General features: G+C 33.0%; 9 protein-coding genes and 1 non-coding gene across 15 annotated transcripts; 5 read left to right on the plus strand and 5 right to left on the minus strand.

Moving 5' to 3' along the window:
- The first annotated feature begins 3,561 nt into the window (after positions 1-3,561).
- Positions 3,562-7,183, plus strand: LOC11433057 (protein BIC1). Of its 2 annotated transcripts, XR_005643048.1 has the most exons (4): positions 3,565-4,050; positions 4,084-4,327; positions 5,037-5,151; positions 6,372-7,183. XR_005643048.1 is itself a non-coding variant. In XM_024771340.2 (3 exons), exons 1-3 carry the CDS (start codon positions 3,786-3,788, stop codon positions 6,487-6,489), a joined length of 627 nt encoding a protein of 208 aa, XP_024627108.1. In that variant the 5' UTR covers positions 3,562-3,785; the 3' UTR covers positions 6,490-7,183. The 2 variants fall into 2 exon arrangements, 1 of the variants encoding a protein (XP_024627108.1); XM_024771340.2 differs by lacking the exon at positions 5,037-5,151 and having other exon boundaries at positions 3,562-4,050.
- Positions 5,351-11,510, minus strand: LOC11427181 (protein CIA1). Its single transcript, XM_003625767.4, has 11 exons — positions 11,288-11,510; positions 10,070-10,342; positions 9,777-9,923; positions 9,427-9,645; positions 9,227-9,291; positions 9,013-9,078; positions 8,849-8,920; positions 8,219-8,281; positions 7,326-7,395; positions 6,130-6,213; positions 5,351-5,777 (listed from the first exon to the last, which is right to left on the minus strand). Exons 2-11 carry the CDS (start codon positions 10,250-10,252, stop codon positions 5,712-5,714), a joined length of 1,035 nt encoding a protein of 344 aa, XP_003625815.1. The 5' UTR covers positions 10,253-10,342; positions 11,288-11,510; the 3' UTR covers positions 5,351-5,711.
- An 8,447-nt stretch (positions 11,511-19,957) lies between these two features.
- Positions 19,958-23,018, plus strand: LOC11433466 (cytochrome b-c1 complex subunit 9). The gene is made up of 3 exons (XM_003625769.4): positions 19,958-20,185; positions 20,275-20,322; positions 22,698-23,018. The coding sequence occupies exons 1-3, from the start codon at positions 20,066-20,068 to the stop codon at positions 22,746-22,748; spliced, it is 219 nt and encodes a 72-aa protein (XP_003625817.1). The 5' UTR covers positions 19,958-20,065; the 3' UTR covers positions 22,749-23,018.
- Positions 23,019-24,966: 1,948 nt separating this feature from the next.
- Positions 24,967-31,175, plus strand: LOC11433467 (lysophospholipid acyltransferase LPEAT1). Of its 2 annotated transcripts, XM_003625770.4 has the most exons (9): positions 24,967-25,673; positions 26,355-26,471; positions 26,585-26,622; positions 26,917-26,981; positions 27,264-27,332; positions 28,087-28,220; positions 28,956-29,096; positions 30,512-30,575; positions 30,927-31,175. In XM_003625770.4, the coding sequence occupies exons 1-9, from the start codon at positions 25,173-25,175 to the stop codon at positions 30,944-30,946; spliced, it is 1,149 nt and encodes a 382-aa protein (XP_003625818.1). In that variant the 5' UTR covers positions 24,967-25,172; the 3' UTR covers positions 30,947-31,175. The 2 variants fall into 2 exon arrangements, with proteins under 2 accessions (XP_003625818.1, XP_003625819.1); XM_003625771.4 differs by lacking the exon at positions 30,927-31,175 and having other exon boundaries at positions 30,512-30,867.
- A 3,156-nt stretch (positions 31,176-34,331) lies between these two features.
- LOC11435272 (iron-sulfur assembly protein IscA-like 2, mitochondrial) lies at positions 34,332-37,171 on the minus strand. The gene is made up of 4 exons (NM_001422801.1): positions 36,936-37,171; positions 36,524-36,654; positions 36,322-36,430; positions 34,332-34,617 (listed from the first exon to the last, which is right to left on the minus strand). The coding sequence occupies exons 1-4, from the start codon at positions 37,110-37,112 to the stop codon at positions 34,552-34,554; spliced, it is 483 nt and encodes a 160-aa protein (NP_001409730.1). The 5' UTR covers positions 37,113-37,171; the 3' UTR covers positions 34,332-34,551.
- A 180-nt stretch (positions 37,172-37,351) lies between these two features.
- Positions 37,352-38,067, plus strand: LOC11434768 (glucosamine 6-phosphate N-acetyltransferase). The gene is made up of 2 exons (NM_001422800.1): positions 37,352-37,395; positions 37,503-38,067. The coding sequence occupies exon 2, from the start codon at positions 37,522-37,524 to the stop codon at positions 37,981-37,983; it is 462 nt and encodes a 153-aa protein (NP_001409729.1). The 5' UTR covers positions 37,352-37,395; positions 37,503-37,521; the 3' UTR covers positions 37,984-38,067.
- A 1,220-nt stretch (positions 38,068-39,287) lies between these two features.
- Positions 39,288-43,803, minus strand: LOC11427182 (uncharacterized). Its single transcript, XR_005642952.1, has 3 exons — positions 41,935-43,803; positions 40,539-40,674; positions 39,288-39,676 (listed from the first exon to the last, which is right to left on the minus strand). It is a non-coding gene; the product is annotated as an uncharacterized protein (transcript).
- Positions 43,804-44,051: 248 nt separating this feature from the next.
- On the minus strand, positions 44,052-46,037 carry LOC120575720 (pentatricopeptide repeat-containing protein At2g36240). The gene has a single exon (XM_039827465.1). The coding sequence runs from the start codon at positions 45,926-45,928 to the stop codon at positions 44,471-44,473; it is 1,458 nt and encodes a 485-aa protein (XP_039683399.1). The 5' UTR covers positions 45,929-46,037; the 3' UTR covers positions 44,052-44,470.
- A 900-nt stretch (positions 46,038-46,937) lies between these two features.
- Positions 46,938-52,031, plus strand: LOC11423396 (heme-binding-like protein At3g10130, chloroplastic). Of its 4 annotated transcripts, none has more exons than XM_039827688.1 (9): positions 46,938-47,297; positions 47,374-47,460; positions 47,571-47,641; positions 48,391-48,492; positions 48,630-48,734; positions 49,355-49,490; positions 50,058-50,167; positions 50,267-50,371; positions 51,982-52,031. In XM_039827688.1, exons 1-8 carry the CDS (start codon positions 47,087-47,089, stop codon positions 50,339-50,341), a joined length of 897 nt encoding a protein of 298 aa, XP_039683622.1. In that variant the 5' UTR covers positions 46,938-47,086; the 3' UTR covers positions 50,342-50,371; positions 51,982-52,031. The 4 variants fall into 4 exon arrangements, with proteins under 4 accessions (XP_039683622.1, XP_039683621.1, XP_039683620.1 ...); XM_039827687.1 differs by lacking the exon at positions 51,982-52,031 and adding an exon at positions 50,544-50,804; XM_039827686.1 differs by lacking the exon at positions 51,982-52,031 and having other exon boundaries at positions 46,939-47,297; positions 50,267-50,635.
- Positions 52,032-63,881: 11,850 nt separating this feature from the next.
- Positions 63,882-64,541, minus strand: LOC11431560 (uncharacterized). The gene has a single exon (XM_003625781.4). It carries the CDS (start codon positions 64,431-64,433, stop codon positions 64,035-64,037), a length of 399 nt encoding a protein of 132 aa, XP_003625829.2. The 5' UTR covers positions 64,434-64,541; the 3' UTR covers positions 63,882-64,034.
- Positions 64,542-70,348: the final 5,807 nt, after the last annotated feature.

The following is a 70,348-nucleotide window of genomic DNA, read 5'->3' on the forward strand; positions in this document are numbered from 1 at the left end:
AAAATAAATAAAAAAATTAGACTACCGAGATTGATACCGGAAAAAATCAAACATAAACTTTAAGAGGATCACACTAAATTTTTTTTAAGCAAATACCATCATTCCAGTCCAACTAGGTTTCCTTTTTATTTTTAAGTTGGATCCAAGGGTAATAAGCGACATGAATAATTTTCTGATGAGAACAATCAGAATAAACGTAATATGTCTATTTAAAAATTATCAGGATATAAAAAAAATAGATATTACAATCTGTTTGTGATACATTTGTATAGAATAATTTTCTCATGAGAAAAATCAGAATAAACGTAATGCGTCTATTTAAAAATTATTACGATTTATTATAAAAAAAATTAGATATTACGATCTGTTTGTGATACATTTGGATTTTTATATTTGCAACTTGCTTATGGATGGACAGCATGATATAATAGACCAACAGACTAACCACTGCTATAAATTATAATTGTACTAGAGAATAACAATTATCACAATATTCATGGAAATATACTATAAAATATGGAATTTTTTAGCCCGTCAAGTGTAGCTCACTTGATAACTATCCTAAACATTATTTGCATGGACTGAGGTCGCACATGTTTTAAATGAATGAATATCGTCTTGTTTTTGTCAAAAAAAAAAAATCCAACTAAATTTTATAAACATATTCTCATGAAAAAAATAGTTTTTATATTATTTGCGCATTGACTGTTTTATTTTATTGGCTTAAATATGTATTTCATCCTTGCAATTAGGTGTCGTTTAAAAATTGGTCCTTGTATTCGTTAATCCTTGCAAATTACCCTTGCATTCTTTAATCATTTAAAATTTCGTCCTTTAACCCAGTTAATCGTTGCCAGGTCATCTGATTACTGACGTGGCAGTTTTAATTGGCTTATTTCATGTGAAGTGACCAAAATAACCTTGAAGCTTTCAGACAAACATGAAATTACAAAAATACCCATGCAATATTTTAATCTTCCTCTTCTCCTGCCTCTACCCAGACCCTTGGATCTTCATCTTTACCACATCATCAAACTATATCAAACCCAGAAATCATGCTAACAGTTTACCTTTTCATCATCACCCATTCCCAATTTCAAACGCAACACCAACATTACATGCATGCTTCATTCATGTTAGCAGCAGCAGCAACAACATCCATCGAGAATGAAATCAGAAGGATAGAAATTGGATGGGAACAAATAGAAAGGAAAGAAAAAACGCAACACCCAATCCCTCTCGTTTTTCTTCTTCTTTCTTTCTACACTCTCAAGCTTTCTTTGTTTTTCATTTCTCTGTTTACGTTACTACACCAACAATAGCAGTCCAAGCTCCAACCAAAACAATCCAAGATCCAACAACAATAACAACAACCCAAACCGTCCAAGCTCCAAAACATCAATTGTCCCTTATTATTTGATTTTAAAAATAAAATAAAAAAACTAAAAAGTGAAAAGTGAGATGAATGGAACAAATCAAAATTTGTGTGTTGTATATACACAAATCGAAACTGAAAAATGAGGGTGAAGAAATCGGAACAGTGTGAGAAGAACGATGAGAAAACAAAAAGGATTGGAACGGAGAAATTGGAACCGTGTGAGAAGAGATTTGTAACCGTTTATTTTGCTTGGCATCTTTAAGTTATTTACTCCACCATCACTAGCAAAAATTTGTGACTTTTGATGAAATAATTGTTGGATGTTTGTGATTGTTTAGTGGATTTTGATTCCCTTTTGTCGATGTATGAATGGGAGAGGAATAAGATTGGGTTGAAACAGTTTCAATTTGAAGAAGAGATTGAGTTTCAATTTTTGGGAACCTGTTGGAGTTTTCTGGAAATTTTTTCTTGAAAAGGTTGTTTTTGTTCATTGGAAGAAGAAGAGGAGGGTATTTTGGTCCTTTCAGTTTAATTTTAAATGACTCAACATCATTACCTCTTAACAGTGACGTGGCAATCATTAAATGGGTTCAGGGACGAAATTTTGAGTTATTAAAATTTGCAAGGATAATTTGCAAAGATTAACGAATACAGGACCAATTTTTAAACGACGTCAAATTGCAAGAATGAAATATATATTTGCCTATTTTATTTGTATCGTTGCCCATTTTCAGCTAAAAAGTTAAAATTTTTTGTTCTTAAATCTCTCTTATTCTTATATGTATAGAAAATATAGAGTCCAACAAATTTACTAATTCTTTCTTCTTATTTTTTGCGAACTATATAATTTGGACAAAAGTTTATTCTTGTAAACGTTTTTGTCCAAACCACAATTTGAAGAATTTGTCTTTTCAGTAAAATCATCATTTGAAGATTTCAATGTCAAATTTTGTTAGTTGAACACAATAGTATTCATAAAGTATGGCTGAGAATATAATATTTATAATTCAATTGTTTAATAACATGTCATATTTTTATATTTCTCTTAAAAAAAAAAGTCATATTTTTATATTTATTCAGAGATTTTGAAGCTAAAATTTTAGAAGATTTGGAGAGAAAAAATCACATAATCAAGATCTGCTCCAATGTTCAATTTGTCAAGTTTTCAGATTTACTTCATCGATGTGTGACATATGTCAAAAAATATATCTCAACGGTTCAGATTAAAAAAATCAACTAGTGTTCCCTCTCTCCAACGCCTCCTTTCTTCATTCAACCAAAACCAATGTTCTTATTTTCAATCTGATGAAGTAAAAGATATCCCGCGGGGTGTTGATATAATTCATATCCCGTTTTTGTTTGAAAGGGAGAGCAAGAAAAGAAGTTATTAGAATAGGCTAATGACCTCACAAAATATTCCCCATTCCTAAAATAGAAAACGACAAAAAAATCTCTCTTGAGGGGCGTCTTCCAATAATGTAATGTAGGTCTCATAAAAAACATAGCACAACAACTGTCCATTTATATCATATTTTTATCAGATAAAAAAAAGATTAAATATACTTTTTGTAGTTACAGAATTATAAAGTTTCATTTTTGCGATTCAATAAATAATTGCACTTTTTAATTTCCACAAAATCATCTATAAGCAGTTTTAATCTCTATTATTAACTCAATATATATTTTTTAATAATTTTATAAACATGTTTAAAACATTATAAAAAAACATTCTATAAAAATTTAGAATAATAAAACTAAAAACATGTTTAATCTAATAAAAAATAGAACTAGCAAAAGTGAAATCGTAGACAAAAAAAAAAGTAAAATTATGTCGTTTTAATTCTCAAGCCAGTAAATAGACAAAATTAAAGGAAAATTTCTTCATATTTTCAATTTTTAGTTTTCCATTGCTAATTCAGTTTTTTAGTAATATATTTTGATTGAATAATATTAAATATTATTACATGAAAAAATCATGTATATTATCATTGAACCTATGTGGTTGATAGCCAAGAGACATATATAATTAGACATGCAGATCAACATCAACCTCACAATCCTCCAAAAATCAATCCAAGGAATCCCACATACTTTATTTTAATGTATGTATGTATGTTCCATTTTGACATTTTATAGCTCTCACCAAATAAGAATTAAGCCACACATCTAAAAATCACATCTGAAACAAGACACGTAGATTTGTCACTTACCATACAAAAGAAACTCTTGTGGACTACGTGTAAACTAATTTCCCACCCATTCCATTTCTCTCATTATTCCCCACACAACACATGCAACTCCTCACATTTCAAATCTTCTCTATTCACAACAACAAGATCTCAAACAGGAAGAAAAAACCACTCTTCTGTGTTCTTTTCTTCTGTTCTCTCTCTCTCTCTCTCTCTGCATGAAAGAAAACAACAACCTTTTTATAATGTCTCACCAATCCTCTGTTGAATCTGATGACAAGATTCCTTCACACCCATTGGACTCAAAAAAACCCCACTCATCTAAAGATGTCAACTTGGAGACAAAACAAGATGACCCTCCTTTTTTGAACACTCAAAAGGTCCAAAACCATGATGATAAAGATAAAGATGCAACACAATACCCATCTCTTCTTTGCAACAAAGAGAAAATGGCACTATTGCAAGAGCTAGCTCCTGTTTCTTCTATGGATGATGTTGAAGCAAAAGAGTTAACAACTATGGATGAAGCATTGGATTTGGAAGAGGATAGTGAAAGAGAGAGGCTGAAGAGACATAGAGTTGAAGTAGCTGGAAGAGTTTGGATTCCTGAAATATGGGGTCAAGAGGATTTATTGAAGGATTGGATAGATTGCACTGCATTTGATGCTCCTTTAGTTCCAAGCAAGATCACTATGGCACGTGCTGCTTTGGTTGAAGAGGGTACTAAAACCAATGCTGCTCCTCTAAGTATACACAACAGGTGTTAGAACTTTTTTCTTTCCATTTCTGTAATTCTGTTTATTTGACAAACCATATATTCATCGTCGATGGCTTTTTATTCGTTAAATTTATATATACTACTTTCCTTTTTTATCTCTTGAGAATTTGATTTTTTGTGGTTGTTGAAGAGGCGTGACCAAATCTTTGAGACAAATATTTTTGGGAATAAAAATATGTCAATGAGATTCATATTTACTTTCACCAGATACTTTCAGCACTCATTTGATACCTCTTTAATCAATTCCCCAAATGTGATGGTAATTGTGAATGTGAATATTTACATATGATGAATGAACAAAAAGTGGGAAAATTCCCAAATGATCTCCCACATTTCCTACCTTTGAGCATTCACATCTATAATTATGTAAATAACTTTCAGCCTCTTAACAAACAATTCACATATATTGTTTGTTATTTAGTAAATATAACTCGAATCATGCTCTCGCCAACAATTTAATTAAAATAACATTTTAAAAAGAAAAAGTCCTATATTGAGATGATATAACCTAGATACATATGTTTGCAAAAGATTGCCCAAATTTCAAATTAAATTGATTAGTTGTCTATCAAATGCTCCAGTATATTACAACTTACATGTCAAAATGTCAAGGAACAATTAGCATTTTTACGTTGAGCACATCTAACTTTATGATGCTCATTTCTTATTTATGTTAGTCCTCTATGTGCAGTATATACTGGGCCTTTTCAAACGGCTAACCTGGGATATACTAGTGATGTCTACTGGTACTAACGCTAACAACTAGCAATATTCATCGATTCAGATACATTGTAGAGAGAACTAAGGTCTGTTATGTTTTGACAAAACATGTGTTTTCATTTCTTGTTTTGACTGACAATTACATGATTATTACTTTTATTTTGTTGAAAATGCTATTCTCACCGTTTTCCATTGATATTTGAAAAACACATCAAAATAAAGTAACATTTCCATAATTATCAGTTAAAATAAGAATTTAAATTATCCGACAACAAATGCACTAGCTTTACTACCCAACAGAAAATTGCAGGGATCATGAAATTGCTCAATATAGTCAATCCAGTTACCAGTTGCTCTAGTTAAGGATATCCTTTGTTCCCACAGATTTTAGCATACTTACATTACTAATTCACTCCAAGTGAATAATTTTGAGCAACTCTTGTGCGAAAATGCAAAGTTTAGTTGACAATAATCATATAATTTACAATCAAACTCCAGATTTAAAAAATACAATAATCAAAATTTTAAATTAAGAGAAAGAAAAAGGACAATGAGGATGCCTGCACATCTAGCATTTCTACTGTTAGGCTCCTCAAGTATAAATTCCTGCTGCTGATACAGTAAATATGCTAAACTAGTATCACCACTATGATACCAGATCCCACACCTTGATTGTCCCATCATCACTTGCAGAGGCTAGTAGTGGCTTCTCCTATTTAGCAAACAATAGTAGCAAATATGTTGATTAATAACAAATTACAGAGAAAGACACAATGCAAATAGGAGCAATAGCTATCAATTTAAATGCTCTTTCATTTTCTGGTGAAAATTCTCGGCCAATCCCTTTCAACTCATTAGTCATAGATAGCCAGCGAATCACAACCTTTATTGATCAGCTAATACTTAGTTAATTAGAGGGATATTTAGGAGGCCGTGCTTCAGAATCACAGTCAGCTTTTAATAACAGTAGTAGAATCTACCAATCCACCCACTTGATTTTGTGTAAAGAGATATTCACTTCACCATCAATGTGATTCCAATAAAGTAGTGTCTCAGAATCTTACCCCATGGCTCCACTGCACATAATTTATATCCATGTCATGAGCTTTCTCCTTCTTCAGTAGCAACTTGTACAAAGGACCGTCAACCTATGTCATAAGCAAACAATAATGTTTGGTCAACTTTAACATGTTTCTTGATAGAGTGAGATGCATCGAAAGATACAAAATTATTAAGAAATACTTCTATTGGTTTGTCATTTTTTCCTGCAGATCCGCACATTCTTATATAAGTTTGAATTTTTCAGGGACTTGGGGTTCGAAGTAGATACAGATTTAGCTCTAAATAACAACTGCACAAATGTTGATGTTCAAAACACTCAAGTTTTCAGACGCGAAGAAGAGCAACTAAACAAAAAGATCTGATTCAACCCCACAAATATATGAACAAAATGAGAAAGAATAGTATTATAGTAAGAAAAACATTGGAAACAAGCTGCTCCAGTTCACCAGTAACCTATAGTTCAAAGAAAAAACTTGAAGTAGATAAACGGAGTTGCAAATACAGTTAACAGTTGAGCTGTAAATGAAAACAAATTTAACATTGGTTTGTTGAGCCTTTTGTTACTATTGTCCTTGTGATTGCAAGTACAAACTACAAAGAGACCGAAAAATTCCAGGCTTATATATAAGCGCAGATAGCTAATAGAATCATTGTGTTCAAGACATGAAGTGTATGATTATGCACCAGGAAAATGAACTTGTAATGGACATATAAAGAATCTGATACTTCTATTTTTTGTGAACTCTTCAAGCAAATTAGACTAAAATGTACGATGATAAAACCTCGGTATGCTCCCAGTGGCATTCCAATGATGTCATACTAAAATGATGGCAATTGTTAAGCCTATCAGCATTTGGAAGGAAGCAAAGTTGTCAGTCCCGGATAGTATAGTGGAGCGACCAACCCTAAAATTGGGATAGCGGGATGGCCGCTATTTGAATATTTTTTATTTATTTATTTATTTTATATTGTATGGGTGTGTGTGTGTAAATAATTTATAATGTATATTTAAATATTTTGATACTAATACTAATTATAGAAGTTACTATTTTACTAGTACCAACCTGCACAACATTCACAGCTGTAATTTCTTAAGTATTCAATTTATGGATTATTAGTACCAATTACAAATGGCCTGATTTATGAGTAATGACAATGTTGCACACAAACATTCTGAAAACCTAAAACAATGATATACCTGACTTTCATTGTTCTCCACAAAAAGTCGTATAGCGTCATCGGCAGCTCCACTGGCAAAGATACCTCCCCTGTCATACCAACAAAAATTGCAGGATACAAATACATCAGAACTATACAGGCCAAAATTAGATAAGTTGGAACTCTTCTACTATCTTATACAGACATTAAGTGAACGAATCATTATTGTCATCTTGCTTTCAATTAGAAAGAAAGAAAAGAAAAGAAAAAAGATTTTGCTTTCAATTAAAAAGAAAGAAAGAAATGACAAAAGAAAATAACAAATGATTGAATCCACAGAATTTTGTGAAAATGATTAACCTCTCTGTGATCTAAAGAAAGCAAGAGGCTTTTCGTCCACCATACAAATATGGACTGTCAGCATACTTTCTTAATACGGACATTGGCTGATTTATCTGTGCAACATAATACTACCTCCGCGTCTATATATAGTAACTTGTAGACTAATTCACCGGAATTAAAAAAGTTTGTAGTAACATTGAATTTGTTAATAATTTGCATCAATTTTTCAGTTTCACCCTTCAAATAATTGAAACTCATCAACTCACTTTAATTACAACATTTATGGCTTATTGGCTAACATTATGTAAAATAATTGAAGTATTTTTCACGATGGTCCTATACATAGGGACGGAGGTAAAATCTCATATTTACTCCATTACGAGTCTAACTTAATTTGACTACCTTAAAGTGGGACTGGGCTGATTTAAAATCTATGACAGTTGACTTCGTGAGCATTGAATGACAAGTTGGTTAAATCAGCAAACCACTAAAAGATTTACATAAATCCTCTCAAAAAAAAGATTTACACAAATGTATAAATGTCAAGAATTGAGATGAAAACTTTACTTTAGATAACCAAGATGCAACTACCTTGACCAATGAACTGAAAAAATTGTCCGATCATGATACCCTGTAAGAGTGCAAACATGTCTCCTGAAAATCCCAAAAGGAAACAGAAACAATTTTATATTGTCAGTAGGATTATTATTTATTAATATGTACCCCAAAAAAAAAGGATATAGGATAAATATGCCATTGTTAAATGATTGATCCCTCATTTATAAAGGTGACATGGTTCATGAATAAAAGATTATAAGTAACCCAAGCTTATATAATTGAATTCAAAATCTATGAATAAACTGAATTAGACTGTTAAAATTACAATCCATCCCAAATTATAATTATAATAATAATTAAAATGATAAAACGCCTCTGAATTCTGACTTGAAAGCCCAACCTATAGTTGAGTAACTTGAGTTTAAGATAAGATGACTACGCAAATGCAATACAATAGCAATTTTGGCAATCAAGCAAGTAGAAATTGATGTTAACATTGGGAATGCCATTTTCCTGGGAATTGATAATGTTTGCAGATATTCTTTTAAACTTGCAAACAAGTATGGGAATATGATATTTTCAGATTTACTTCCCCAATAATAACTTTAAAAACCTTAAAAAAAACACCCTAAAAGCTAGAATGTAAGACTGGAGAATACTTACCAAGGTGCAAATCCACCACCAGATTGCATGCCTACATGTTCTGTTTCCCATACCTTCAGGGTAAGATCATCACTGCCATAAGGAGTTGGAGTCAAAATGTCACAGAACTTCAAGAAAATGCCAAAAATAATTCAAGGCATGAATAAGAGAGATGATTCACATACCTACATGTAACCATTTTGTCTCCACTAGCATTAAAAGAGAGGGCCCAAACAGTAGATGTATGACCACTGACAAAAACATAATTGTGAACAAATCAAAATTAGTTTGAAAAATTGGATATCCTACACAAACTAGCCTAAACAATTGTGCTTTGAAAAAGAAGAAAACACAAAATTTGAAAAATCTGAGCTGATGGGAGATGTTAAGAAGTTGTACTTGTTGGGTTCTCCAAGAGTTTGAACACACTGCCAATCGTCACTGTCACCTTCATCTGCCCAAACCTGGAAGAAATTTGATTGCATTATAAGGTTATTAGTATAACGTTGTTGAACCACGACCATTCAGAAAAGAAGCATGTAAAACTAAGTAACGGAAATTAAACTTAACGGAAAAGCCTTTTCTAGCGTTTGCATTACCTTAATATTATTATCATAGCTACATGAAAATAATATATCCTCCGTTGGGTGCCACCTCACCATTTTCACATCCTGGGTATGTCCTTGCAGCACTGAAACACACTCAAACTCATTGCCTGGCTGCACTTCCCATATCCAAACAGACTTATCTCTACTACAAGTTGCAAGCAAAGTTCCAGATGCATTCCAAGATACACTCTTGACTTCATTTTCATGTCCCTGACCATAAAATTTACATATACCAGGTTTATACATATTTGACCAAAAGAATAGCAACAATCAAAGAATACACACATCCAAATGGAAAGAAGAAACAGAAAGACTATATTTACAGCATGGCAATAGCATACCTCCAAAGTAGAGACACACTCAAATTCACCCCCAACATTTTCCCATATGGCAGTGGTGGCATCAAAGCTAGCAGTGGCCAACAATTTTCCAGACGGTGACCAAGCACAGGATCGAACAGTTCGAGTGTGTGTTTCTTCCAAAGTCGCCTGCATTTAATTTTTGAACTCCAATATCATCAATCCATCGTAATGAATTGACACCAAACAATCAAAATATGGATCTCAAAAGTGTTTTTGCAATCCATATACATGAATATTGAAAAGCGATTGTGGTAAGAAAGAGAGAGAGGTACCTTGCAGGAGAAAAGGTTAGTGGAGAGGTTTTGTTCCCAGATTCGAACAGTTTTATCGCCGCTGCAAGAAGCGAAGACGAGGGGAATACCGGCATGACCGGTAGCAGGGTTCCAATCCAAACTCCAAACCCTATCGGTATGACCTTCCAGTTTCTGAACTTCTTTCAATTCCAATCTCTCCATATATTTCACTTGCACAGCCTCAACCGTATCTTCTTTAGTCTACAAGCTATGGAATCGTGTTTTAAACAAATACACAAAGATCCTCCAAACCTACAAAATTGCGATTACCCACTGTCAGGGGAGAACCTGGACACATATCACTGAGGCACAATTTTTTTGTAAAATAATAATACTAAATTTAATAACTAGAATTCTAGATCTCATCTTTCAAATGCAATTGGTCCCATTCGAAAACGAGCTTTGTATGTAGGTCAGGAAATAATGCAGAGTAAATTTATAAAACAGAACACTCCATTCACAATATCACGAAAAAAGTGTGCAAGAAGTATAAATTCACAAAATTTTCCAGTATCATACAACTATATGATAGCTTTCAAATCCAACTAGTCTGACTCAAAAATGAGTTTCCTAACTCAAGATATTTATTTATTAAGCCAACTGCCGCAATGTAATTTGTAAAACCAAACAGCTAAATTCATAAAATCACCTTAAATCACATAATCAATATAAAATTATAAGAATTAACAGTATTAAAGTGATAAAAGTAATTTTTCCAGTTTTCAAAGTCAGACTTTGTTACTCTCCCTACTACAAGCTCTATCTCTAGGCATAACTAGTAAAAAATTATTCATCCTAGTTCAATTATACAACAAAACAATATATTATTACTAATTATAAAATATAAAATCAACAAACAAAACAATATATCATGATTCAATTATTCTTCATCCTAATTCAATTTCAATTTCAATTTCAAATAATATAAAATCAATTTCAATAGCCAAAACCTAATGATATTTATAAAAGCTAAAATCAGTTTCAATTTCAGTATTGTGACCAAAATTGAGCCATTCTTTTTTGTTTTTCTAGCTGGCTCTCATTAGGTTTTGAAATTTCAGCATAATCAACTTCAATCGGCAATTTCAGTATGAACAATTAATCATAATCATAATAAGCAAAATGAAGAAGAGAAGCTTAAACACGATTTCAATTAAAAAGGGAAAAGAGAGATGATAGCAAGGGGCGGAAACTGACCTTAAACAGATATAGTGGAGCGAGCGACAGTGGTTGGTGAACGGTGGTGGGTTGTCGTCGATGGTGGCCGGTGGGTGGGGGCACAGTGCACTGATGCTTCTGTAGTTGCTGTATGCCTGTATCGTGTTTGGTAAAAACAATAGAAGAAGGAAACGCGCGTGTGCTGTTTGTGCAGTTGCATAAAAAGAAAAAAATAATAAAGTCAGGGCTGGTGTGTCACTTGCCACAATGGGTCTAGTTCAGGTCCGTCCCAAGTACTTTTTGAAATTTTATTAGTCAACTTCTCTGTGTATTTTTGTTATTTTTAAAATTTTTGTCAATGTGCAATTTAGTTGAAGAAAGTTCAATATTATTGTAGAATTGATTTGGTGTGAGAGTTTAAATAGTAGCAACATATATTGTATTTTTTATAGGATTTTGCTAGAAGTCATCCATGAAAGTGTCTTTTAACAAGCACACCTCAATATGTGATTATCCACTTTTTAGTTAGAACTTGCTAAAAGACATCTTCATAAAAATTAATTGGTGTCTTTTAACAAATGTCAATAGGATAATTTGCTAAAAGACACATTCATAAAAGGTGTCTTCTAGCAAAACCCTTTTTTATATATCAGAGAAAGAAGATACTCTACAATTTCTTAGTAAAAAAACAATTCTATAATTTCTCGACACAAATTGTTTTCAAAATATATTTATCTAATTGATCAACGATCGATGTTTTTCGATGTTTGGGTTAGTGGAATGCTTTTTCTTTGTATTTTCTTGTGTTTGCATCAATGATACACATATAATATCTATTTTTAATTTCTTATCAGATGGCCCTTGTAACGCCCTCTTTGAATTATTTGTTTTATTTATTTATTTATTTATTTGAGTTTAGAGTCTGTTCTTCTAGAATTTAATTAACTTATTTGATAAGTGATATTTTGTTATGAGTTGATATATATATTAGTAGCCTATATTTGTTTATTTAATTATTTTAATGAGATAAAGTCGAATTATATGATTTATTTGATTATGTGGTATGTTGATATTTTATTAAGTGGTTTTATTTTATTATTTATTAGAATATGATTAAATAATATAATAAGTAGACTTGGGGAGATGAATTAGAAATTAAAGAAGTTTAGTAGGCTTAAGTAGAATTAAGAGAAGTGGTTAGTGATATAAAAAAAAGGAGAAATTAGGTTAGAATAGTTTTTACGTGATAACAAGGATTTGGGAGAAAACAAAGAGAAGAGAAGAGTCAGAGAATGAGAAGTCTGTAGAACCTTACTGTCAATCAATCTAAGGTAAGGGTGGGACTAACATTCAATCTTCTTAAGCCTATGATTCTGAATTTGTGATTTAACATGTTGATGTTCTTAGGTTGGATAATTGGGATTAGGTTTTGATTATTGATTTTTGAATTGAAAAGTGTAGAAACCATCGAAATTGTGTTAAGAATTGATGCTCTGGAGTAGGGCTGGACATCGGTCGGATAGGGTCGAATCTCGGGTGAAAAACCTCAATCCGAGGAAGTCCACGGTTGGAAAAAGCCAGGCCATCTCCGTCCAGTTGTGTTCACGGTTACGTCGGTTTCGGTTTGAACGGGGTCGGTTTACATGGCTGGATTCAATCGGTTTGAATCATTAAAAACATAGAACTTGCAAGTTAAAAAAAAGAGAAAAGAATCATCAACAACAATATATTTGAATATTCAAAAGAACATCACAAGTTCATAACAACTTTCAATACATTAAAATATAGAACAAACACTGTCTTTTTTTTGTTGTAATCGTGTGCAACGGCTGTATTATGATAGAGGAGAAGCGCTCGTTAAAGAAGATGAGACGCTGAGAGTGATGAAAGGAAGATCAAGAGGAGAGATTGAGAGTGTTAGATTGGGTTTTCAAAAATGGACAATTTCAGATTGAGATTAAGTGGCGGTTTGTGCAGAGGATGTTGTGCATAGAAGAGAATCAGAGATAGGATGAAGAATGAGAAGGATAGTAGTCAATGGATGATGGTGAAGTGAGAAGGGTAATGTTGTGTCAATTTTACTAAGATAGATTATGAGGAAATGAAGAGAAGAGAAGAAGGGTAATGTTGGAAACTTGGAGTAAAGAACCATGGAATCTCTCAAAATAAACAAATTAAGGCTCTGTTTGGTAAAAATAGCGGATAGCTGATAAGCTAGCTGATAGCTTTTAGCTGATAAGCTAACTGAAGTGTTTGGTAAAAATAGCGGTTCAACTAGCTGATAAATGTAAAATGACATAAAGGGTATTCTTAATTCATAATAAAAATTATATCATTAATTTATGTATTTGTAATTTTGTAAACTAATTTTTCTTTAAAAAAATACTTTAAATTTATTAATTTAATATATCCTATGTAATTATAAATTAAATTAAATTTTATTCACTAAAATTTTATCTTATATTTATTATCATTTAAGTGTTTCCACTTTATAAAAAAAATAACATTTACCTCAAAAACAAAAAAAAAAGGTAGCACTAATAGAGTAATACTAATAACAGAGAATAAAGAAAATAACACTTACCTCAAAAAAAAAAAAAATAACACTAATAGAATAATAGTATTTTGTTTCGTAAAAAAAAAAACGAAGGTATATATTTTTTCAAAAAAAAAAAAAAAGGTCAGCTGATATATATACAAAAATTGGAATAAAGGGATAATAGTTTTTATTACGTAACTTATTATAAAAATTATAATGGATAAAAATACAATTTAAATGAAATAATAAGGGTAAAATTGGAAGAAAAAGTGAGAAGCTATAAGCTCAAACGCTACTTGGAATAGCTTCTGAAAAATAGCTTATAAGCTCGTGAAATAAGCTATAAGCTCATGGTGAAAAAGTGTTACCAAACAGAGTTTTTTTGTCAAACGAGCTTATAAGCTATAAGCTAAAAGCTAAAAGCTCTTTTTTGGGTTAACCAAACATACCCTAAATGTTGTGTCCACTTGTTTAGGTGATAAGCTGACAAACTGTGTACAACTTTTATTTGATTGGACTTGGCAGTTGGCAGTCAAAGCTCTCTGTACATGTTAAGTAAGCCACGTGAAATTATATCATACATATGGAGTAATAATAAACGGACGGGTTCGGTTTCCGAAGGATTCAAGTATTCCACCCGCAACCGACTGTTACAAGCCTTGATTAACCGAGTTTGTTCACCCGTATAAACCGTCCAACCCGTTTCATCCGACCCGCACGTCAACGGGTATTTCGGACCGGGCGGATTGGGTCGAGCGGAGCTTTTTTGTCCAGCCCTACTCTGGAGTATATTAATACTTAAATAGCGATAGGGGCTTGATGCTCCGTATTGGTACCACATGCATATAAAAGGTCTAAGTTGCATAATCGAGTTGGAGTCGCATTTGTCGAGTCAAGGATGTTTATGTTGATAAGTTGTGAAGTTGTAATTGTTTATACAAACTATGATTGAAGTGTTAAATGATATATTATTATCTATAAAGAATGTTAAGATGTTTTTGATGTTGATTAAATATAATTATTGAATTATATGCTTAATATTATTGTTTTGTGAAATCTCACCCCTTCTTCTTGGAAATGCTGCTCTTCGTATGAATAACTTGCAGGTGATCGTTAGTAGGTTGCTGCTGTTGTTGTCGTGAGTGACTTATTCCTCACTGAGTCTTAGGATGCTCTGATACGTAACGAGATGTGATCTTTTGTTATTGCTTTTCTATTCCTTTACGTATTGCTTATGCTTTAATAAGGCCTGCGTGTCAAGAATTTAATCCGCTGCAAAGTTTGAATTAATATGTTGATGAATTTTTGGAAAGATAATTAGTTAATTATCTCATTTATTATATTTTAGAAGTGTAGCATTCTGTTATGTGTTGTTTACTCTGATAAATATTTATGAAATTTTTAAGTTGGAAAAACGGGGTGTTACAGCCCTGCATATAATTAGTGGCAACTTGTCTCGTGCAACTGAGTTATTTTGAGATTTTATTGCTGACATTATCTCATTTATCGAGGTTAATTACAACAATATGATCTATCACGTGCATTTAAGTTAATTTTAAAATCTTAATAGTGATAACATCTCTTGTGTATGATAGTCCAATTTAACAAATGCCAACTTAATTCTCTTGTGCATTTTGGTTATTTTTTACGTTTTATAGTCAATGTCACTCTTTTGTACATTTTAGTTGAAGAGAGTTCAATTCATTGTAAAAATAATATTGTGTGATGGTCTGAACAATGGCTTAAGCTAATATCGTATTTTTTATATAATATTGGACGAAAGTACTCTACAATTTCTTAGTAAAAAAAAATACTCAAAAAATACTTCTTTTAAAGATATTCTACAATTACTTTCTTTTTTTAGAAGGAAACTCTACAATTACTGAGTTAGTCAACCAATACTCTATAAATTTTACAATTACATATCGTTGGACATTTTTTATAGAATATTTTACGATTATTCATTATATCAGTATGTATTATTTGTTATCATGTCGACGATCCAAACTATTGTTAGATTTATAAGCAGTACACCACCAATTTTTTATAAATAAATAGTAGTTTAAAAATAATAAACACTATAATTGTTTGATGGAAATGATAATGGACTATTGTTTGATAGATCATATTTGTGAATTGTACGCTCATATAGTCCTACCAGGATTGTATGATGCATTGTTTGCACTCAATTTATTTTTCTTCCTATTTCACTTATGCATTGTTTGTCTTTCTAACTGACTGATATGATCAAGTTGATACTGTTAGGCTCTTCAACAGACCTCCATGACCGATACGATCTCCATTTCAGTTGCTATTTTTTTATGTGTATGCAAAACACAACCAAATTTCACTTTAGTTTGTCATCAACATAACCAATTTGACATTTGCATTATCTCATCACCATAAATTGATTCACAAAACCATCATTAATAAACACAATCCTCAAATATTTGAACCACAAAACCATCTCATAAAATGAGTTCATTGGTGTTTTCACGTTATGGGTTAGCACACATGTCTACATAATTCATGTTTTCGAAAATTGCAAATTAACACAACACACGAAGGGGTACTCGTTTCAATGTTCTTAGCTCAAAAAGCGTATGAGCAAGATAATAAAATTCAAAAAGCTATTGTAAGATTAGGTCAAAAAAGTGGTGGATGATTGAGGATGGGGTGCCTCGATGGAGGAGAGAAGAGTTGAGATCCCCAAAAAAGGTTAATAGGATATAGACGGCAAAATAGAGAGGACCACTAGTGGACCCTTAACATTGGGGACCATATTAGGGGCTCCCATACACACACACACAAATATATATGTGTGTGTGTATTATCATGCAATAAAAGTAAAATGAAAATTTTGTATGAATTAATCATTAAGATTCACATTGAAAAATGTCATTGTGAATTTGATAACAATCCTAAAAAGGCTAATTAAAATTTTATATGAAAGATTGAAGAAAAATTGTCACATATCCGGAACAAATCCACAAAAGTATTTTAAAAGAGACAAAATACAAAACAGAGTTTCATTTTTTCAGAATGGGGTTTGATTTTTTCAGAATCTCCTCGTTGACATATTCTTCACCATTAAGCATATTGACAATAGTAGACATTGAAGGTCGGAGCTCAGGGAAATCATGCGTGCAAAAAAGGCTAATCTTTGAAAATCTGGGCGCCTCCAACACATTGATTTCACCTTCAATAATTTTATTTGACAGGTTCTGTATTTCACCATTTTCATATAAATTTTATGCCCACATGTGATACCTTATCAGCAAACATATTAAGAATGGAAACAAAACAAAAAAAACGAGGAATATCTGGATCAAGAAGAATATTTTACTCACACTACATACATTTCTCTCACAGGTAACTTGTGGTATCTTAAACAATGTTTTACTCACACTCCGTACAGTTCTCTAATTCAATGTTTGCAAATAATAAATGTACTATCCATTGAATGAAGACATTATTGCCCCTCATGTAAATTGCATTGTGCGTTTGGCCTCCCGTTCACAATCTTAAGGAGCTTAATACTAAAACTGAAGATGTCTAACTTTCTTGTTACTCTACATTGTGACACCATGTCTCGCGTTGCATAACCCCTACAAAAAGAAACACGTGTATGAATAAACTAAGAAATTAGCATGAAATAAGTAAACAAAAGAAAAGTGAACATCACCGATAAATTTCAATTTTTTTTCTTGGTACTTTGCTGATCTTCTTCAGCCCAGTGACTACCTCATCCACACTATTGTTGTGCATTGCCAGCTGTGGCAAATCACACCATGCAGAGTCGTGGTGGTGTGGATTGACCAGCCCCAGCTATCGCCGAGCATTATCTGAGGACTTGAAAATGTCATTGTGGAGTAAAATTGTTCAACCCGTAGTGTAATAATATTTAAAGGTTTCTTTTTATTATATTATGATCTAATGTTGCCAAATGTTGGTAGTTTTCAATTTGGTTTTTATTGTATTAATATATGCAAAAGAATGTATGTAGAAAAGAAAGAAAAAAAAACATACAAGGTTCCCTTAGGCACTGGAGTAACATGTGAATGGTTACCAACTTTGCAAGACCGAAATCTACAGTTATCAACCTAAGGTTTACATCGGGCAAAATATTATCAGCTTTGACGTCTTAGTGAATGATGTAGGGATGAACCTCCTCGTGGAGGAAAGCAAGCCCTTGGGCAATGCCGACATAAATTATGTGAATGACATACCAACTGAAGTTGATATTGCAGCAGCTGAAACTCATAAAGTTATAAGAAAGTCGTGTTATTAGGATAATAAATCACTACACTTGTTGGAATTTATTGCATTCGTACATAATATTATCATTAGAAATCAATGTAACTTACTTACGCAGGAATGTCTTGGCTAGGCTATTTTTCTGGACATAACGATAAACCAAAATTCTATGATCGTGTTCAAAGCAACATCTGTACATTTCTACCAAGTTTTGATGCTTAATGCTGAAAATGACTTGAATTTTAGTGAGAAGTTCATCGATTCCTTATTTAGGTGAAGCATCCAACACCTTGATAGCTGCTAGGCGGCCATATATTCACTTGGCCACGTACAACAAAAAATTGTTATGAACAGTTAAAAAAATGTAGAATCTACTTACATGCAAGAGGCAACTTAACCCACTTAGATAATTGTGATACCTTGCACACAAGACCATACCCTTTTCTGTTTAACTTATTGGATGCACTAAAATTGTGGATAGTTGTTTGCAATTCCTTGTAGCAGTAGATGATAACATTGTTAAACATTGAGAAATCTTATTGGAGCAAAATAAAATAAAATTGAATTATAGACAAAGACATTTCACAGAGACATTACAAAGTAAAGATTTTTATTTACCTATGTTAATTTCATATAATTGTGTGGAATGATGTTTTGTTTTGAAAATTAGAGCAAAACAAGCCATGATGTTTAATTCAAAAGTAATAAAAAATAATGAGAATTATGTCTTTAAAAATTAATCAAAGAGAACAAGGATTATGGCTTTGTTTGAATTTAATAGGAGGTGACTTTCAAAATTATGCATCGCCAAAACAAATTCATTGGAAAGTTCCTAGATCTCATAGCTAAATTTATAAAAATAAAGAAAGATTGCATGTAGTGTATGAATTTAGAAAGAAGGACGATATTCAAAGACATAACTTTGATGATTTAGTTTATTTGCAATTAACACATCCTCCATTGTTATTAATGGCCACAACCAATCACATGCCTCCTCGACCATTGCACTACAAGGAACACTGGTAAAATAAAATGGTCATGTTGCATTTACATATTCAAAATGTTGAATAAACGATGATCTGATGATGTTCACTTCCTTTGCACCATCACCAACCTTAAGTTTTGTGCTAACAACAATATGAGAATTACAATTCAACAAACCTTGAGCAGAAACCTGAGACACCTTCGTTTTTTCAGACATGATATCATGATATCAACGATTCAAAGCACCACAAACGTAGCCTCGATAAACTTTAAATTTTGTAGACCCGATATAACGGTTGTCACAATGCATAAACTGTTAGTGTAACTTTGCACAATCTGAACATAACCCTTCCCGCATGTGCAAACCCTTGCCTTGCCTGATTGAATCCTTGCCTTGCTTCTATTTTTTGAAGCCTAATCCATTCCAAACTATAATCTATTGATCACATTTTAACCTTTGCCAAACTAGTACACTTGATTTCCCTTCCTTATACCTCTAACACGAAGCCCTTACAGTACACCGTTTGCTCACTCACTCTCTCTCTCTCTTGAAACCCTAAGAGACCAAGTGTATTAAAAAACAACTTATCATTTTTTCAAATTTTTTTTTTGAATTAAACTATTACTATTGAGTTAGTTTCTTAAAAAAATTGAGTTAAACACATAATCTTGATTATGTTTTTGCCATTAGTCTTTCCACAAGCAGATAATAAAGAAACCAGGAAGATAAAAAAAAAGAAGAAACGGTTAGGGGGAGTATGAGAGAAAAACAAGGTGCAGAAAGTAATATATTTCGATATAATTTATTTCCCTACACTAGAAATTCAAACGAACGGTCCAGCCCATCAATAGCGAATGCGCAAACAGGCAGTGTCCGGTCGGATCGAGCCGGTACGGTTCGTTTGAAACGGTCAAAGAATTCTCAATCCTTTGTTTACATTTGAGAACGGTGAAAAGGGAGATAAAGAGAAACAAGAGAGCGTGTTAACAAACAAACCCTAGAACTCTAATCAGATCGGAACCACCGTATCGGAACCATGGAATCCGCAGCTAAAAGAAGAGGAGGAGGCGTTTTGGAAGGTCTTTACAAGGTTCTTATGCGCCGCAACTCTGTCTATGTTACCTTCGTCATCGCTGGTGCTTTTCTCGGTGAACGGGTTAGTTAATTTTCCCCATTTAATTTTCCTCTTATTCGATTTTCGTTTATTCTTATTTGCTTATTGAAGATCGCTGAATTTCGTTGCAGGCTGTGGATTACGGTGTTCACAAGCTCTGGGAAATAAATAATGTTGGGGTACTGAATCTATTCCACTTTATGCTTAATCTATCGAATTTTAAAATTACGCTTCTTATATAACTGCGATTTAATTCCGATCTTCGTGTCATATAGCTAGTTTTAAGATCTGGCTACTATTATATAACTTTGAAAGCGATTAGGCTTATGAAATTTGTATTTTTGGTTGATGTGATATTTTTATCGTGTTGAAATGTTTTTTCCTTGGGTTTTTATAGAATAATCTCTTAGGATAAATGATTTTCTAATTTTATCAGTATGTGATTGTTGCTTCATTTTGGCATGATACTGTGGCTGTCAATTGCGGCCACGCAAAACACGAAATTAGTATCTGTAACTGTGATTGTTGTTTCATATGAGATGTTGAATTAAGTTATGTCGTGTATTATTGGATTTTTCTTGGTATCTCTTTGTAGAATATGGTTAAATATTAGAAGCTTTAGAGAATATAACAGACAACTGAGTAAGGAAATGGAAAAGTCTTCACGTTTCTATTCCTATTATTCATTGTGGATGCATTAGGCTTATTCGCTGTCATCTGATTTTCTCTTAGGTTCTATTTGCAAGTTTGGAGGGGGAGGGAGGCGAGGGTTTGGGGGTGGATTGTAGAGGTAGAAATAGAGAAATCTTCCATCTTTTTTGAAATAGTGATGTTGTAGGGAATGATAAATTGATGTTTATAATCAACATATATTTTATATTTTGAGAGTATTATAACAACATAGATTGAGTTTGAAGTAATTATCTAAACCTTCCAAAATCCTACAATACAATTTGTGTGTTCCCCAGTTGAGGGGATTTTGTTTTATGACGAAAAATATGCCCCTCAAAGCCATCCCCTCCAAAGTCCTTCATTCCTCTCACCCAAAGCCCTCCCTTCCCCTCCAAACTCGCAAACAGAGCCTTAGGTGTTTGCAGCTTATATTATCTGTGCTTAGTTCTAGTTTAACATTTCCAAATTATATATCTGCTCTGCTAAATTTTGTGAGCTGCTGATGTTGGTCATTGATCTCTACTTTGTTTTGGCTGTTTCTTTTGGTTCCTTTTCACTAATCGGTACCCATTTATGGTTCTCGACTGCTGACTTTCACTCATTGTTTCCTACACTATGATGCTACTTGATCATGTTAACATATTGCATTTCATCCAAAGCCTGTTGAAACAATTATACTGGAAATCATTTAGCGTCACTTTTGCATTCAAGTCACCTGTGTTTATATGAAGTAATTCTGGCACACTGTGTTACGCATGCGCTGATCTGCATCGATAGTTTTATTCAAGTTTTGTAGATAAACTGGTAAATTTTCATTGTTTACGATGCTTTGACAGCTCCTTCTTCAAAAGAAGCGTCATAAAAGCAAATTTCATTTTTCCTCTAATATGTGCTAACTGCTAAAGCACAACCCCCCCTCCCCCTCTCCCCATATCCTCTCTATTTCTGATGCAAAAACTCATCAAGGGGCATGCCATGTTCTTCATTTCCAGCTGCTATTTCTTCTACCAGTGTCTTCTTCCATGTCCCTTGTTGGCAATCTAGCTTCACTGATTGACCTATTTCGTAGCAAACGGGAAAAATGATTTGTGTTATCATTGCTGTGGAGGCGTCAAAGACTAGATTAAAATCTGCTCTTGTTGTCTTTCTGTTGACATGAGTGTCTATTTCTCACTATCATCTCAGGGGGCTATTGCCACTTTTATCATTTCTAAAACACCAGTCTTTGATAATAAAAGTAGTCATTAAGATTGCAGAACTCAAAATGATCTGCAAGCCTATCCTATGATGAATCATCAATGTGATTTTGCATTTAATTCAGCAAATTTTTTTTTATTGTTTTTCTTTCGTCAAATAACAACAAAGAAATTGAAAATTTAAGTAATTTTAATTTGTTCCATGAAAAAGAATGGAAGGAGCACTGTTGAAAGCACTCAATTGGATTATTCCACTGTGCTATCTATTTATGTTCTTTTTAGGAAAGGGCTCACACAGCCAATCACACCATTGAATGAGCACCTATTTGATTATTGCTCAATTTATGCACCCTCTCGGGCCTCTGGCTGTTTCATTGCTCTGTTTTCATACTGGCTTAAGACATATATGACTTGTGATTTTGTTTTATGAGAATTATGTTATGCGGTTGTGTCAATTTGTAGTTTAAAATGATTGTTCCTTTTTCGTTTGCAAAATTACTCCAATAGTTCTTTAACTTAATTTCAAATTACATTTCAGTCCTTTATCGTTTTTGAAAAAGAAGATAAAGGACTGAAATGTTATCTGAAATTAAGTTAAAGGACTTTTTCGTTTGTTTTTGACTCATAATTTGATCCATTTGTGATTCATGTTTTTACTTGTGTTATAATCACATTTTCTTCTGCAGAAACGATATGAAGACATTTCTGTGCTGGGGCAAAGGCCGGTAGACGAGTAAACTGTCTGATCATATTGTTAGCCATTTTGAAGTTTTATTATATTCATGGAAAATTGAAGTGAACACTACGAGGTGGAAACACTTTCCATTTTGCAATAAGTGAATATGTTTGTCTCTGTTGAGCTTAAGTCATGTATGGTTTCATTTGCTGGCTGTTGGAAATATAAAAATATTGAACTGCTGCAACTTTCCTTTTCTTTTTCTATATGATTTATCCTGAATACTGGGTTAAGAAAATCACTTGCTCATAAGTTAAGCTTTTTTGTGACAGTTTACATGTGCAAAATCATTAATGCTCACTGATTTAATTTAATTTAATTAACTTCACTAATGAGTAAAACTATATTACAAGTCTACAACCCCTGCTGAAATTCAAAGCAGCTGTACAGAAAGTGTTTAGACAATTATCAATATCTTTTGTTTATGATAGATAGGATAGAGTAATTTTAATTTGGTGCAATTTTATTATAAAATTTATGCCAACCTATTGTCACTTGAGCTTTGGACAACGTAACTTGTGCTTGGTTGAGAAACGGATCTACAGTAGTTCATTGTACTTTTTTGGTCTAATTGTTGTTATGCACAATTTGTTTCTTTATCGGTAATTGGTTGGAAACCGAATCTAAGATGGAGGAAAGCATTCACAATTTATATGGTTGGAAACCGAATCTAAGATGGAGGAAAACATGCAAAATTCATTCTAGGTAGTCGGTTTTAAGTTGGAGCATTTGGATTTAGTTAGATGAGTTCAATAGGCACCTTAAAATTGTCCACCTTACTGAAAAGAGTCAATTGGAAGTTGCAATCTAATCTGATATTACACAAACATAGTCGATGATAAGAAGTTACGATAAGAGCGAAATTGAGGTGCCTATTGAACAATCATATTATTTGTCATAGCTGACGGGTATTAGAAGGCTCTGCTGTGGTGGCATTAACATGGAGAAGGTTACAATGATAATGGTGTGTAACATCGACATTTATGCAAATACACTATCTTTTGCATATGTACCTAGTTATACCTCCTCAAAGGTAGACAGTCCATATCCTAGTTATACCTAGCTTATAAACTGTGCAGTGGTGCAATAGGTATATGACTAGCTATACCCTATCGGCCAGATTATTGGGAAGAAATTATGGGTATGTTTGTGGACTACAATTGACTTTTATAAGCTATATAATGGGATTTCACTTGTGTACCATTAAAGTGGACTACAATTGTATTATAAGCTTAATATTAGGACTTCGTTTGTGTACTATTAAAGTGAGAATCTCACATGATATTGACCAATTCAATTGTGAAACATAGTCAATTCAACTATTTTTTTTCCTCTCTTTCATATATATTTATGTTTAAAAAAATGTATCGTCGCATGTCACACTTAACTTGGTCAATGTCGCAAAAGTGCAAGTTTGCATCATAGAATAAATTGAGAAGTAATTAAATTGCATGCTTAAGTACATTTTCATTCGGCTAATTTTTTTTTTAAGTTTTCATCCCCTATATTTAAAAATCTGTTTTTGACTTTCTTATTTGATTTTAATTCTTTCTAAATTTTGGGTTTTCATTTTATTTTTCAATCACTTTTGATGAAGCGACCTATTCATTTATGACGTGACAACGTTTATTAAATCTTAATGGATATTCATTTCAATAAAAAAATGGAATGCTAACAAGTGGCCATGGGACATTTGATAAGAAGTTCAAAATAGTAATTTTATCTTAAAAATTGTGCATTTAATTTATTGAAAGATTAAAAAAAAATTTCTACATAAAATTTAACAATTACTTCACTTTTTGAATTCTTAACAAGTTTCCTTACACTTGTTAGCATAACCCATAAAAAAAATATGTATAATAATCATTGTCGCGTCATAAATAAACATATCATATCATAATCAAATGATCTAAAAATGCGATATATAACCAAAATTTCAAAAAAGTTAAATGAAGGAATGTAACGCCCTAATTTTTTACTTTTATTTACTTGAAAAAAAACCTCAATTTTTTTATACTTTTATTTATTTTCTTAGTGATAAATTTGATTTTTTTTGAAAGATTTCTTGATTTATTATTTCACTAAAAATTTATGCCAGGTGTTAAGGATTTAATAAAATTTTGAGATCTGGATTATTGAAGTCAAAAGTTTTTCCAAAGATTTTCTTTAATTAAGAGAATATCATACATAAAAGTTATTGATAAAAATATTCGTAAAAAATGCGTGCAGATCTGGGAAAGCAAGCTTTTGGATGATGCCGTGAATCTAAGCTAATCTCAGTTATTTCTCTCTGATGTGACCAAAAACCCTAATTAATCATTAATTAATACCCAATTAACTACTATTATCTATCTCCTACTATACGATAGCATATGAATATAAATTCAAAGAATAAGCAACGAATAATCATAATCTATGAACAACAATGATGAAGGGGTTGGAGTCAGAACTCAAAGACCTAAATTCAAAACCACCCAAACCAAACGGAACCACCACCACCGCCACCGTTCGTGACGATCGTCCTCTTCTCAAATCCGATTCCCTCTCTTCCACCACTACCACAACCGCGGAGGAGCTACAAGACCTAGAGAAGAAATTCGCCGCATATGTTCGCAACGATGTGTACGGGACGATGGGAAGAGGAGAGTTAGGAGCCAAGGAGAAGCTTTTCCTTGGTTTCGCGCTTGTGACTCTTCTTCCGATTAGAGTGATTCTTGCTGTAACGGTTTTGGTTGTTTATTATGTGGTTTGTAGGGTTTGTACACTGTTTAAAATTCCTAATCGTGAAGATGAACAAGAGGATTATGCTCATTTGGGTGGGTGGAGAAGAAGTGTTATTGTTAAGTGTGGGAAAGCTCTTTCTAGAGTTATGCTTTTCATTTTTGGATTTTATTGGATTCATGTTTCTTCTAACTCTTTCAATCAGGTTTCAATTCTACTTTCACTTTTTTGTTAATTGTTCAATTTCAATTCATCAGGATTAGCTTAGTTAAGTTAAGTTTATCATATTCAATTTGTGATAAGGTTTTTATTAGCATCTTTAATTCGGACAATCTGGGAGATTTTACTTGGGAAAAGTTCTTTATAAGTTTATGATAGATGTTTATTATTACGAAGAAGTAAAGTTGGATAGCAAAAATGAGAGGAGGAATGGTTAGAAATTGTGTTTGTTGACGCAGTTGCGGTTATACTGTGAACCTTGAATATTATGGCGAAATTAGGGCCAATATGGCTGTGATGCTGTTGTGGAGACCTTTAAAGCCTTTATATTGCGGCCACAAATTGCAGTTGTGATACTTTTGCGGAAACCTCTAAAGTCTTTATATTGTGGCTGCAATTGGAGCTGGGAACCGTAGTTTAGAGTTATGCGCAAAAGTTAATTTTGTTAATGAATGTTTCTAGTTAAGTTTATCGGAACTGGCTCGTACTAGTATATTTATTTGCTCACTTGTGCCTCTATCTACCTTGTCATAGCTCAAAAGACAATTGGATGTATCTTAGTTGGTTGTTGATTATTGCCGGCCAGCTTGTTTCATTTTATTTTGCAGTCAAAATGTTCTCTCTTGTCATATATTTAATTTGTTTTTTCTGCTTCATTTTTAACTAGGAAAACAAACCTCAGCCTGAAGAGACGGGAAGACCTGGTGTAATAATATCTAATCACGTGTCATACTTGGATATTTTGTATCACATGTCTTCCTCGTTCCCAAGCTTTGTTGCTAAGGTTTGTCACGCGACATTCTTTTTCCATAATGAACGCATATATCTGTACATATGTATGATGCTGACTGTTTGGTCCTGAATGTTCTGTTAAAATCTTTGATTTCATCTATGAAGAGGTCAGTGGCCAAGCTTCCTCTTGTTGGTCTCATCAGGTGTGTTGTCTTTTTTTATTAGTTCCTCCTGGTTTAGTTTTATGGATTTTGTGGTTCATTGCAAATTAAATTTTATTTCTTCATTTGAGTTCTGTTGTTCTTTAGGCATTTTGCTCTTTATTTTTTTTCAAGTCTCATTTCAAAAGTGAACTTTCATATAAGCAGCAGTGCTTCACGTATTGTCCATGAAATGAGAATGCTGCATTTCATACGATTCAATGTGCACTATCTTTTCATTGTAAGGTATTTTTCAGAACCTAGTGCTTATATATTATGACGCATTTTTTGTAACAGCAAGTGCCTTGGTTGCATCTATGTTCAGCGGGAATCAAAGGCATCGGATTTCAAGGGTGTTTCAGGTGCGTAGATAGCTCTGTATGTGCACTTTGTAACAATCATGAAAATGTACACAATGTAAATTAAATGGAGTAAAAAAAGTAAAATCCCTTGTCTCCATCATTTCCTATGCCCTATGTTGGTCTTTTCATATTTTTAGTTGTATACTGATGTGCTCTAGTGGTTTTCCTTTTAGGCATATTCATGTGTTCCACTAAGTCAAACTAGGGTCTTAATACCTTGTAGAATACACATTATTTGTTCAGTTGCAACTGGTGCCTAAACCGTGAACTTTCTTCCTGCAGCTGTTGTCACTGAAAGAATTCGAGAAGCACACCAGAATGAATCTGCTCCATTAATGATGTTATTTCCAGGTTATCTTCCTTCCTTTTTTGGGGGTTGGGTGTAGGGTGGAGTCGAGGGGTGTGGATCAATTTTTATTTAGTTTTAACAATGTTATGCTTGAGTTCTCAAATTGGAGTAGATTATATAGGGGTTTGGTACCTTTATCTCTCCGATATACCCATTTTAGCTTACATAAAGAAGTACAGGATATAGCTCGTTTGTACTTGATAGGCATGGGGGTCTCTATTATTTTTCAGAGAACCATGAGTTGCTTGTATAAGGACGCTAGCCTATAAAATGACTGATGCACATTTATATTTGCAATTTCTTGTATTTTTTCAAATTAATTTGACAATTAAAGTTGCTGCATTTCATATCGTTACCTGTTTTATCTTATTTATTAAATGAATATTGTATCCTTGTGTTCATCTGCTGGCCGAAATTTATGTTTTTGACCCAATGTCTGTTTCTTTTAAAATCTTATCTCAAACATGAAGATTCATTTACTATGTCCATTTAACTTCATAATCTTCAAATATAACCCTATGCCTTAAGGTTCTTCACATTTATTTACTTATTCTTTTGTTAGCATGTGAATTATTATTTGTCACATATGGTAACACTAGCATTGGTCATATTACAGATATTAGTCAATATTTGTCTAATTGTTCATTGCATCTGTCTGTAAATCATCAAAAGTGACCTGTATTATCCAAATTATTCATGCTTCTCAAATCGACATTCTTATAATAATTTAATTTCATGCCATTCAATATTCTACAGAAGGTACAACCACAAATGGAGATTTCCTCCTTCCATTCAAGACTGGTGGTTTTTTGGCAAAGGCACCAGTACTTCCTGTAATTTTAAAATACCCTTACCAGAGATTTAGCCCCGCTTGGGATTCCATATCTGGGGTAAGTACTTATATTGTAAAGCTTCATGTTTTTCAATTACCTTTGATAATAAAACCTAATCATGCTGTACTCAACTTCTAAGTTGCTTTGTATCCATATATATGTTATGTGTGGAATATATTTTTGGTAAATATGTCAACATCCTGTTCTTTATCACTGCGTTTATATGAAGGTTGATGCGAACAAATTCATAATTTTGGTTTTACATGTTGACAATATTCTAGTTGCTGCAATGATGATGTTTTGTTGCATAATGTAAAGAAGATTTTCTCTAGCTTACTTTGAAATATAAGATATAGGCGAGGCATGTGATAGAATAGAAAATTCTCTCTAGTAACTTCGGAATATAACATATGGTGAGGTTATTTGATAGAAATAGAACTGTTGCATAGTAGATCATAAGAATTGTTGGGATTGTCTCATAAACGGTATATCAAATAGGAGACAAATTTATTGAAATACAATGTTGCAAAAACGACCTGGAATGAAATGAAGGTAGTCATTTCCCTATGCCTCAATGGTTGAGAGGTTGATGTATGCCCAAACATGTATGCAGCCATATATCAGTTTTTGGTGTGATGGCATGATGTGTCTTTGATAAATTGATGAACCCTAGGAAAACCACAACTTATTGTTTTATGCTTACATCTTTATGCTAATCTAATTGCAGAAATTGCCATCTTACTTAATCAACACAATGCTTATTTTATTCTAAGTTGACATTAATGTTGGCAGGTGCGCCATGTGATATTTCTCCTCTGTCAGTTTGTAAATTATATAGAAGTGATACAATTACCTATATACTATCCCTCGCAGCAGGAAATGGATGATCCCAAATTGTATGCCGATAATGTCAGAAGGTTGATGGCTACTGAGGTATTTATTTTGGTTATAGATTCAATACTTCTTTATTGCTGAAGTTGATCGTTACACACGTGCATAAATTGACACTCTATAAGGTGCATAAATTGACACTCTATAAGACGTTATCAAGATACACCACTCAATAGCTCTCCGTAGAGAATCGTTTTGATCAATCTGGCCAACGAAATATTTTGCTGAATCGTTTTGCATTCAAAAGTTTGAGGAAAAAAGCAAGTATTTAAATTATATGTTCAACCATGGTTTTTTTGAAAAGTATAAAAAAAAAAGGGCAACCCGGTGCACTAGAGCTCCCGCATATGCAGGGTCCGGGAAGGGGTCCCACCATTTGGTGTATTGTACGCAGCCTTACCCTGTTTTACACAAGAAGCTGTTTCCAGGACTTGAACCCGTGACCTTTCAGTCACATGACAACAACATGACAAGAGGCTGTTTTTTTTGAAAAGTATATTGTAAATTAATGGCAAAATTACACTTTTAGTCCCTTAACTTAATTTCAGGTAACAGTTTGGTCCTTTATCTTTTTTTCATTTCAATTTGGTCCTTTTTGTCCATTTTCATACACATTTTCAAGCTTCAAATCTAATATTCTTATGCAAACATAGACGAGGATCATAGATTTGAAGACTGAAAGACCATAAGAAAATAAAATCATGAATTTTAAGTTTAAAATTTCATATGAAAATGGACAAAAAGGACCAAATTGAAATGAAAAAAAGATAGAGGACCAAACTGTTACCTGAAATCAAGTTAAGGGACTAAAAGTGTAATTTTGCCAAAATTAATTTTGTGATCCTTGTTGGAGTAGACAATATATCCATATCATAAATTATACATTCAACCATGGTTTTTGTTTGAATTTTCCAAAAAAGTGTTAGAATATCAGGACTCTGTAATTTAGGCATTTCGGAAGTGGGTTATGTTTCTCGAACATTGTTTAAGTGGAAATTGACTGTAGACACATCTGCGAATCAAAATCACTCTGACACCACCGGAAAGTCTGTGGATGACATCCTCATAAAAACTGTCATTAGATTGAAAGTTATTTTCCCGTTGTATGAAATTTATATTCGTTTGGAACTGTTCTTTTGCACACATTTACCAAGTCCTGTACTTGTTTTCTGATGTCGAAAAATGTCATTTTTGTGCACACATTACTGTTTTGCTAAACAAAATTGTAAACATCCTGAATGGTGATTAAGAATAATAATTATTTTATTGCTTTTATTTTTATCTCATTACCGTCTGGCAAATTTCAAAATCTTCATTCTTTTTGTCGCACTCTTTATTTCATTGTCATACCTGTACTTATATCCTAAGGTAGTATCCTGCATGTTATGTATTAACTATTATAGTGCGACCACTGGTGATACCTTCTTGATTATGTCTGTTGTATGTTCTGCTTGCAGGGTAATTTGATACTTTCTGATATCGGGCTTGCTGAAAAACGAATCTATCATGCTGCTCTCAATGGTAATAATAGCCTGCCTAGTGTTTTGCGTCCGAAAGACGATTGATAATTTCATGATCCCGGCTTCAATTGATATGTAGTTACACTCGAGTTTTGGTTTCAAACTTAGAATTTTCTTTAAATATATGAATGGACAGCTCACGTGAGGGGTGTTATAGCTAATACATTTTCCTCAACTTCAGAATGATGTATAATTTCCATGTAAATAATGTAACCAATAATGTGTTTTAATTGCTGGTGAATGAGATACACAATTCAAGAGTCAAGTTTTATTCACGTTTTGATTGTGATAAATGACCTTGCTCATTTTAGAAAAGCCATGTATCTGAATCTTCTGTTTCATGTCCCTGCAGGTTTGTTTTCCCAATGCTAGTTCTTCGGATATGTGGCTTGTATATTTATTGTATGGCTCAATTATTTATCAGGAAACAAAAAAAGAAATTAATTAGAAAATTATGTGTAGAGCAAGTATGTATCCAGTAACTGCCTCTGGAGTATGATTGAGATTTTTGAACAGAGCCTGATGTATCTATAGTTATAGGATTCTCTCCAATATTAACATAGGTGTTCTAACTTCTAAAATAACTCGCCGTTTCTTGCTATTTAATATTTTAATGTTTTGCATTAAAGTATACAAGCTTATGGCTGCATTTATCTTTCTGGTGCCGAGGTTCCCCGTCCCGAAGCCCATGACGAAGAACAACGCTGAATAAATGAATCTTCAATTTAACCTGAAGTAACATTCCTTTTTGATCAGCCTTTAAAATCTATACTTTCTTTTAAAGCACTGCCAGTTTTGTTCCTGTTTTAAAATCTATACTGACAAAATGATAGAGAATAGTAAAACAAATTTTCATATACGCTAGAGATTATTTGTTCGAGACTTTGTTTTATACGTATACACACACTTTTAGATCATTTTTTTTAGTATGGACAACTGAAGCTTCATCTACGGGAATTTAAATATTTTGTTGGTACACCGCGATGAGGTCTTACGAACTCAGTTTTAGCACAATTTATACCATAGGCATTGAACCACTGACTAACACAGGAACACAACTGCAGTGAGTTAATGCGACCATTACAATAACAAATTTGAACCGACACCCTGCCATATGGTTCGAAGAGATTGAATGAAAAAGAAAAGCAAAAGGAAATACGATGCCTAGGTGAAAGACCGGATGAGATTAAATATCTTCTTAATTTTAAAAAAAATCTGAATTTTAATTTCGATTTTTTCTCTACTTTTAAATATCTGGGATTTTTTTTTCAAAATTTTAAAAATCTGATTTTTTAATTAAAAATATATTTAAAAGTTCTGAAATTTAATTATAAAAATAAAAAATTAAAAAAATCTGGGTTTTTTTTTTTCAAAATTTAAAAAATTAGAAAAAAATAATTCAGATTTTGTCTTAAATTAAGATGATATTTAAAAGTTATGAAATTTAATTATCAAAATAAAAAAATAGAAAAAAATAGAAATTAAAAAAATCTCAATGTTTTTAAAAAATTTGGGGGTTTTTATTTTGAAATTTAAAAAATTAGAAAAAAATAATTCAGATTTTTTTTCAAATTAAGAAGATATTTAAAAGTTCTGAAATTTAATTATCAAAATATAAAAATAGAAAGAAATCAAAATTAAAAAAATCTCAATGTTTTTAAAAAATCTGGGGGTTTTTATTTCGAAATTTAAAAAATTAGAAAAAATGATTTTTTTTTAAATTAAGAAGATATTTAAAAGTTCTGAAATTTAATTATCAAAATTAATAAAAACAAAAATTGAAAAAAAATTAAATTAAAAAAATCTGAATGTTTTTAAATAATCTGGGGTTTTAAAAAAAACAAAAAATAGAAATTAAAAAAAGTTCATATTTTTTTCAAAATAAAAAGATTTTTTGTTTTTAATTTTTTTTTAAATTATGCCACGTGGAAATTAAAAAAAATAAAAAAAAGAATTTTTGTTTTTAATTTTTTTTAAATCTTTATTTTACAGGGGAATCTCCATGTTTTTTTTCCATAGGGGGTAAATCAAAAGACCCCCAAACGGAAATAATAATGGGAAGGTATACTTTTTTATAAGCAAAATGTATTGAAGAGTACAACCCATCAAATTACACATCGCCAACCGAAGGATAAGCTTACAATTGATAAGCTTTGTAAGCATACCAAAGGATTATTCAACCAGTTTGAAAAAGCAAGTGTAGAGTTCGTATAATTTTTTTTAAAGGTGACGACAAGGTTTTGATGTCTAGCACAATCTTCTCAACATCCCCAACGTTGCCATTGAAAATGACATTATTCCTCATGTTCCAGATGCAGCATATAGTTGCAAGCCATGCCAAGCTTTTACCTTTCTTCCTGCCAAAGGCTTCCTAAACAGAATGAAATTCAAGTGACCCATGCTACCAGATTGTGTATTCATACCTAGCCATGATGCATAAACTTCCTCCTAAACATTAACGAACATGACTCAACCTCTCTAAAACATAAGACACGTGAATGAAGTTCAATGTACATTAGTTAACACTGCTCTTTTTTGCTAACTCAGTCACGGGTAAGGATAAAAGTAACCTCCATCCAAAAACCTGTCCTGTTAGTCTGCCATAATATTGAAGTGACTTAAGTAAAAGATGATCAGTTTCCTCAAATTGCTTTAGACATGAAAACATTATAATAAGATTTAACAGAGAAACATTGTATTCTATTCGGCACCCATGCCCATTGATCCTTATTCGCAACCAGTTTGATCTAAAGCCAAAATCAACCGTAGTTCAGCCATCCATCCGTTCAATAATAACAGCATCATGCAGACGGTCGAATGACAGAGACGCCTCCTAACTCATGGTGCAACTTCCATGCCACACACCCATCTCAGCCACAACCCCTTTTATAAACTAAACACTTTAACAACTCAGGGTACTCTTCTTTCAAAGATTTACCATTAATCCATAATTTAATATCATCCCAACACCGGACACGAGAACTAATACTGGATGCAAACCAGTTTTCATTTGCCACAACATTACTTCCACCCAGCAAAACATCTCTCCATGAGGTCTTTTGGTTTGATTATAATGTCCTCTCTATCTACCAAGTAATTTGACTGATAAAGAAGCATAGTAGCATACCTGAATGGTTACAGCTCAAACCACGTGTATCCTCTATCATTTTAATAAGCAGCACTTCCATTTATTTAACAATGCTAAATTTAAAAAACCATATATACTTAATTGACATGTTTGTATGTTTTGAGTATAAATTTAACCTCTAAAATTAATTCTAACTTGAAACTAAAATTTGGAGCTTTTGCATTCATAATTGACTTTTAACCTCAAATTGATAAACTCATGTTTACACAAATGTGTTCAAATATAACGAACTTTACATTCAACTCAATTTTAACCAAAATTAATTTATCCACAATAAATTTTTACCACTGCTAAACGAATAACAAAATGAACACCATGCTATCAGGGTTATATAGTATTGTATTTACATATTATCATAATAATTTTAATCAATACATCTATTATTAATAAAACTTATCAATAACAATTGAGCTAAAAAAAATTCAATTTTTTTGTACGTTTATTGCGATCATGCCCAGCCGCTAGTTAGCAGGGTCTTGTTGATGGAATGAATACACTCAAGTCATTGTTATTGCAGGGCATTAAACAACCAACTTGCTGCTGAATACTCTAAGTACATTTGAAAGCCTCATTTGATATATGAACAAATCAGTAATAAGCACCGAAAGATAATAGAACAGGCTAGACTGAAATGCCTGATAATTTATTACCAGTACAACAACTGTATGTTACATTGATATTGATATCAGTATACAAGCAATAATTTAATCTTCAATCAATCAATTGTTTTTTTAGGTACAAAACTCATGTTTCATAGTATAATCTAGTTCGATGGAATAAACATTTGAGCGGTGGAGGAAAGTGAGGAGGGGAGTACCAATATAGCTAACTACTGTTTCACCATGAAGGAACTTTTACAACTGCAACCACCAACTGCACTTGGGTTCTCCGTCACCTGAAAATGAAACCAGAAAATAAATGTAAGTTTGTCTTCGGTTAAATTAAATGCCTTAAGAGTGACATTCAATGTCATATCTTATAAACGAGTATCAATAGCCACATGCCCCTTTTCTCGCACACTCATTCCATTCCATTCCAATACCATTGGATATCATAGTTTTTTTTTGTGCTAAATAGTCAGCCAAATAAGTGAATCACGGCAGGTTATGGCTAACTGTGATTATAAAGAATACTTATAACAAAAGCAAAGGGAGATACACAAACTACTCACTTTTTGACTCTTTTCAGTTTTCAATACCCTTTAATATCGGGTGAAAACTTGTATTAATCTCACATAAATAGAGCGGGCTTAGGCTATTTAGTTAGAGGAACATGGGATATCACCAAAGAGTGGAGAAGGTGTCAACAAAAAGTTAGCATTCTTTAATCAAAGTTCATGGAATGACGCATCTTAAGATCAGAAGTACCTACGTTGCTCTACATATTTTAGGAGCACGTCATGCTTCTAAGCTGTTTAACAAATTACAAAACTGACATGTGGGCCTGGTTTACGTAGCAGGGTAGAGGTTGCTCCTCCTGATCACAATTTTGCAAGAAGCACTTTATTCTAATGTTGGTTAAATTTTTCAGGCATATCTCTAGTGGTAGCTTTATTTTTGTTTGAACTTGATGGAAGTGTGCCCGAAAAACATAAACAGTGTCAAGAGAGAGTAGTTCAAAGCAAAAGTTCAGTCAGGAGAGCAATTGCATCATCCAAGTAACAAGAAATGACACCAAAATGTACAAGGCATGGTAAAAAACTTATTGGAAAAAAGCTAAAAGCATCTAAAGGCATTGCTTGGATGGTTGCAAAAGAAGTCACCTCTATATACAACAGGTTCATCCTGAAAAATTTATACGGAAAACTTCAAAGATTGAACAGGGCCTTATTGACTTAGGTTTGAATCTGAACCTGAATATGTTGTTAAGTTTTATCTAATTCAACTCTCATAAAAGCTCAAATTGTAAAACGTATATACTCATGGACGATTTTACATCCCAACGGAACATACCCACTCTCTCCACTCTGTTTTTTTTCTTTGAAAAAAATTTCTTGAACTTCAAAGATTGAACAAGGCCTTGTTGATTTTGGATTCCAATCTGAACCTGAATATGGTTGTAATATTTTATTTAAATCAATTATGTTAAAAGCTCAAATTGTTAATGTACACTCATGGACAACTTTGTATCCTAACATACCCACTCTTGTAAGAGCCCTTCGGGCTTGAAGCATGTTCACTTTGCACACACATAGTCTAACTCGTGCTTTCTACTAGAAGAACGAGACTCTGATTACTTGATCAGAATGACTATGATATCAAATCCACTCTCCATTTACCAAGGCCCAACTCTCCTAAATTCTTAAGCTCACAGGCAAAGGCTGACCAATGTTTACATCAAACAGAAGTTCTCAAATGTTTCAAGATTTAACTTCATAACAGGATGTGAATGTGAATTGCTACTATAGTTCACAGAAAAATTCTGAACGAGAACACATCCTAAGAAACTTCCTTACCTGATTATTACCATACTAAAATTATAAGAAAGTTCCATGTTGTAGTACACAGGAATGACAGAGAAAGGAATGAGAAGATAGCTATAAATAATTAATTTTGTATAAACACCAGCATACACATGGTTACAAGTGCGCTTGACTTACTATGAAAGCCGAACGGATTAGCTCCTCGACATAATCAACAGTTGCGCCTTTCACAAAGTCGTATGAAATATTGTCAACAACCAGTTTAATTCCTTCCTTCTCGAAAACTCTGCCAATGCATTAAGTAAAGTAAGTTATAATTTGTAAAAGACAAGGGTCTATCAACATTGAAATCTGACCATCCAAGTGGTAGTACTAGTACCTATCATCTGAGTTGAATCTGTCATCCAAATTAAAAGCATACTGAAATCCTGAACATCCACCGGTTTCTACGCTTAAACGAAGCATTTTTCCACCGGATGATGATTCATTGGCATCCAATTCCTTCATTTTCTGTTCAACATTCATTAAGTTGTAGAAACAAGTTGGAATCAATTACATATAATGATACACATAGTTCCTAACCAGGGGTACAGTACAACATGAACTTTCGAGTATTAAGAGTTGCAATTAATCAGTTCCCTATCTGCATAACTGTCATAACAGTTTTTTTACTATTATGAGAAGCATAAGCGATAAGGGCCATCAACTAAAACCTAATCCAAATTTTGAAATGTATTTGACCTAAAATTGAATGAAAAAACAAGTTGCAATTGAGAGAAGAAAGAGCATACGCGAACGCAGTTTTCGGTTATGTGGACAGGTTCCACGTCGGGAGAAGACGGTGAAGATGTGGCATGGTGAAGAACGGAAGAAGAAGATGAAGATGAAAAAGAGCTTATAATATTCTGGTTCCGTTGAAATCGTGCTGCCAATAATGGAGCGAGTCTTCGAAACAGCGATGTTTGCATCTCTCTCGCTAAATCACACCATTGATGTCTTACCAGGATCTTCTTCTTTGCGCGATTGCGTCTAAATCACAGCGATGTTTAAATAAATCGTGCTTCAAACTAAACCTAACTCACGGTTCAGATTTCACCACTTCATCAAAAGAAACATCAACGGCTCAGATTTTACCAAGCCAACACAATTTTTCTGAATAATAAAAAAAGGGAACGCAAGCAAAAGTAGCTTCTGACAAACGTCGTCGTCGTCGCAAGCAAAAATTCCTCTTCCTCCATCTTGAAGCTGCAAGTACGTTCAAAATTTCCTAATCTTTTCAGATTTTTTTTTTCCATTTTCTTTCTGCGGTATTGCTACAAATTGCTTGCGATTTTAATATTTTTATTTCTTATTCTCAGATTGTTTAGTTATTAGAAGATGCAAAACAGTGAGGAACAAAAGTATAGAGCCAGAAGATTAGAGATTACAGACAAGAAAAAAGGTTTCATAGAATTACTGCAGCAGCTTAGCGTTTGTGATTCAGTCTCTGATAAGGAATTTGAGGATAGATTTCGTGAAATTGATTCACTTGGAGATGATCATGTTATATGTGTTATTGAAGATGAGATTACTGGAAAGACTATTGCAACGGGGAGTGTGTTTATTGAGAAGAAATTTTTGAGAAATTGTGGTAAAGTTGGACATATAGAAGATGTTGTTGTGGATTCAAGTGCTCGTGGGAAACAATTGGGGAAGAAAGTAATTAACTTTCTTACCGATCATGCTCGTTCGGTTGGGTGTTATAAGGTGATTCTCGATTGCAGTGTCGAGAATAAGGTTTTCTATGAGAAATGTGGTTTCAAGGAGAAAGAAGTTGAGATGGCTATGTATTTTGTTTGATTAATCTTTTCTTCTTTTCATTATTCTAAATTTCTTATGTGATGATTCCAGTCATATTGAACATGTATTTTGACATTCAATTCAATTACTTACGTTTTCTCAAATTATCACTGGCATTCGCGATTCATTGATTCTAAAAGTAAAGATATACAAAGCATGTTTGTTTGCAGTTACATAATTTCCTTTTATTCTTTCACTGCCTTTATTGGCTCCTACCATTTTAGTGGAAGAGCAAACTGCTTTCTTGAGTTCTATGATGTTCCTAGTTACTGATATCAATCTTTAAAAAATCCAGTGTTGTGCATAGTGTTCATTTTGGTCCTATTTCTGTAAGTGCTTCAAGACGTCTTTAATGTCTTTGCCATCACACATTGCCTTATGTACTAGGAATTGGTGCAATACTGCAATGTTCATCGCCATTTCTTTTAACGAAGGCTTATGTTGTCTATCACTGTTATTTAGTTCTGTTCTACTAATATTCTTGATCATTTTCTTCCGTTAGTTACACGTGTTATGGTAGTTTGTCTTTTTTATTTCTGTTCTACTATATTGTGTGCGCACTGTTATCTGTACTCTTGGCTATTGTAGCCTGACCTCTTGGCTATGTGCAAGCAAAACATGTGCTTTTGTTTAGTCTTAAAAGCAAAAAAATGAGGATTAAATCTAGGTATACGCCACCAGTTCAGCTGTAGTTTTTGATAAGTTGATTAACATAGGACAAGGTTGTCTTTATTGATATCAATGTATTAAGTATTGACACCGGTTCAGCTGTAATTCTGCTCATACAATAAATCTAGGTATATGCTATCATCTTTTCTTAATTTGTGTCAAATGGTCAACTTCGACAATATTTGTGGGGCGGAGGGTGTAGGTAAAATCTCATGCCTATTTAAAAACAGGGTGGAAGGGTGGCTTGAAAAGCAGTTCATTGAGGAATGTTTTTTTTTTTATCCGTTGATTACAAAAGTTAAGGAAAGTGCTGTAATTTGAGTATTTGACTGTTCAATGATTTGGGGGCTCAAGGAATTATGAGGACAGACATACAGTACATCGAAATTCTTTGTTGCAACTCTCTTTTCGTACATTTGAAATGAGACCTTGATGCTCTTTGGAAAGATCCTTCTAGCTGGAAATCGGTAGTGTACTGATGGTAGGTCTAGCAGTGCTGTACACGTTCCTTCCTAGTATATTAGACCGAGTCGATGAGCTGAATGTGTTACCATATAATGACATAACGATGTATATATAAAATTATGAGATCTCATTTAATATTTTTATAAATAAATGACAGTTACATAATTATAAAAAAAAATTGAGTGATAAAATTGAAATCGTATCAAATTAAAATTGTCATATACACAAATAGCACTAAAATAACTACAAAGTAAAAATATATTGTCAAGTACATTTTAACGAATTGTACATAAATCACTAATCAATATTTAGCAAATGGTAGATGATCAACATCAGTGCAACCACAAAATATGCATCTTCGCAAAATACTTCTTGAATTAGCTCAAATTTCTTCAACTCATTCATAATATTTCTTGGATCATCAAACACATCCTCACAAACTCTAAAACGATTCACATCTTTACCCAATCTTTCCGAACTCTTTTTCAAGCCAATTCCCAAAACTCCCGGTAGAAGCTGCAGAGGCATAAACTTTCACAACTAACAGTACAATTCTCATCTGCCATAAGAAAAAAGAATCAGGAATACAAGTTGCTATATGTTTTCAAAACAAGAAAGCTAGAAGGAAACCAAAGCAACTTAAAAGAGAAAACAACAAACTTTCAGCAAGTTACAACAATGGAAAGATCAGAACATGTACTAGAGAGCTAAAGTCTAGAAATAAAGTACTAGCATGCTATCAATCTGTCAAAAAAGAATATACTGTCAACGATAAATTGCAGCAAGAGTATTGGGGAAATCTCTGTAAGTTTCAACACAGATGCCATAAAACAATAAAATGACTCAATTGCTCTAGGCTTAATGAGAAATTGGAAACCAATAATGGGGCACTTGTACATAATGTTTCTGACCAACAAACTGAGTATCACATTTTACTTCTTGTATTTGACAAACACAAAAGTATCACACGATCATGTAGGTTAGACAATAATTTCCTTATAGTTATACTATCATGCAACTCTTGAAAACACTTGACTACTTGATCATAGAAGCTCTCCGGCTCTGATTGGAAAACTACATCATGACTTTGTTCTAATAAAGATTTGGTATCAGAAGGCACAATCACAGATCAAGCAACGGCCTATCAATAGTCACACTTCTCTTGTCAATCAATTTCACGCATAAAAGGGAATTAGGGTAAAAAGCAGCACCCGACATTACCTTTTGATATTGACCAATCATATATGGAATTATAATCAATGTATATACTAAGACCAAAAATAGTCCTTAGTAACCAATTGTAAAAGAGTTTCTAATATTTTTCCGTCAAAAAGAAAGAGTTTCTAATATAATAACAATGCTACAATAGGCCACATATCAAAGTCAACCTACCCGTGCTCAGTTCTAATAACCGTAGTTACCTGTCCAGTAAAAATGGAAGGTACAGCAATAGAGGCAGGCTCATTAGCAGAGGCTGGTGCAGCAGAGGAGTAGGCTGGCGCAGCGAATTGTGAACAATAGCTAGTATTCTTCATGCCTTTTTTCAGATTTTTCAATCTGTTTAGGTACAACCAATCACAAAATCTTTTCTTAGTGAAAAACAGGGAAACCATCTACGTTTAGTGAACACTTACTAAATAAATTACATTAATGTCCTAGAAAATTAAAGAGACAACAGTGGTATCCACAATCAAAGAATTAAATAGTGCAAGGATCTAGGTAAGCATATTCATCCACATCACATGCAAAATTTTCATGGACCCACCACAGTAATTTGACTAAAAGAGAATTCACAATGAACAAGAGCAAACCACTTAAATAACTAACAAATAAGCAAAAGAAATCTAATAAAAACAGTTGCTTTGCAGACCAGATGAATTGTAAATGAGGTTTTAATAATCAGTAGCTAGAGTATATTTTTGTGAACAAGGTGATGTAGAAGCTAATAATTAATAAATGCATCCTCTAGGCCTTAACAATTTGAGTAACAGAAAAGAGATATTTTCTACACTATTCTAAACAAATAACCTTATAATTACAAAATTCTATTAATTAACTTCTTTCACCACAAACTCATGATTCAGTAAGTATAAATAAGAAAAGGATGCCCCCAACATTGAAGGAACATAACAGAAAAGAGTATACATCTGCAATATAGAGCATCTAAAAAGGGTTTAGATTATGAATCTCTAATCTTTGATTATGAACCATCACCGAAATCAATAGCAAGGTTACTAGGATCACTCAAAGAGGACCCACAGAACCCATGTGTTTATAAATTGTTGCAGACCATTGTTAAATCAATTAACTAAAGCAAATCAAACAGTAAAAAGGTTTAAGGATAATAAAAAAAAACTCAATTCTAAACATTATAAATTGAGAAACCAAGGACAATGACAGTAGAATATTGCAAAGTAAAATCAAGCTCATTCCCTGCACACATACCATAACAAGTTGCAGACCATTGTTAAATCAATTAACTAAAGCAAATCAAACAGTAAAAAGGTTTAAGGATAATAAAAAAAAAAAACTCAATTCTAAACATTATAAATTGAGAAACCAAGGACAATGACAGTAGAATATTGCAAAGTAAAATCAAGCTCATTCCCTGCACACAGACCATAACAAACTATGAGTCACCATTACATATCTATTGCTGAAATGCTTATCATAGAGCACATTAAACTAGCATAGATGCTCAAACAAAAACTGATACAAAACATGTGTATGAAAAAATGCTAAGCCTATGGTATAGTCATACTTCATTTAACATTCTAAACTCAGATGAACCATTCAAGTTGATATGAGGTATGTTACCTGTGGAGCAGTGGCAGGCAGACCAGCAGAAGCAGGCGCGACCGAGGAGGAGGCCGGTGCGACCGATGAGGAGGCAGGTGCAGCGAAACGTGGACAAAGGCTAGTGTTCTTCATGCTTTTTCAAATTCTTCAACTTGTTTAGGAATATGCAGATGGAATCATACACTAAAGTCGGTTCAAAATCAACAATATCAAATTGTTTTCTCAAGCAAAGAAACTTTCACTTCTCTTCTTCTGCAATTGTTTCTACTTCTAACAGACAAAGATTAAAGAATGCAAAACAATCAGAGGGATCTTAGAGAAAAGTCATGTACTTCAGTTCTGGGGTCCCAATTAATTAGAGCAGACTGTGGAACAAGTTTTAAAATCCATTCTTTGATACTTCTTCTCTAGGATCCACTGACAACGATGAAGGGTTCCTAAATCTAAGTTAGATTATATGCTTGTAGAGGTGTTGTAATTTAACTTTCTCTTCCAAAAAAGTTTGGCCTCTATTCTCTTTATGTAAATTATGATGAATGAAGATAACAATGAATTTCTCTCCAAATTATAATTTATTAGTATGTGCAGGATCATTCTAACTATGCTTCGTTTTTGCCCTTGTTCTTTTGTGCTAAATCACTAATTACTAAAGAGAAGCAAGTAACCCCATTAAGCATAGCAAATAAATTTAAAATACTTCTAACTTTAAATACAAAAATCACGTGAACGTAACTAAAACTTGTTAGAATTATTAGTAATAACCAATCACATCAAATTCTACTAGATCTGAAACTTAAACTAGGGGGGATATGGAAACATTCACATTGCAACAATGGCACACACTGAACCCAATCATGCTGCCAAAAATAAGAACAAGCCGAAGCCAAAAACTGCAATGCTAACAGAACACACTAGATGCACACACTAAAATCCGAGTCCGGGTATGCTCCATTTACCTTCCTAAATGTTTGACATGTGGCAACATAATATCCAACGGCTGAAATTAAAAAGGGAAAAATAAAGAAACACACATGTGATTGCTACACTAAATCTCATATCCTTCCTTTGCTTGCAATACATCAAACCCTTCACCCCAATCGAGTGGACGGTAACCTGCCAAGTCTATGAGATTCAGCTTTCCACATACGAGACTTACATTCCCATCAGGAGGAATTGATAGTACAGATATCGCAAAGCACTCCATGATACCTATTGGATACATCTTGCTCCATTTATGCAGAAATAAATCTCTGTTTTCCTGTATTTTTTAATAACAATCCTTTTTCATGCTTTTCGATAACAATCCATGAGAATTAAAATGGGGGAATTCTTGCGAACAGAATTGGAAATCATGAATCTATGGAATTGATTGGTAGTGGCGGCTTGCAGGGGTAGAAGAAGAGGGATAACGCGTTCCTTTTTGTTATTATAAAAAAAAAACTTGAGCAATTTGTACCAAAAAAAAAAAACTAATTTTGACTTTTTCATCTCAGCCATTAGTTTATTTTTTTACACGTGTCATGCATCAAAGTACATAGATGAAGTAAACGGATAGCTCCCTAAATGAAGCATACTCAGACTCCTAAAATCCAGTTCCAAATAGCAGCAGCTACGCTTTCAAAATGCGAAACAGCGGCAAAACAAAAGCAACACCACAAAGATACTCAACAACGTGAAGTTCTTAGCATTATTAGCAACAACCAATCACATCAAATTCTAATAATCTGAAATTCTAAAACGAATTCCACTTAGCATAGATTAAGGAGACACATCAAATACTACTAGATCACAGAATTTGTACATTCACACAGTATTGCAGAATTTTAAAATAAAAAACGCAGATTCACAGAATTTTAAAAAAAATAACATAATAATATAATATACGCAGAAGAATAAATATAAAGCACAAATAGGATACCTTCAGCCTCAATAGGGTACTTTAATATCCAAATACTTCAACATTGGCATTTCATTTGTAAATAAAGGCCAAAAACAACATGCATGACTCAAATGACATCTCCCCTGGTCTTTATCAATGGATTATGGTTATGTGGTAGGGGATTGATCTGATGAAACGAAGAAATTGCAAACGAAAAGAAAAAACTGAAACACACGAAAATGTTACAATGAAGGTATGGATAACAACAAACTTAAGATTGCTGTTATTAAATAATGAAAACACATAAATGATGTCTAGTAACTCACAGAGGAGACATGGACTTTGTGTATCAGTCTCAATCAGATGGAACATATTTACGATGTTCGCTAGCATCAGGAAAAATAATCTTAACAGTTAAATAATTTTAAAAGACGTGTGTGTAGAGCACCAACCATCTTCAAAGTGGACTTGCAATTGCAAATTTGCAATTGCAACCTATCTTCATCGTTGCGCAAAACAACTGGTACTAATCGTCTGAACTTTCAGCTGATTACAGGCTCACTTCTCAATCATTCCTCAACCATCTTAGCCCAAACAAGAGTCATACTTGACAGCCAAGTTTTTTTTTTTTTACAAAACTTGACAACCAAGTTAAATCTTTTATTGTTTGCATTTTCACCTGCCAATTTGGTTCGCTTGATAACGGTTGGGGCGTTGACAATTAGATAGTGCATCCATCAATTTATTATATGAAGCAAGATCAGGTATAAACCCCTTATCCAACATTTCATTTACCACTAACTCTCCTTCCGATTGATTTCCCTCTCCTCTATACCCAGCAACCAGAATTTTATAAGTCATGGCATCGGGTTCCAAACCCTTGCTAGAAGCAAGTAATCTCAACCTATTTGCATCTTCAGTCCTTCCCGCATCACAAAGATCTTGAAGGACAGAATTGAAAGTCACAACATCAAGTACCATACCCTCCTCTTTAAGCATTTTTTCAACCAATCTCATTGCCTCTTCAATCTTCCCCAATCCTCTCAAACCATCAATCATTACAATACAAGAAATCAAGCTAGGGACACATCCTTTGCTCCACAACTCATAAATAACCTCTAAAGCTTTAAAAGCCTCTCCTTTCCCACACAAAATTTCCACCAAAACAAAATAATCATAACCTTTAGGCAAAACCCCTCTCTTAGAAAACTCCATCAACAAATCACACACCTGCGAAACCCTCCCTTCCTTACAAAGCCCATCAACCAAAATCTCACAAGTAACATCAGAAAGCTGACATCCCAATTCAATCATCTCATAAACCATCCCAATCCCTTCATCAACTCTACATTCCCTAAACAACCCTTTAATCAAAGTATTAAAAGTAACAACATTTGGATGACACCCCATTTTCCTCATTTCATCAAACATCTCCAATGCAAAACCAAATTTAAAATCCCTACAATAACCACTAATCAAAATATTAAAAGTAAACACATCAGGCTTAATCCTATCCTTAACCATCTGATTATAAAACTCAAAAGCTCTATCAAATCTACCAGATTTAACAAACCCATGAATCAAAATATTACAAACCGAAACACTCGGTTTTCCGTCAATTAACCTGCGCATAACATTAAAAGCATAAACAGCATCATCAAATTTGAAAGCTTTACAGTAATACTGAATTGCAAAACGGAAAATGGGTTCGGTTTGTGGGCAAGAGAAGATGGCTTGAGAGCATTGGCAGGGGTTGGTGGAGATGAAAGTGAGGAGGGTGCGGAGGAGAGAGAAACGATGAGAGAGAGCAAGGGTACGTGTCATCCATTCGTAGGAGGTGTGGTTGTGAGAGAATGTGTCGAGGGTGGAAGCCCAAGAGAAGAGATGGAAGTCGAAGTGGGTGAAGGAAGGGTGGTGGTGGAGTTTGGATTTGAGGAAGTGGGTTAGGGTTTGTGGGGTGAGAGGTGGAGTGAGGTGGTGGTTGAGGAAGTGGAGAAAGTGGGTGTAGTGTTGGGTGGGGGAGAGTGTTGGAGGGAAGAGTGATGTGGTTGTTGTTGGTGGCGGTGGTGGTGGTGGTGGGTTGAGGATTGGTGGTGGTGGTTTTGTTATTGGTTTTAGTAAATGCTTTTTCATGTTAATTTTCGTTTGGCCCTGTTGTTTTGGTTGTTCAGTTTTTACATGTCTTTTTGACGATCTTCCCTTTTCTTGTTTTTAGACACGACAATCCTTGTGTTTCAAGATCAAGATGTTCAAAAATAAGTCATATGATATATATATTATAGATTTATTTCATTTTAGTTAACTTATTATACAATTTCCAATCATTGTGGAGAGATAAATGTCCCGTGAGCATAGTTTAGAGCAATGCATTATTATATACGGCTGGGTTCGAACTCTGAACTTCCCACTTATTTCTCTTAAAAAATGAATTTTAATCACTAGACTATCTGACAAAAGAAAATATTTTTTTTTTTTTTAAATTCAAACATTCATTATATAGATTTTTATTTTATTTTAAATTTAAAACGATTCAAAGAGGTTATAAAAATATGTTGTTATTGTAACACTAACGAGTAAACAATTTAATCAAAGTTGCACAAACTATTTCCAAGTTTCATTAAAATAAGAGAAAATCTTAAAAACCAACCTTATCCTCTCACTCTCCAATAAGTCGGTTCAGTTTTCTCTCACAGTTTTTTTCATTGAGGGATGGTTTTTGGTCAGTTCTTGACCTGAAATCATCCATCTTCATCTTTTTCTCTTTATTTCAATCTAAATAATTGTTTTTCACATGGATCTAGGTTTTTTTCTTTGTGATTTCATCATTTAAGTGTGGTGGTTTGTTGTTCGTCGTCTTGTGCAGCGTTGTTTGATTTTCCGTCTTCGTGCGGTATTCATTTGATTCATATTGAAAGATCGATTATTCAATCAAAGATTTGGGCGTCAACGTTGCAGATCCGAATGCCATGGATATTCCGATCACTTTAATTTTATCATATATGCTATTAACTTGGATGCTGTGAGTTTGTTCGCAGATTCATCTTTTACGTTTTTAGCCGTATTGAATATTAACATGGATAGTGATTGATTAATTAAGGTATCTACAAATTTGAGGTTTGGGTCAACTATTACAAAGAAGAAGAAAAAAAATCCCTTGTTCAAAAACGAGACTAATAAAAATATCTGAAAGAGGAGCTATATAAATTGTGCCGGGAAAACCATAACCACCAGTATCCCAAAATAAAACAGAAATTCAAAACCCAGAAGAATATTCAATTTCTCAAAGTAAACATGCTAATTCCTCTTTGCAACCCTTCTCTTTCTATACAATCAGCCCCAATTTCTGTAAAACCTAACAAAACAATTATCTCTATCACCAACTCTGCATCTTCCAACAATAGAGTAAGCACCCAACGAAGAACCATATCAGCATTTGAAGCTCGAATCTCACTCATTTTCGCTCTCGCTTCTCAATCCTTCTCTCTATCCCAGCGACGTAAATGTTATTATTATTATTTATTTAATTCAATTATTTTCTATCACATTCTTTCGTTTGATTTAGTATTTACATGATGCAGTTGTTGCTGATGTGGCTACCGAGACTGCAAAGTACTTGTTTCCGAAAAGATTTGAAAGCCGCACTCTCGAAGAAGCTTTGATGACAGGTGCTTCATTTTCCTTCTCAATTATGCAACAAATTTTGATTATTATCGTATAGAATCTGTTTTCTTAATTAATTGAATTTAATTATTTTGGTGCTTGACCTTTGTTGTAGTTCCGGACCTTGAGACTGTCAATTTCAAAGTTCTAACTATAAGGGACCAGTACGAGATTAGAGAAATTGAGGTATCTAATACTAAAATTATTCAATTTTTAGGCTTTTTTTTTGTTCAATTTTATGATATAGATAATATATAGAATTTATTAGTTCTATCTTTTTTTTTTTTTTATCTTTTTTGCACGCAAGGATAGTGTGATTTCTTCATGTTCTTACTTGGGCATGCGCCTTTAAGGCTGTAACATCTATGGGTGTTTTCCTTCATGAGTTTTTTCTTAGTTAAGAATCAAATGTTTATTATAACCCCCAGGGGTTGGTTACCCCGGTGGTGAAGAGCGAAGACTCGAGACCAAGGAGTGTGCTCATGTCTTAGGTTTGAATCTTCCAAGTGCCAACAACTCCTGTGTTGGGTCAGTTCACATAGAGCTTTCAATTGGGGCCCGATTGTAAACGGTGGGATTGGTCCCCCAGATTAATGGATCATTTTGCCGCATACCAAGTTTCTGGAAGAAAAAAAAAAGAATCAAATGTTTATTTTAAATTTTAATTGAAAAACTTTCATCAGTTTGGAGCTAATTCAAATTGGAAAAAGTTTAATTAACTTGGAGCATGTTTCCTGCAAATAGAAAAGGGAGATTAGAGAGGAGATCGTGTTCTTATTGAAGTTATTTAGGGTCTTTTGGCACATTTGGATGTGGAAAGACCCTCAAAGTTGTGTTGCTGTTTGTAATCGAGAAAATTTATTCCTATATTTTGTAATAATACCAGTTAGTTTCTAGCAATCTCATCCAGCTTGTTGACTTGATTGTCTTTGCAGCCTTACTTTGTAGCCGAGACTACAATGCCTGGGAAGAGTGGGTTTGATTTCAGAGGTTCTTCTCAGTCATTTAATGTCCTTGCAGAGTACCTTTTTGGTAAGGTAGTAATACTTTTTAGAACAAAGTCACATTCGTGCATTTTTTAATTTTACTGGGTTGCTTTTGGTTGCTGTATCTCTTTGTTTCCCCTTTCTATTTTAGGAGAAGTTATAGACGTGTGTTGTTGTTTTGATGGTAGAATACAAAGAAGGAGAAAATGGAGATGACTACACCCGTTTTTACCACTAAGAAACAATCGGACGGGGTTAAAATGGATATGACAACTCCTGTGTTAACAACAAAGGTAGTATGATTTTTTTTCAAGGATTTTGTTAAATGTCTCAACTACAGTCCTTATTATTTTCATATGGCTTTCCAGCAAAGTTCCTTCAGTATATTCTTTATTTTATTTATTCATTATAAATTCATTTCACCAACAATGGCAGTGAAATAATTGCACCAAACTTACTCTTTACTTTTGAATAATGTCAGCGAAATGCTAATTCTCACAGTTCGACTTATTGACCTACCATAGTTCACAATGTTATAACCGAAACTTCTCAAATCCAGGTTCAATCAAATTAAAGCTCAGCTAGTGTTTGAACAACCTAAACTACCCTGGAATATTTTGTCAAGCTGACATTTTATGACTATCTAGAACCTGAAAAGTCTTTTGAATTCATAGGTTCTTTAAATATGGGCCAGTAATATGTAAAGCTGAAGATCTAATTGTCAGAGATTGGTTTGCGGTTTGGATAAGTTGATACTCTTCTTCACCTTCGGAATCAATCATTTCTATCCCAATTACATGTCTTTATATATCTTCTGGAAGTTCCACATTTATTTCTAGTATTCAATTAGGAGATATTTCTTAAATGTATGTTTGTTTTATGATGTTCTAATTTATCGACGAAATTATCTTAGACGGTAGATAAAGATGAGTGGAAAATGTCTTTTGTAATGCCTTCAAAGTACGGTGCTAACTTGCCACTGCCTAAAGATTCCTCTGTGGCGATTAAAGAGGTGGCCAGAAAAACAGTTGCTGTGGTTTCCTTTTCAGGTGTGCTCTTGCCTTAATGCTTTGTATATAATATGTATACAAATTCAATTTCATTTTTTCCCTGTCATTGGTTATTTAGTGCGTATATTGGATTACGACTGAATATTTAACTAATGGAGACAGCACAGATAACACACAATTTAGCTTATTCCATTCATTTGTATATTTGTACGTAGAGAGGTGTTAGCAACAGATTTTTTCAACATTGTCTCTATTATTGAGTGTAATTCATGTGGGAACCTCCAAATAGGAAATGAGACCTGCATGATTCAGTGAGCCCCACATGAATTTTATCCAATTATTTCTTTGTATTTATGTATGTATATGTAATCCCACATGATTCACCGGGTCTTTCTATTTATTTATGTGTGTGTGCATTTAGATGTGTGGCATTTTCTTTCTTTTTTTGGTGCACTGGTGGGGCTCATTGTTTTGCAAATCACAAGTTATAAATGAGTAAATCTGGCACCTCTAAATATTTGTTTATAAGTGGATTAATTATTTACTTAAATTTCATTTAAAGTTCTAAATCAAATATGTATTTTTCTTTCCTTTGTATTGAATCAGGTTTTGTGAATGATGAAGAAGTTAAGAGGCGTGAACTGAAACTAAGAGAAGCTTTGAAAAATGACGGACAGTTCAAAATTAAAGAGGGAACTTCAATAGAAATTGCACAGGTTAAATCCTTAACGCAATCTTGGGGTTAAACATTTATAAAGCTTTCTCATCAATCCCTTTCTTCTTCAAATGGTAGTTAATCTTTTATTTTGTTTCAGTATAATCCCCCATTTGCTCTTCCATTTCAACGCCGTAATGAGATTGCATTGGAGGTGGAGTGGAAAAACAAGTAGGAACAATATTTGCCAATATACGGTCTCAAGGTACTTTTGAATTTTCATCATTTCACGGTAAGCTGAAAAAGTTACCTGTTTGTTATATGAATCAGACTCCAATACAAGATATTTTGTACTCATTCATGATGCTTGTCATTTTTTTCCTTTTTTGTAAATAGGTCCTGTACTCAATGTTGATGTTTGTCTTTTTTGTATATAGGTTTTGTACTGGATATTGTTGTTTATCTATATAAATGTAGACAGATGTGTTTGTGCATGTATTGAGTTTGGAAAAAATGTGCATTTTTCTCACATTTTTCCATCCACAAGGCTCAAACCGAGACACTTCTTAAGGGATCCGAGTTCAATTCCACTCGGACCAATGTAATGTTGGTTTGTAGGCATATGATAAAAATAATGTGCGTGTAAATCTAGCATTGTAAAGGTGTAGCGATATATGGGAAATACTTTTCTTTCCAAAGAATTTACTAATGCATATCTGAATCTCAATGGGATTGGTCTAACACCAAAGTATGTGGAGATATCTTGGAAGGGGAAACCAGAAAGTAACTAATTAGGAAAAAAGGTAAAAGAAATAATACAGTAGACTACATTCTAGGGGTCTACCAATACTACACTTACACACAAGCCCATTTCATCTGAAAATTTTAGCAGTAAAGTCCTCCCAGAAGTTAAGTGTATTCAATCTCGTCAAAGATACTGGCTACTTAAGCGGTAACTATGGGGCCTTGAAACATTTCCGCATCCCACTCCATATTTCGTCTAAATACCAATAAGATTTTCACTCTCATCAACACACCATCGGGGGCGATGGCAGTACGACAACTACCATTAGCATTTAACACTTCCTCCAGCACCACTTGGAAACTGCATTTTGTTGTGTAACATGTTCATTGATTGTATTGCCATGAGAACATACTATCAAGGGTTCATTACATATAAAGCATATGCCAAAAACCTAGATCTAAAAAAGAAAAAACGAGTTTATTAAAAAAAAAGGTATAAAACCCAATAAAACAACACACGGCAGAAGCAAAAGCACTCAACTTTCTCAGAAACAAGATTTCCCCAACGGTGATCAAGACCAAAAAGAGCTAAAAATTGAAAATTTGACATGGGTTTTATGTTGAAATTTATCAAAGCAATCCAGAAAAAAGAGAGTTGAAAAATGAGGTTTCAACAAGGTATATGTTGTTTGAGATATTGGAGACTGAGGGGGTGGCTGCAAAATCCTCTGGCTCGTGGTTTTCAGGGTTTTCCTCTGCTGTAATGGCTCCGATTGCGTTTTCCACCTCCCTCGAAACCTTCCACCTCGCCGAAGCCATCAGTTTGTCCTACTTTGACCGTTTACTTGTTGAAGCGCCTCCTTCCCAATTCAAATACCAGTTGCTAAACAGTAAACAGAGTATCTTGTGCTCTGATGGATGGATCTCTGTAGCAGAGAAATCTTGTGATAACGAGAAGGATGAACAATTGTTGAAGAGTGATGGCAGTTATATGTATGTAATTTGTCTACTAGTGGATCACTTTTAAAGTTGTAAACCTTATACTATTCTATAAGTAATGGCAGTTTACACAAGGCTACCTGTTCCTGCACATGATAAGCTATGTTACTGACATGGGTCTTTTATTTGCAGACAATTTTCTTGATTGTTGATACATAAGGACCCCGAACTATATGTTGAGGGAAAAAACAGGCAAACCACTTGGTCCCTGAAGCCACGTCATCAAGCCACTTGCCCCTAAAAAGTGACATAAGCTTTTTAGATTTTAGGGACGAAAATCACTAACGGATTGAAGAATCAGAGATTGTTTTGTGTTTTCGTGTGTCCTGGATTATTGTGACAGTGAGTTACACTTTCAGGGACCAAAATGGTGGTCTGCCCGAACTAAACTCTTGGCCTGGAAATTATAGAAAAGCAAGATGATTGTGTGAAGTTGTACTGCTACCAGATTTCTTGACTTGCTTTTCGATGTTTCTTGTATATCAGTTAGGGAGGGTTGGATTGTTAATCTATCTAGTTAACAGATGTTATCACAATTCACAATATCAACATTAAATGCAATTTGGACAGATCCATGGTTGCGAGAGGATGGGAACTCATATGTTTCAAGTGAAAAAGTGCAAGGGACAGAAAGTATGAAGGTTGCAGATTTAATGGATATAAATGGTGCAAGCTGGAATTGGGAGCTGATTGCAGGAATTTTCAATGAGCAAGATCGAGAGGCTGTATCAAAATTGGTGCTGCTGAACCGAGATAGGGATGATAAGCTCATCTGGAAGTTCAATAATCAAGGAAACTACACAGTAAAATCGGCCTATAGGTAATGCTATGGAAACACTTGTTGATAACGAGTACCGGGGGACTGGACAAGAATGTGGAAAATGAAGATTCCGGAAAGAATTAAAGTATTTTTATGGAGGGCACTGAGAGGAGTACTCCCCACGCGTATGCGACTTCAAGATAAAGGTGTTCCGTGCACGGATAGCTGCCCTTTTTGCGAAACAAATTATGAAAATGATTGGTATATTTTCATTGGATGTGAAGAAGCAAAAAAGGTTTGGTGAACAGCAGGATTGTGGGAGTTGATTAAAGACACTGTCGATGCTGCTGCAAGTTTTGCAGATTGTTTTTTCTCTTTACTGTGCAGGTTATCTAGTGCAGAAAGTATGGATGTGGCTGTGATGCTTTGGTGCCTATGGCGTCGTCGGAATGACAAAGTATGGGACGGTGAATTAAAGCCAATCAACATAGCGATACAACTTGCTCGCGAGGCGCTTTTCCAATGGCAAGAAGTTAGGAAAAGATCTGCTGAACCTGTGCAAAATCAGCAGCAGCAAGTAGCAATTTGGCAGCCACCAGATGAGGAGTTTGTTAAATGCAACGTGGACGCAGCCATGTTCGAGGAGCAAAACTGTTTTGGGATAGGTATGTGCATTCGGAATCATCGAGGTATGTTCGTAAAGGCAGCCACAATCTGGTATGAAGGCAAACCTCTCCCACGAGAAGCAGAAGCAGTTGGATTGCGTGATGCCATCTCTTGGCTTGGCAGATTAGGACTGTCGAAGGTGCTTGTAGAACTAGATTGCAAACTAGTGGTTGATAGCATTTTTGATAGGAATAGCAATCAAGCGGAGTTTGGTAGTATCATATCCGAATGTCGGTCGCGTTTAAAACATTATCCAAACTTTAGGATAAGTTTTGTTAGGAGACAAGCTAATTTTGTCGCTCATACGTTAGCTAGGGCGTCTAGATTGAATGCTCGTCACCAGGAGTTTGATTTGATTCCATCATATATTGAAACTATTGTGAGAAATGAAATAATATGAGTTTTTGTTTGTCAAAAAAAAAAACATTAAATGCAGTTTCCATTTAAGAATGGGTGATTTGTAATAGCCTCGCAAGTTGCCAAGATTTTTATGTAAATCTTACTAGTATTTTTTGTTTTATTTAAATTCAGATGTTTACTATTTAAAAGTGAGCACAGGCTACAAGCGTGCAAGTTCTATTGATTTATTTGGACTTTCCCTCAGAAACCCTTTTAGTTAGATTATGTCAAAATAGATGGCTCATTAACCTGACCCATCCACCTCTTTTCTTCTAATCTCTGTCGATTTCATCTTACTACTTACGCAGTGGCATACTTTTATGAATTAGTATGCAATTTGCTTAATGTATGACGCTGGTGGTTGCATATAAGCCTGCAAATCTTAGTGGCTGAGATAATGTCTGAATTAACAATAAAGAATAGTAACATGCATATCAAGACTCTTTCAACAAATATAGACTCTACTACAAGTAGACCACCAATCTCATCATATCATGTCTAGACTCTAGAGTAGTGGTAATAATTGGAAATTGATCTCGTGCAATAGCAGAGAGAACAATGTATAGTTAAACCATTAAAATCAAATTTTCTCCATTAACCCAAGTGTGAATGGCAAACATAATCATACTTTCTCCATTATTTTTTACTTTTTATGGGGAGGTTGTATTAGCATTTGAAATATTCTTGTTAATACTTTACCTAAAGTGTTGGGGTTAATATATTTCAAAACGTGATTTCTATTGAATTCGTGTTGTATTATTCACATCATGAAGTTAATGAAAGTTTAAATTATTGAATTATAGTAATATTTGTCAAAACGTGATACACCTTGTTTTGTCTATGACTAGAAGTAGAACTTCGGTAACTAGAAATTGCATTGATTTCTGAGTCGTGACAGATAAACCTATTGGAAAGGACAAAGCTCTTTCAACACCTATCTCCTCCATTGCCAAAACATAAAATCAATCATTTACCTTAATGAGACAGTTCCTCGCCACTTTTGAACCAACTTATGTTGGGTTGAAGCATGTACTTTCACCATGCTCTTACCATACCACATATTGTCCTCTTTTCTTGGTTTAATTAAATTTTAAGTTCATCCAGTTTATGCAATGTACGATTTAAGTTCATCAATAATATTTTTGAGCAATCAACGTTTTATAAAAGGCCTCGTCGTAGAGTGCTACCACCTTCATGAACATAAAGTTCATCACTGCGAACGACATACACTATTATAAAGAATCTTTTAAGATGGTGATCTTGTGCTCAGAAGGTTTGAAGGTAGGAAAGACCCCGATCAAAATGAAATTCAAAGCAAACTAGCACAAACCTTACCAAGTATGTTCATCTCTAAATCGAATATCACACTTGACAACAAATGCAAAGCCCTAAATTAAAGTGTTATTTGGATACCAATTATGTTTGTATCTACATCTAAGAACCAAACTCGATAACACTTACACTCTTCTAAATTTGAAGTCTTACTTGGATAGCAAATATGTTTATCTACAAATGAGTGTCGAGATTGATAAATCGGGATACAATTCAAAAAGATACGAGCCAAAGCATTATAACATGTGTCTTTCAAATAGCCTATATAGCAAGAACTCAAGGGTACATGAAATAAATCTAACTAGTCTCTTATGAAGTATAATTCCCTCAAGGTTTCTAAAATCCACATTTTAGATATTGATGTGTGTTAGAACCAGTGGCGGAGCCAGGACCCTGACTCAATGGGTGGAAATTTTTTAAAAATAAAATTTAAGTATATTTCTTTAAGTGTATAACTTTTTTACGGCTATAATTTTTTGAAATTTGTCATAACTACATAAGTGTATTTTAAGTAAAGAATAATATGAAAGTATTTAAACAAATGCATATAAGTTTTGTTCATTTGTCAACTACAATTTATAACTATATTTATGAATAAAAACATTTAAATTACAGTTAAAATTTTACAGTCAAACAAATATTATTTTCAAACTAAAAATTTGTATTAGAACGTCATATATATATATATATATATAGGGGATGTATCAAGTGAGAGGACATTTTAGAATGAGAGGGTGAGAGGATGAAATAATGACCCTTAGATTAAATTAGATGGCTGTGATTAAATGTCACTTCTATGACTCGTATGATACTCTCTTTTCCTTATCCCTAGCTGAAACTGAAACGTTGGCTTCCTTCTCCCTGTATCCATGGCTTCTCTCTTGCGCTCAGATTCTTTCTTTATTGTCACTTTCCTCTTGATCTTCGTTTGGAAAAAGATGCATAGATTAGATTTTAGCAACATGGACTGGTAATATAGAGGAAAAAAGCGCAGAGAAGAAAGGATCCCTTTTGGAAGCCTTGACTCCGCCGTAACAGCGACGTATCCTCAGACAACCGTTTTTTCGCCGTCGCCAAAGCATTCACCAAACGTTTCCCTTTCGCCGGTAACCACGACGGAATAATCAGGGATTGCACCTTAAAATACTTACTGGAAGCTTTACATTTATGGCTTGTTAAAGGAAGATTCACGTTAATGGTGGAATGTTCTCAAACAAGATTATCCAATTTTCTTAAAAATTAAAATTAATGGTAAATTGCTGAATTTTAGTGTTGATTAATTATTTTTTCATGTGTTAATTAAGGGTATTATTTTTTGTTGAGATGGAAAGGTCTGAGAATAACGTTAAGAAAATCACATGAGATGAGAGCAACAGAAGAGAGAAGACGAAGTGGAGAAGAGGAAAGATAGGTTACAGTATTTGACCCTTTTGAAAGAACAATTAAATCTGAGGCGTTGATTTTGATCTAACGGTCTAAATTAATTCCTCTCACCCTCTCATTTTAAAATGTCCTCTCATTTGATACATCCCCTATATATATATATGCATTTGAGGTTGATAAACACAACAATCAACTTATCTCAATGGTAATAAGATATAAGATATATGCCTATGATGACTTGTGTTTGAGCCACCGTGGCTCTATTTTTGTGAAATTTCAAAGAAATAGTGAAGAAAAATATTTATTGTTATTAAAAAAAAAAAATGTATTATTTATTGACATTAAATACCAAATTAAAAGAAAATGAAAGGACTTAAATGAAAACATTAAGACTTAGACGCATGCAAATGCAAGGGTTTAGACTTTGATTCAACATTTAATATTGAGGGTGTGCAAGTTTTATTTCCAAGGCTTAATTTCACTTTTCCCCCCTATAGTTTGCTAATTGTGCGATTTTGTATCCTATAGTTTTAAACGAGCGATTTTGCCCCCTATAGTTTTCCCCCTTTCTAATTTTATGGTCCCCATGACATTTAGTGCTGATATGTCTGTTTTTTTATCAATTAATGTGTGCCACGTGTGTAATTCCATTTTTTTTAAAATAAAAAATTGTATTTTTTCAGATTTTGAGAGAATGAGGCACGTGATATTTCTTCTTAAAATCTGAAAAATCACGTGCCCCTTCTCTCAAAATCTGAAAAATAACATTTTTTTATTTTTTTAAAAAATGGAATTACACACGTGGCACACATTAATTGATAAAAAAACCAGCACTAAATGTCATGGGGACCATAAAATCAGAAAGGGGGAAAACTATAGGGGGCAAAATCGCTCGTTTAAAACTATGGGGGTGCAAAAACGCACAATTGGCAAACTATAGGGGGAAAAGTGCAATTAAACCTATTTCCAATACCATGATTGATGTGGTTTTTAAAATTTTAGGGTGTGCAGTTGCAGACCCTCACTGTAGGGTAGATCCGCCCTTGCATGCAGCAACTTATAAGCATTTTGAATGTAGCTCTAAATAGTATTAATCTTAATTATCATTTCAACGATAATATAAATAACATAAATCAATTCATGTTTTGATAGTGTATAGTACGAAAATTCTTGGTCATAGAAAGAGACACCAACAGTAACAAAAAATAATGAAGCCATGAAAAAGCAAAAATAGAAACTAGATGATTCCATTATCACGGGTGTATGAATTAAATCGATAACATAAATCAATTTTTGTTTTGATAGTGTATAGTATGAATGTGCTTGGTCATAGAAAGAGATACCAACATTAACAAAATATAACAAAGCCATGAAAAAAACAAAAATAAAAACTAGATGATTTCATTATCACGAGTGTATGAATTAAATCGATAACATAAATTAATTCATGTTTTGATATTGTATAGTACGAATGTGATTGGTCATAGAAGGAGATGCCAATAGTAACAAAAAATAATGAAGCCATGAAAATGCAAAAATAGAAACTAGATGATTTCATTATCAAGAGTGTATGAATTAAATCGATAACATAAATCAATTCATGTTTTGATATTGTATAGTACAAATATGAAACAAACAATGCTTGATCATAGAAAGAGATACCAACGATAACAACAAATAAGCTCAACTCAAAATAAAAACAAGATGATTGTTGTTATACTAGTAAATAAACAATTCTGATGCAGAGAAGAAATAATTAAGCCGTACTGAAAAATAAAGAATGAAATCGGTTTTACCTTGTGTTAGCTAGAAGATTGAACTTTGAGAGCGATAATTTGAAGGAGAAAATGAATTGAATGTGTGAGAGAGGAAGAGGAATAAGTGTGTGAAATGAAAATTAGAATGAACGGTAGTGTAGTACGATTAGAGAAAAAGAAACGGTGTGTTTGGGTGAATTTTTGTTGTTGTTTAGTGCAGTACAAGAGGTGGTTTCAATTTAATTTGCCGTGGTTTGAATTCAAACTTTCTAGAATTTCAATTTAAGTCAATTCATCAAAATTTTAATTTCGAATACATTTAACTTTAATCTAAATATCCATAAAAAATGAATTCATCCAAATATAGATATTGCCAATAAATATACAAATAGTTCTAATCGTGTGTATATATATATATATATATATATATATATATATATATATATATATATATATATATATATATATATAGAGAGAGAGAGAGAGAGAGAGAGAGAGAGAGTTAGGATCCGTTGACACCATATCTCAACCCTTCATTTAAATTTGATCAAAGGCTCATAATTCTCAATTAATGGTCTCTTGAAATGGCCAAATTTGTTGGTGTACTGAATCTCACTCTTTATTTTCAGTTTCGGCAATTGAATCTCACTCTTTATTAATCATATATTATTCAATGAAATCTTGTTTCTGCTCGTCGATCTCAAATTACACAGTTCATCCCTATTGACTCATGAATTTTTTTTTTGTAGACAAGAGAATTGGCTGCCAACTCAATTAGATTTAAAGGTTTTTCATTTTTATTAAATTATAATTTTGACTGGTATTATACATTCATAGATCATGGATATATGCACTTGGCTTTTAGTGAGAGTATTTAATTATGCCATGATGATAGAAATACCTAAAATCAATTTTCACACCTAAAATCCCCACCAATGGATGCAAACCCATCAACCCCTGTATTCATAAACGGGGATTGAAGATAATGAAAAACTGTTATGCGTGATTATTTACAACATTAATTTTAGTAATAAAACCTGACCTATTTTATGTTAAATTTTATTAGTAATTAATAACAATAAAAGTATGCGATTAAAGTTTAGATACTTTCTACTCTGGTGGGTTATTATAGAACATTAATATTAGCTTTTGATTATAGATTATTGACGGTTGAGATTTGGTGTCAACAAATCGGTTGACATCTGGTGTCAACAGATCCTATGTTAAATATTACTCGTGAAGTCATACATTTCAATCACAAACAACACATTCAATTACCACTAATATATTTTGCATATAATACACATTTTATTCATTTTTCATGTATTAAATATATTTCTTTTAACTTTTTAGAAGAATTTCAATTTAAACTTCTAGAATTTTAATTTAACTCAATTCATCAAAATTTCAATTTCAAATACATTTAACTTTAACCTAAATATCCATCAAAATGAATCGAAACACATATATATTGCAAATAAATATAGAAACAGTTGAAACTCGTGTTTATGAAAACACCAATTACTTGTTTATATTCAATATATATATCTGTGTATGTGCGCGCGCGTGTGTGTTTCTATCTATGTGTTCCTAAATATCCATCAAATTGAATTGAAATGCAGTTCAAAATCAAATTCATCGAATCACATAGATATTGCAAATAAATATAGAAACAATTCAAAATTTTGTTTATAGAAACACTTATTTCTTGTTTTGACCTACACTAATACCTGAAAATGAATGTTATGAGAAGTAACTAAAGAAGTTTACCAACAAAAAGGGGAGTTTAATGAGCCACGTGGAAATTACATGAACTATTCTTGAGGTAAGTTTTTTTGGATCCCTTGAAATGCATATGCCCTTGATCCAATGTGTATGAATATGCTAAAAGTTGTTTCTAAATTTATTTTGCTAGAGGTACTTGAAAGCCGTTAATATGAATGCTTAGTTGATAGGATCATGGTAAGACTTTTACTACGACAATGGTTTTTTTTTTATGAATTTTTTGTCTCATTATTGTCCTCTGCTGCCGCATGACAGTGTTGCGCGATCTGGACCATTAATCTCAGTCAAATATAGTAGTCAACAACATAAATTAATTGATGGATTTTCAGATCAAAGAGCAGGACAAAAGGCATGAGAGAGAGGCAGAAGAGGATTTGCTTCAGGTCTTTTCTTCTTGTATAAGACACTGAATTAAATCAACTAAGAAGTTTGAGTCATTATTAATCATACTATAACTTTTAAGATTGCCATTTGCTTTGTAGGCCACTAAGAAGTGATAAGCGCTGCATTTTATATATAAACTTCCTCTCTATTGTTTAAAAGCTCCCGATGTTGGAATATTTTCACAACAGCACAAGAGCTACATGCTCTCAACATTTAATGAGACCCTATTTTCATCTTCACAATTTTTGAAAAGCCGACTTATGTTATTTAGTATATAATGAAACAACTAATTTTTCTGTTTACGTGTAATTATATCAATTCACAATATCACTTCATAATCTCATCATGTCTTCCATCTCTTCACTACTTTCAATTCGTAAAAAGCTTTCATTTTCAAAATTAATACTAAATTAATGGCTAGTATTACATTGGTCCAACAAGTTGGCACAATCTTTTCATTGGTGCAACTTCTAAAGAACCCTCAATAGAACTCTTGGTATAAAAAAAAGTGACGGTGAAACACTCCTTGTATATATATAAATATATATTTTGTAAACATCAACATAATCAGGAAATTTAGTCTAAAATCAAAACACCAATTCAGTCTAAAATCAAAACACCAATGACAGTGGTAGCCTTAGACCACCAATGGCAGTGGTAGCCTTAGACCATAGACCATGGCTTGCCTTCAACCTTCAACAGAGAATCCTGCCTTAGACCACAAACTATGCTTGCCTTCAAGCTTCAACACAGAATCACAATGAATTGAAATGCAATTCAAAATCAAATTCATCGACTATATATATATATATATATATATATATATATATATGTGTGTGTGTGTGTGTGTGTGTGTGTGTGTGTGTGTGTGTTTCTATCTATGTGTTCCTAAATATCCATCAAATTGAATTGAAATGCAATTCAAAATCAAATCCATCGAAACATATAAACAACTCAAAATCATGTTTATAAAAACACCAATTTCTTGTTTATAGAAACATATCATTTTAGAATATGAAATCTACAATAATGATAAAAAAAAAATGTAAGAAATCAAAATCACACTACAAACTCGGGAATTTTGAAAGAAACTAACAAGGTTTGAATTGTTGAGAAGTTTCATTTCTATAACATTGTAGAAATCTGAGAGCAGAGGAAGAGATTGAAGAACACGACACATAACAATGAAATCTACGAGAGTGGTTTATGTCCTTTTTTCCTTCGAAATTATCCATTATTTCCTGCCTATTTTCATTTAAACAAACAATTTCTAAGTAAATATGTTTTTTTCTTAAATATTTTTTCTATGATTTCGTCGCATGAGTTCAACATTATTTTTGTGATGTATGGTTTAGTTGTCTATCTTGTTAAAGTGGGCAGTTTAGTTTCGATCCATTACACTACAAATTCAATCAATGACATAATCGTTAAATCCAGAAGCACGTGTATTTCAATCAAAACAATATTATTATGTATGTTCTAGCTCAATTAACAATATTCATGCACTTAACTCAACTAACAATGTCAACATTTATAGACCAAACATCTTAATTCATATTCAACACTTAATATCTCGCTGTCAAGTAACGTGTAAATTTTAGTTGATATTTATCACTTCAAAATAAACAATATTAAAGCAAATATTGAAAAAGAAGGATCTAAATTATTTTTGTGAACGGGTAAATATTTAATATATAATATGATAAATATTTTTGTTATAGTTCTTGCCTCCAATTAAAATTATGTTAGTTAGGGTATGTAAAATGGAAAAACTAAGAAACAGAGTTAGGAAAACATTAAATTGTTTTGTTATAAATCAATATTTTAGTTATTTTGGAAATATTTAATATAGAATGTGATAAATATTTTTCCACAGAAAGAATATTTATAAATATGCTAATCATGTCTAAATTACTTTTAGAATATTTAATGAAGACTTTTGACTTTTTTTTTTACACACCGAAGACTTTTGACTTGACAACTCTATCTTGTTTCAATCCATGTTTTTTAAATTGAATTAAATGAAGGGTTAAATATGTTTTTGGCTCCCCTAAATATATCAACTGTGAATTTTAGTCCTTTTAAAATTTTCTATTAAGATTTTCCATTAATGGAATTGGTCTCTCCTCTTTAAAGGTACTGATGTGGCACTGCTACATGGATTTTTACTTTGCTGGCGTGGAATTTTACTTTAAAAAAAAATTAAAATAGATTAATTTAGATGAAAAAATATTTTTAAAAAAAAATTAACCACCAACCTTATGACAAAAAGCTTCATTCTTAATTTAGATGAAAAAAACTTATGACAGAAAATTAATTTTTTATCTAAATTAATCTATTTTAAAAAATATATATTAATTTTTTAATTTAAAAAAAATAAAAAAATTCACATTAGCAAAGTAAAAATCCACGTGGCAATGCCATGTCATTTGGTATGCACATGTGGCGTTGCCACGTCAAGCACCTTTAAAGAGGATGGACCAATTCCATAAATGAAAATTTTTAGGGGGAAGAGTCTATAGAAAATTTTAGGAGGACTAAAATCAACAGTTGATATATTTAGGGGGATCAAAAATATAATTAACCTTAATGAATGGTTCAACTAATTGAACTTGTTGTGTCAAAAAAAACTAATTGAACTTGTTAAATGTCACATTAGAACAACAACTAGCTAGCAACGGAAGAGTAAAGAAACGATAAATCGGAGGACAGTGAACACAATCGTTGCATTGCTAGAAATCCTATATCAGAACCATGTCAAGGACATGTTTAACATCTTAAATAATCCATTAGCTACCCGAAATGTTCCAAGAATCATCTTCAACAAAGAGCACTGTGGAGTTTTTTTTTTTTTTTTTGTGTGTGTGTGTGTTAGCTAGCTATTTAAATGCTTTGATAGAAAATCTTATAATATATTGGATAAACTAATGGGGGAAGAAATAAGTTTTGCAGAAGTATTTGAGAACATTGAAGAATACTAGCAAAGAGAAGGAGTTGAAGAAGACATATATATAGCTACAAAGGTATAAGGATCGGTGCTTGCAAACCGTTGGCAAACAATGAAATAAATGTGTACCTCTGTTAAATCGCACAACGATATGGTTAAAAATGCATAACAATCACATGTACCACTTTTGGTAGAAATACATAAATTGTCATACGCTAGTTTTGTAGGCACCAATCGCCAATGACACCCAAGTATTTTTATATTGTATATAGTATATACAATATATATTTTTTAGACTACACTTAATTCTGTGTACACACAAAACAGATTTTTTTTCATTTGGATATCGCTTACTTGAGAAAGCGAAAACCTTAATGGCAAACCAAATACTTGTCTGAGGTAACATCAGATAAAACTTGCTTTAGCATGTGTCATTTGAGTGAGACATATCCACATAACAATTGTTTAAACAAGTGTTATCATACTTATCTTCATTAACACTTGTTTGTGTGACTCCAATAATGTTTTTGAAGTATTATTTGGAATTACACACGCTTTATCAGAATCAAAATTTAATGTGATCGAGTATTTTTTTGCCTAACTAGTGATTCACGGAGAATTTGCTGAAGTTGAAGAGTGAAGATTATTTTCTTAACCTCTATTTATAGTACATATAACACTACATTATAGGACATGTTTAAAAAAGGAAAACTCTAAGGCCTAATTAAGCAGTATGAAAAGCTAAAACAGTATTAGAACTTAAAATCTATTGCTAGATTACTTCAGGTATGCTTTGCAATACTGGTTTCCACCCTGCACATGCATCATCACTTTTTTTACACAAATCTTCACCATCCATTCCATTTTCACCATGAACAAGAGATAGCATCTTTTCAACTGAAATCCCTCCATTATCCAGCATCTCTTGCAATTTTTGCTTACTAATAACAAGCTTAATCCTAACTGCACTATTTTTCTGTACATCTTGAACTTCTGGATCTGCAAACCTCACCTTCTTGCGCTCTTTTGGCGATGATGGTGATGGTGATGGTGGAGAGGGCAAAACCTTTTCGGCTTTGATAGGTGTTTGTGTTTTGTATTCAAGAATTTTTCCATTTGTTTTCATGATCTTCACCACATTAATTTGTTGCAGCACCAAACAATTTCCCATGTTTTTCTTTTTCTTTAGTGGGTTTGCTTGATAGAAAAGATGCTTTAGTTAGTTTATTTGGTACACATAAACAATTCCTTGAATGATGTGATTGTGAGTGAATGAACAATGTTTTGCGCAATATATAAACTAAGTGGTTGGGCAAAATACCCTTATGGTGTTTCAAATATTACTAAAAGACCTAATTTTGTCTTTTTTGAAGTGTGGATTGGTTGTGAAATGAATCAAGTAAGGTAAGTTGCAAGGTAAGTTGAAGTCAATTACTCACTATTTTGGGCGGTTGTATTGTAGGGAGAGTGAGTGGGTTATGGCCGGAATGTATCACTCTCTTAATAAGAACATGTTGGATGGTGTGGGGCCCTTAAAAGCTCAAGTGGTTGACTACTCTACTTGTTGTGTGCACTACAAAGATTTTGTTGTGTTGACTAAATCCTATGCCACATTGACTATCTGGTCCCTAATTCATTTTTCCTCAAGGGATACATTTTCACATAAGTAGTAGTATTGAGTTTGATCTCTAGAAAGAGCAATTTGTATTTGTTAGCCTTTTGAAAGCTTTTATATATATAAATTAATTTCCTTAATTAATAAGAACATATATTTTTCTATCAAAATGCGTTGAAAGATTTGACAACATAATTCTCTTTTAAGCAAAATTATTAGTGTTGGACAATCCGAATCCATCGATTTCAGAAGTAGTAAAGTTTTGGTAAAAAAAAAAAAAGAAAATCCACGCCATTCAAAAGGATAAATTTGGTGGCGGATCTAAAAAAAACTAATCCGTGAGAATATATTGGGTAAAAAATCTTAATTATTGCGGGTTGATTAGAAGGAAAAAAAAAAAAAGTCTTTAAATAAAAAGGAGAATTCTTACCCATAAGAAAAAGAGTTGGGTGACGTGTTATTACTATTACTCCTAAGACAAGTCATGCTTAGAAAACACAACACTTAAAATGAAATTAAAATATTCACTTCGTACACTGTCACATCGAAACATGTTCATTAAGGTTGGCAAAAATTGGAGTGTCTGAATGAAAAGTTCCGTCCTATGTTTTGCACCATATGGACTATGAGCAATTGAGCATATTGTTTTGTGAAAAAGATGTTCATGTATCTACTAAAAATTGATAAATGAGAAGCATAACGTTGTTGCTTATATCTCAGTCACAACACGTCAATCATATAGCCCAATTTCTCAACTGTAGTCATTAAAAACTAGAGGCACGGGATTAATAATGCTAAAAATCGTAAGTTAAACTTGATTGTTTTTTATATTATGTAGTTAGAATCATGGTATTGGACAAAGGGAATGTGATATTAATTATAACTTGAGCGATAGATAGGGGCAATTTTTGTGTGAACACAATGATTTGGACGTTTTATCTGGTCACACACATAAAAATTGAGCAATGGATAGATATATAAGAAATTTAAGAGTTAACCATATATGCCCCATTTTGTAAACCAAAAATCACTACAAGGCTTCATCCTTTATTGGTCAAGATCATTATCTCCAACAATAATATTTCTTGCAAGGAAATTATCATCATCTATTTTGCATGTCGTTACATGATTTTTATGGGTTATGCTTATGCAGGACAAGATTCCTTTTCAGATTCGTGCACTTGTCCAATTGAATGCATAAAGCAATGTTGCTAATTTGAGTGATTTAGTATATATATTCAGCGAAGGAAAACATTACGAGGAAATCCCAAGATTGAAATAGACCAATATAAATTCATGGCATGGGAGGTTGTTGAAATAATGCGGGTTCAATGAATAAGTGGAAGTGATGGAATAAACTTCGCTAGCAATTTGCGAGATACATCATTTCCCTTAGTATATTAGTACAATTAGAAACCTCGTTATAAATTAAATAAATAAATTTAAAAAAGCAATACCCACCCTCTCTTTATTATCTTCTTAATTTGGCGATAAGGAATGGCTCCTCTTGCATGTGGTTTGTGTGTATTATTATGTTGCATTGCATGTAGCAAATGCCCTTCACAAATGTTGCTTTCTGTTTATTACGTTTTTTGTTTGGAAACATTTGGAATTAAAGACCACTTGATACATCAAAAGCGTCGTTATCACTACCTATCCCAATATCTATAAAGATTTTAATTTTTTACAAATAGATGGTTTGGCACTGTGTCATCGTCGTAGCTAGGCCAGTGGTGGTCCAGTTGAGAAAATATAAAACGAGTTAATTTAGTCATTGCAAAGCTTTAAAAAGATGCAATTGGGTAGTGAGCAAATTGTATTTTAACACTTAAAGTTTGTTTGATGGCAAAACAGAAATTTAAAAAAAAAACTTGGATTGAAAGTTCGCTATTGGTGGTAGCTCTTGAAACTTGAAAGTTAGAAAATTACAAGAGGTACCAACACAACACGCATGGTTTGTGCTCTTTGGAATATAAATTAATAAAATTTCTTGCAGGGTAATTTTAGTGGAGGTAGGAAACACGACTAATCAATGGAATAATCCATTACACAAAACAGAGAAAAACTCTTGTTATATGTTACTTTTGTTTCATCAATGGAAGGGAATTTTTTCCCTTCATTAATTCATGTGTTTTTTCATTGACAAAACCCTTCCCAGTTAGATACATGCATCGATTAGCATGCAGTTGCGAAGCTAACATAAATCTTATGAGATGACTATATGCATAAAAAAATTAAAAAATTTAAAGAATGTTTACGCCTAATTAAAATGATTATCCTATTTGTAGAAATCGGCATCCATAGATGGTTAGAGGTTAGACGAGTTTCTCCCGCTAATGGAAGGTTAGACAAATGTTGTTTTAGTCAAATGATGATTAACCAATTCTCTTTCGAGTTCAGTGACTAGTATATGATTTAGAAGACATCAGACTCGTTCAAAGCTCAATTGAAATGGGACAATAAAACACACATCTCACGTTTCTTGTTTATAGTGTCAATAATTGCAAATATCAATAAATAAGAGGACATATTTTGAGGAAGGGTCGGGTGCTATGAATCTTGTCAACTAATCATGTCAAAAAGATTTTTTGTTATCATGAGTTTGAGAAAATAAGTTATCCTTCATAGAGAAATACTTATATAGTCACAAACACAGATAAAAAGTGGTTAGGTACACACACATACCTTAAAAATATTAAAAGAAAAAATAATTGAATGATGTGACTAAATTCTTTATCATTTATTTTCTTTCATCTATGTAAGCGTGTCTAACTACTTTTTATTTGTTTTTGTGCTCAAGTAGGACTTGCTCATCCTTCCTATTGCTGTTTTTAAACGTAAAAAGATGTTTTTTATGTTTTTTTTTTTAAGAATGTTTTTTTATGTTATATACTAGTATATGTACATTACTTTAATTAAAGTGGTAATCACAATTTATTTATTTATTTTATTTGCAAAAGCAGCGTCAAGTGGAGAAATATTTTTTTTTACGGAAGCAAACAAGCAAGATAATGTTTCTGATATGGAAATATCATCCAAATTAAAATCCAAGTTAACGCACTGCAGCTAGTTGATTTGAGATATATTTTTTGAAAACTCTAATATTTTTTATAGCAAGACTAGTTGATTTAATTGGCAGGATATGCTACACCATTTAAGCATATCGAGATTTGAGACCAATAAAATTGAAGCTATGTGAGTCCATGCATTTTAAGAGAAGATATTTTAGGTGACATACACAAAATAATATCAATAGTATATCTAATCTTTAATTTTATTGGTTTCAGCTCTAATAAAAATTAGGATATGGGATGAAGTATTTAGTTACGTCAGTATGATGAGTGCACCTTTCCTAATGCCCGTCAATTTTTTGGTGTTAAATAATTAACAATGGCCCACTTTAATTCTTTTTGTAATGATTATTAGTTGACTTGTTGTATTAGCCGGCTAGAAAACGATATTAACTGTATTTTCTGTTTCAGAAATTATACCAAGTATATTTGTGCGCCATGATGATAGCACTAGCAGTAACCTATCATGTTCATTTTCAGTGTTTTTTTTTTTAAGGATATTCTCATTTTCAGTTGTTGAGTTCAATAATTCAAAGGAGTACTGCTCCGGAGCTTCCGGTATCTATTGCAAAAGAAAATTGAAGAGTTGTTGAATCTAAGAGACTATGATCCTTTTTGGTCAAATACTTTCCTAGGTTCCGTAAATTTCACGTTTATTTTAAATAGGTCTTTAAGTTTTTAAGATTTTAGATAGGTCTTTTAAGTTTCGAGTTAATTTCAGATAGGTTCTTTCTGTCAACATCTGTTAAGCCAAAATTGTTATGTCCGTTAAGCCCAAGTTGATATGTCTGTTAAGTCGATGAGTTGGTTTTCTCTTACACTTGGCATCAATTTTTTCCCCAACCAGATCAACTTTGGCTTAATGGAGGTTGATAGAAAGGACCTATCTGAAAACAAACTCGAAACTTAAATGACCTATCTTAAACCTTAGAAACTTAAAGGACCTATCCGAAACAAACTCGAAACTTAAAGGACCTATCTGAAACCTTAGAAACTTAAAGGATCTATCTGAAACAAACATGAAACTTAAAGGACCCGGGGAGGAATTTGGCTATCATTTTTCCTAGAAATTAAAAAGTTTTTTTTTTAACAAGGCAAAATGGAATTATATACCAATACAAATAGTAGCTCCCAAACAAAAGGTGTGCCTAGAACACCACTCGAACAATACAACAAGAGTCAGATCCAACAAAACAAAAAACTAAAACCGAACAAAGTGGTTAGCCAATACCTAAACAAGCTAAAGGGCTAGACCACCACCTCTGTGTACCATAGACAAAAATGGCTTTTTTAGCCAGTAGCCACGCTAGGGACATAGATTTAATCTTATCAAGTAACCTAGGGACATCAGATATAACATTATTGAAAAAACGGTTATTGCGTTCGTTCCACAAAATCCAAACAGAAAGAAGCCAGATTAATTGCAAAAACGAGCGCTTAGCTTTACCACCACCTGTCATATGCGTAAACTGAACCAAATGATGAGTTACATTATTAGTATCCACCCCCACAAAACCAATCCAATGACGCAACTGCTGCCATAAGGAAACACAAAAAGAGCAAAGATATGAACAAGTGATCAGCCGTTTCGGCTTGACCACACCCTACTACACAAAGAGCCGCATCCGTCTGTAAAATACCTCATATATTTTAAAAAGTTAACACACAAAAAGAAAATATAGTTATTATTATAGGGCTATCTAATATGGACCCGATCCAAATATGAACCCTCATATATTTTAGAGAATTTTTTATAAATATCAATAATATATATTTTGTTATTTATAAAAGTAAATAATTTTAAGAGATTCACGATAGACACTGTATATTAGTTTTTTTTTTTTTTTTTTTTACAAAAGACACTATATATTAGTATTAGTCTTTCAAAAGAAAAACAACAATTTTTTTGACAATAAAACAAAAACTATATTAGTATTAGTATTATTTTTCTTCAAAAAAAATAAGCTACGTACATGAGACGGTTAGTATCATGATTGATGAGTTGGAGCCCTAGCTAGGTGTGTGTCTTTTCTAGGAGAAATGATATTTATACACCTAATTTGTGATAACTTTTGTACAATTTTCTATATCATACTCACATGATGATCTTATCCTCTCTCTTCCTTTTTCTCTCTCCATTGTTTTTGACCAATAAGAAGAGAGAAAAACAAGGTTGTCACTAAAGTTGTCATGGAATGGATGTACAAATATCATTACTCATTTTCCAATTATCAATGCATTCTAAAACTAATATCCAAGGCATCAGGACAACATTTCTTTGAGAAAGGACAACTTTTTTTTTTTTGACAAGAAAGGACAATCTTATATAGTACTAAGTAGGTTTAAGTGCAGTTTTGCCCCCTATTTTGACTAAATTTGAATTTTACTTCTCATATTTTA

This window comes from Medicago truncatula, chromosome 7, assembly GCF_003473485.1.
Source record: "Medicago truncatula cultivar Jemalong A17 chromosome 7, MtrunA17r5.0-ANR, whole genome shotgun sequence".
Taxonomy (NCBI): Eukaryota; Viridiplantae; Streptophyta; class Magnoliopsida; order Fabales; family Fabaceae; genus Medicago; species Medicago truncatula.

Bases quoted from the DNA above. Each gene is read 5' to 3' on its own strand.
- LOC11433057 (XM_024771340.2), top strand. From the start codon at position 3,786: ATGAAAGAAAACAACAACCTTTTTATAATGTCTCACCAATCCTCTGTT. The intron at 4,051-4,083 runs CTATGGATGATG...AAGAGTTAACAA, and splicing joins AGAGCTAGCTCCTGTTTCTT to CTATGGATGAAGCATTGGAT. The intron at 4,328-6,371 runs GTGTTAGAACTT...TGAATTTTTCAG, and splicing joins CCTCTAAGTATACACAACAG to GGACTTGGGGTTCGAAGTAG.
- LOC11427181 (XM_003625767.4), bottom strand. From the start codon at position 10,252: ATGGAGAGATTGGAATTGAAAGAAGTTCAGAAACTGGAAGGTCATACC. The intron at 9,079-9,226 runs GTACAACTTCTT...TGTTTTTGTCAG, and splicing joins ACTCTTGGAGAACCCAACAA to TGGTCATACATCTACTGTTT. The intron at 5,778-6,129 runs GTAAGATTCTGA...TTTGCTAAATAG, and splicing joins ATGTGCAGTGGAGCCATGGG to GAGAAGCCACTACTAGCCTC.
- LOC11433466 (XM_003625769.4), top strand. From the start codon at position 20,066: ATGGAATCCGCAGCTAAAAGAAGAGGAGGAGGCGTTTTGGAAGGTCTT. The intron at 20,186-20,274 runs GTTAGTTAATTT...ATTTCGTTGCAG, and splicing joins GTGCTTTTCTCGGTGAACGG to GCTGTGGATTACGGTGTTCA. The intron at 20,323-22,697 runs GTACTGAATCTA...TTTCTTCTGCAG, and splicing joins GGGAAATAAATAATGTTGGG to AAACGATATGAAGACATTTC.
- LOC11433467 (XM_003625771.4), top strand. From the start codon at position 25,173: ATGATGAAGGGGTTGGAGTCAGAACTCAAAGACCTAAATTCAAAACCA. The intron at 26,623-26,916 runs GTGTGTTGTCTT...TTTTTGTAACAG, and splicing joins CCTCTTGTTGGTCTCATCAG to CAAGTGCCTTGGTTGCATCT. The intron at 26,982-27,263 runs GTGCGTAGATAG...TTCTTCCTGCAG, and splicing joins GGATTTCAAGGGTGTTTCAG to CTGTTGTCACTGAAAGAATT.
- LOC11435272 (NM_001422801.1), bottom strand. From the start codon at position 37,112: ATGCAAACATCGCTGTTTCGAAGACTCGCTCCATTATTGGCAGCACGA. The intron at 36,655-36,935 runs GTATGCTCTTTC...AATGTTGAACAG, and splicing joins TAACCGAAAACTGCGTTCGC to AAAATGAAGGAATTGGATGC. The intron at 36,431-36,523 runs GTACTAGTACTA...ATGCATTGGCAG, and splicing joins AGATTCAACTCAGATGATAG to AGTTTTCGAGAAGGAAGGAA.
- LOC11434768 (NM_001422800.1), top strand. From the start codon at position 37,522: ATGCAAAACAGTGAGGAACAAAAGTATAGAGCCAGAAGATTAGAGATT.
- LOC120575720 (XM_039827465.1), bottom strand. From the start codon at position 45,928: ATGAAAAAGCATTTACTAAAACCAATAACAAAACCACCACCACCAATC.
- LOC11423396 (XM_039827688.1), top strand. From the start codon at position 47,087: ATGCTAATTCCTCTTTGCAACCCTTCTCTTTCTATACAATCAGCCCCA. The intron at 47,642-48,390 runs GTATCTAATACT...TTGTCTTTGCAG, and splicing joins ACGAGATTAGAGAAATTGAG to CCTTACTTTGTAGCCGAGAC. The intron at 48,493-48,629 runs GTAGTAATACTT...TTTTGATGGTAG, and splicing joins CAGAGTACCTTTTTGGTAAG to AATACAAAGAAGGAGAAAAT.
- LOC11431560 (XM_003625781.4), bottom strand. From the start codon at position 64,433: ATGGGAAATTGTTTGGTGCTGCAACAAATTAATGTGGTGAAGATCATG.